At 49.1% G+C, this 71,114-nt stretch overlaps 3 protein-coding genes across 3 annotated transcripts; 1 reads left to right on the top strand and 2 right to left on the bottom strand.

Moving 5' to 3' along the window:
• Window positions 1-33,211: 33,211 nt before the first annotated feature.
• LOC129201305 (olfactory receptor 14A16-like) lies at window positions 33,212-34,168 on the bottom strand. Its single transcript, XM_054812426.1, has one exon. It carries the CDS (start codon window positions 34,166-34,168, stop codon window positions 33,212-33,214), a length of 957 nt encoding a protein of 318 aa, XP_054668401.1.
• A 13,809-nt stretch (window positions 34,169-47,977) lies between these two features.
• On the top strand, window positions 47,978-48,694 carry LOC129201292 (olfactory receptor 14J1-like; the record flags this gene model as incomplete). The annotated part of the gene is made up of 2 exons (XM_054812413.1): window positions 47,978-48,439; window positions 48,659-48,694. Coding segments are annotated over 2 exons (498 nt in total), but the record flags the coding sequence as incomplete, so codon positions are not given.
• Window positions 48,695-50,955: 2,261 nt separating this feature from the next.
• On the bottom strand, window positions 50,956-67,630 carry LOC129201291 (ubiquitin carboxyl-terminal hydrolase 38-like). Its single transcript, XM_054812412.1, is given in 13 exon segments — window positions 50,956-51,144; window positions 51,503-51,625; window positions 52,979-53,999; window positions 54,001-54,264; window positions 55,375-55,484; window positions 56,329-56,422; window positions 56,971-57,164; window positions 58,281-58,439; window positions 60,355-60,456; window positions 60,712-60,841; window positions 66,097-66,232; window positions 67,293-67,468; window positions 67,560-67,630. Coding segments are annotated over 13 exon segments (2,769 nt in total).
• Between the last annotated feature and the right edge of the window lie 3,484 nt (window positions 67,631-71,114).

The raw sequence follows: 71,114 nt of genomic DNA, 5'->3' as shown, positions 1-71,114 counted from the left end.
TCCCCATGGGGCAGAGAGGAGCGTGGTGGTGGGACTCTGGCTGCTGAGGGCCTGGCTGACCCACCGGGGCTGAGAAGCATGGTGGGATGGAGGGCCCTGCTCCTCAGGGATGTCCTGCAGTTTCCCGTTGGTCTGGCAGCCAGAGAGTCTCTGCCCCCCACCCTCTCCCCACAGGAAACAAGCCCTCTGGGCTGTCGGGGCTAATACCTGTCACATGTTGGAGAGATCTCCAACAGGCTCCTGACCGCTTCCCTGGGGCACCACTTGGTCAGTACGAGGAGGAGTGAGTCCAGGCTGCTCCGGGCTGGCTCCATGCAGATGCGCTCCACGTTGGTCTGGATGGACCTCATGATCTTTGGCACCTGGAGGGGACACAGGTGAGCATGGTGCTGCCACTGGAGTGCAACCATTTCCCCAGCTGCCGCTGAAACTGCTGCCCTTCCTGTCCCTCTCTGTTGCCTTGAGGTGCCCGAGAGAGCTGGGTTAGGGAAGGAGGGGAGAACAAGGCCAGGCACGGCTCACGGGCAGGGCAGTCCAGCCACAGGGCACCTACATCCGTCAGCCAGGACACAGGGTCTGTCACAGCCATGTCCAGGACGTCGCTGCCCATCTGCCTGTCACAGCTGTCGTCTGCTGTCAAGGCCTCGATGGCCACGAGGAGAACCTCTGTCATCTGATAAGGCTGGAGGTATTCTCCAAACACCTACGGGGGGAAAGAAGGGAGGGAAGACACGTCACACCGAGCACCCTGATGCTGCTGCTTGGCTGAGCAGCGTGAGCAGCTCTGGCAAGAGCCTGCAGGAAAGCTGGAAGCAGGGGCTGCAGCCTCTGCAGGGCAGAGGATGAGAGCAGAGGGTCCCCAGGGTGAGGGAGGAGGGTTGGCATCATGGGCACCATGTCTTGGTCCTAGAGGGAACCAGGGTTCTCTGGTGGCCAGGAGGGCTGGAGCTGCTGCTGGGACACTGGAGTGCCGGCCTCGCACGCTCCCTGCCTGGGGACAACGAGAACTCTCCCACCAGGGACAGTGAGGCCATGTCAACCCCACTGATTCTGGGTCCCTTGGCTCACAAAAGGCTCCCTCTGATGCCACGGACAAGAGTCCCAGCAAGGGGGGAGCTCATTACCGTGCCCATGCCGCTGCTGATGAGCGAAGCAACCGAGAAGGAGCTCTCAGAATCCCATTCCAGTTGGAGCTCTGGGTGCTCTGGATTCTCCTCTGGCAGTGTCTCACCTACATGGAGGGGAAACACAGAAGAGTCGGGAGGACACAGCATCTTTGCCAACAAACTTCCCAAACGGCAAAAAGAGCTTTCAGCTCGGCACGGCTGAGGAGGCAGGCTGCGCTGGGGCCGGCTCCCAGCCCCGAATAGCCCTGGCATTCACGCACCGCCGTGCCCCCAGCCCGTGGGAAACCTGCCGCCAGCGTGCCGAGGAAGCAGGATCCCGGCATCAAGCTGGTTGCACTCGCTGGCCCCGACCCTGCCCAGCCCCAGGGGACCCCTCACTCACAGGTCTGCAGCGGCCAGGCCATGGACACCTTGTAGGGCTCCGGCAGAAAGCTTCCTTCCTGGGGAGCCCCCACCTCCTCCCAGGCCACCATGGGGTGGCTGGGGGGTCTCCCTGCCATTCTGTAAAATGGAGGAAAGTTGGGGGGACAGGGGGGAGGCAGCTGAAGGGAAGCGCCTTGGCGCTGCGGGGCTGCCGGGGTCAGCAGGGAAAGATGTGGGCTGCTCTTGGGGTTTCCCTGCCAGCTCTGTGCTCCTTTCCTGTCCCGTCGTCGTCTTGTCAGACGCTGCAGGGCCGTGGCCACGCTGGTTATATATTGCACCGCGGGGTGTCACAGAGGGCAGGTCATAAAGGGCCCCACTGTGACCCGCTTCCCGGGCCAGGAGGGGCGGGGCATCCACTGCAGGGGGTAGGGACACAGCTCGCCAGTGGCCCATGGGTCCTCTCGGGGTGCTCCCAGGCCCCCATCTGTCCTTACATCTCCTCAGGACCTTCCTGTACCCGCCAGCTTGTCCCAGAGCCCTGCGTTCACACGCCCCGGCATGGCCCCACGGCCTCCCTGGGGGACCCCTGCTTCTCCCCCTCCAGGTAGGGCTCTCTTCACAGCTCTACAGTTTCTGGCATCTCACCGCTACCTCCTTTCCCCCCACGCTGAAAAGCTCTCTCAGCATCAGGAAGCAAAAGACATTTACGCCTGCTCCTCTCCTCCGACTGCTGTTTGGGGACACAAGTGTCCATGGGACGCTCACAGTGTGCATCGCTTGCCCCATGCTGCCAGAATATGGCATGTCTGTCCCACCTTGCTCCTCCCATGCAAATGCGATTGGCTGTCCTGGGTCTGCTGACTCCCCATAGACTTCTGGGCGGGCGTTGCCAGGCAACTCGCTCCGCCTTGAGGGTTTAGGCCCTAAGAATGAAACTGTGGGCCCTCACAAAAGGCTGTGGGTAATAAAAGACAGGTTTGGGCCCTAAAAATGAGCATTTCGGCCCTGGAAAGGAGGCATTGAGCACTGGAATAGATGCTACAACCAGCACTTTGGACCCTAGAAAGCAGGGAGGGGAGAGGGGCCTGGAGAGGAGCCCTTGGGGGGTCTGTGCTTGAAGGCAGGGAAGGAGGACGCAGCTCCAGGCTGTACTGGGAAGGATCAGGGGTTCCGGTTTGTACTGGGAGGGGCCCCAGTCGGTACTGGGAGTGGTTAAAGGGGTGCAGTTTGTACTGAGATGGTGCAGAGTCTGCACTGGGAGGGGTTAAAGGTGTAACCGATGTGTTTAACTTTTTTTTATCTCTGGTGATGGGATAGGTTGTGGATGGTCTCTGTAAACAAGGTGATGAGATTATTAGCAATAGTAAGGTGATGGTGGAATGATTGTGTTGTTAGGAACCAGTCTTGCTACTATGGTCCCTGTACAGCCCCAACCTAACAGGTAACTAATAAAAACATTTTAAGAACGAGAACCTGAGAGCTTGGTGGTACCGTGGAGCTGATAAATTGTGTAGTTGGTACATGAGCCAAGTAATATTTCATTTTCTGTCCAAACCATGTGCTATGAGTGAACTTTGTTCATTATAATCTCATTACAATACCAAAACACACCTCCATTGTCAAAGCTACCCGCCTCCAAGGTACGACCACCCCTCACTGGGCGTGCTCTCTGAATTTCTTGAAGTCTGTGGCTTTAAAAGCAAAGTGAGAAAGTTTTCCACCAATCATAATGAAGTAACTATGTAACTAGGTGATGGAATTGTAACTCTGTGTGTTTGGAGACTATAAATGTGTGTATGTTTGTGGGCTAGGTGGGCATGTTAGGAGGAGAGATCCCCCATGCACCCCAGCACTGAATAAACCAATGTTGGCTTTCTCAACTGCATTTCGGTTTGGAAAGGGTTTTTTATTGCCGTTTGAGCGGTAACAAAGGGATCCCCTTTGTACTGGGACAGGGCCCAGTCTGTACTGGGAGGGCTCAGGGGACATACCTTTTACTAGGACAGGTCCCACTTGGTGCTGGGAGGGGTTAAAGGGATCCAGCCTGTGCTGTGACAGAGTCCAGTCTGTAGTGGGAGGGGTTTAAGGGATCCAGTTTGTACTGGGAAAAGTGTCCAGTCTGTACTTGGAGGGGTTAAAGGGGATCCAGTTTGTACTGGGAAATGTCACAGTGTGTACTGGGAGTGGTTGAAACAATTCAGTTTTTACTGGGATGGTGCCCACTCATACTGGGAGGGGCTAAGGGAACCAGTTTTGTTTGAGATTACAGAGAGTCTGTACTGGGAGTGGTTAAAGGGAATCGGTTTGTACTGGAGGGGCCCCAGTCTGTACTGGGAGGGGTCTGGGGAACAGAGCTTTTCCTGGGCAAGGTCCCACTCTGGGGTGTACAGACCTGGAGAGATTAAAGGCAGCCTGTTTGTACTGGGACAAATGGCGTGCTCAGCGCTGGACGGCCATCCTTCCCAGCACCTCCCTCCCTCTCTGCCCAGTCCATCCCGATTCAGGGCAGCATCCCAAGCCAGCTCAAGGACAACCCTTCGCACCTCAAGTCTCACCAGCCTGTCCCCATTCTGGTGGATGAAAGCCTTGTTGACAGCCCCAGCTGGGAAACCAGGCTGATGCTGGGACAAAGGGGTCCCTTGCTGGAGTGCAGGAATCTCACAGATCCAGCGCTGCTCCCAGCTCTGTGCACTGTAGCCCGATGGAAACGGACAAAACAGCCCAGGACTCGCTGCTTTTGCCAAAATAGAGTTGCTCTTCTCTATTCTAAAAAGCATCGTCTTCAGATGTACAGTATCCCTGTTGGTACTGGTAGCAGGGACACCAGAAGGGCTTGGGCAGAGGCGAGTCCAGAGAAATGCAGGTGTCCAGTGAAGAGGCATCGTCGCTGAGAGAGCAGCTGGGACAAGTGGGCAGAGGGGAGGGCTCTGTGCTCATGTTCCTGTACAGATGGGTGAGCTCTGCCGCAAAGGGCCACGGTGATGGGCAGGAGCTGTTGCAGATCTCCTTTTCTTGGGCACTCTCACCCTTTTCTGTTCCTTCTCCTGACTCTGCTTTGCCTTTATCTCGAGTTTGACCTTCACTTTTCCAGGCAGAGTCAGTATCGGCTTGTCCCGGTGCTTCTTCGTCTCTCTGGGTCCTTCTGTACAAATGGGTTTCAGAGAAGACTGCTCACTGATGTGAATTCAGAGGCCAGCCAAAGACCTTACTGCAGAAATCTCAGCAGAGTACTGCCAGCAGGTGCCTTGGCACTCCCGCGTACTCTAACTGCAAACACCTCATTGCCAACTGCAGCAAGAACTAGCTCTGGGGAAAAGCCAACTCACGGGTCTCTCTTCCTCAGCCGGGAAATGGCTACACAAGATACCACTGCCCCAGCCAGCAGCAGACCCAAGGCTGCTGCAGTCACTGCGATATAGAACTTGTGCAGCTCCTCAGGACCGGCAGCCTCAGCCTTTTTCCCAGCGTCCGCCCCTGGAGGAGAAGAGACAATGCCAGACGTTACTGTGCTCTGCGCTACGGATCATCTCACAGTGTGTGTGCTTCGCATGGCCAAGAGATTTTCTGTTTCAGTGTGCGTGCCTCTGGCTCTGGTGTCTTCCGATCTATGTCGTCATAACTGCATAGCAGAACAGACAAGGGGGTCCCGTAATGACCCCGTGCACACACATGCAGGTCTGTCTTCTCACACCTGCAGAGGCGCCTGGCTGACTTGGTGCTTTGAGCTGGCAGCTCTCAAGGGAAGGAAAAAGCCATGACGTACCCACACGACCTGCCTGCGGGTCATCCCTGGAACCCAGCCAGGCAGCTGGATAACCATCGCCTGCCGCCACGTCTGTAAATGAACACAGGACAGAGAAGCTCCCATGAAATATTGCAATGTACTTCTTCAGATGTGAATGAGAGTGAATGCGGTTCAAACACGGGATTACTCCAGAGCACTCCTCTCTCCCTTCCACTCAGGAGCATCTTGCAAACACCGACCTGGTGCCCACAGCGGCCACTAACCAGGCACAGAGCTGTCGGCAGAAAGGACTCCTTGGAGCTCACGCCAGCTCTAAGCTCAACCCCAACGTGCCCGCTGGCTTTGCGGCCAGCACTGGAAGCAGCGCAGGGGAGGAGAAGCTTTATTTACCCCTAGCCATGGGAGAAACCACCTTATAGAACTATGGAATTTAGTAAACCTATCCGCTATAGCATTATGAGTTTTCTTTATCCTTTTGAGGGAAGTTGTTGTTCTTTCATCCGGTGGGTACAGTTTGTCAATGATAGTAATGTTAGGAACTAAAGCTCCAAGAGTACAAGCTCCTTTTTATCCTAGGGGCAATATCTTCAAAGCCAGTGTACCACGTAGCCAATGCTATCCCATTCCCAATGGGACCGGGAGCCCAGTAGAGTTCAGTCTTTGAAAAACAGGGTCAATTAATGTCATATTTAAAGGAATGGATTTGTTACATTTATATATTCTCCTACAAAGGTGCCCTTTCCTGTACTTACCAAACAGCTATTACTCGAGGTATAATTTGCTGTCACACCTATCTTCCATTCCTTGTTCCATTTGGATTGGGAATCTTTTCTAAGGGTGGTGTTGGCCTAATAAACCGGATTTGTCCAGGAGACATTAGATGGAAGCGGAACTCCTATTAAGGATATTCCGTGGCCGGAATATTGAGGCATCTGGATGCAGATCCAACAATCATTCTTAATATTTATCTGGCTCTAAATCAGAATTTGGAATTTGAAGTTTACTATCCGGAATTAAGGCTGCCATCACTTTCCCTTTTTCTGCTGCCTTTCTAGGTTCTGAGTCTGCCAATCTATTGCCAATCTCTTGGTCGGTGTTACCTTTTTGGTGCCCTTTACAGTGCATAATAGCTACTTTTTCTGGAAGATTTACGGCTTCTAGTAACTTTAGAATTTCTTTTGCATGTTTAATATATTTTCCTTGAGCAGTGAGAAGTCCTCTTTCCTTCCAGATAGCACCACAGGCATGTACAACCCCAAGGGCATACTTTGAATCTGTCCAGATATTAATCTTCTTCCCTCTTGCCAGCTCTAACGCTCGGGTTAGGGCAGTGATTTCAGCCTTTTGTGCTGACGTCCCCGCAGGTAATGATTTTGCTTCGATTACCCTTTGGGTAGTGGTCACAGCATACCCCGCTTGGCGTTCTCCGTGTTTCACAAAGCTGCTTCCGTCTGTATACCAGGAGTCCTCGGCATCATGGAGCGGCTCCTCTTTTAGATCAGGGCGGCTGGAATATATTGCTTCCATTGTTTTTAAACAGTCATGGACCACCGGCTCCGAGATTTCCCCGCTAAGGAAAGAAGCTGGGTTCACAATGTTAGTGGTGACTATAGTTATATCATCTTGTTCCACTAGTATCGCTTGGTATTTCAGAAATCTAGAGGGGGAAAGCCAATGTCCTCCTTTTTGTTCTAACACGGCTGAAACCGTATGAGACACCATGACTGTCATTTTCTGGCCCATTGTAAATTTGCATGCTTCCTGTACATTCAGGATAACTGCAGCTACTGCTCGTAGACATCCAGGCCACCCTGTGCTTACTCCATCCAATTGCTTGGAAAAGTAAGCTACTGCTCTTTTATAAGGGCCTAGTTGTTGGGCCAGCACCCCTAAGGCTATTCCTTGCCTCTCATAAGAAAATAGCAAGAAGGGTTTAGACACGTCAGGAAGACCTAGGGCCGGTGCTCTCATCAGTTCTGTTTTCAGTTGTTCAAAGGCTCTTTTTGCTTCTCCCGTCCAGGTCAACTTTAACTGATTATCTTTTAGTAATTGATACAGCGGTTTTATTTAGAGTCCATAATTATGTATCCATAATCTGCACCATCCTGTCATACCTAAAAAGGTCCTAAGTTCTTTCACAGTTCCCAGCATTTGCGTGCGGCAAATAGGTTCTTTTCGACCTTTACCAAGTTCTCTTTGTCCTCCTGAGATCTCAAATCCGAGGTAAGTGACTTGTTGCTGAATCACTTGGGCCTTTTGCTGGGAAACTTTGTACCCACTCGATCCTAGAAAATTTAACAAGCTCACTGTCCATTGGGCACAGTCCTCCTTAGTAGTTGTAGCCACTAGTAAATCATCCACATATTGTAATAAAGTCCCCGTCTGAGATGGCGGAGTCCATGTTTCGAGTTCTCGGGCCAACTGGTTCCCAAAGATAGTGGGGCTATTCTTAAATCCTTGAGGTAACACCGTCCAAGTTAATTGTGTTTTTCTGCCTGTTTCAGGATTTTCCCATTCAAAAGCAAACAGCTTCTGACTTTCTACTGCCAAGGGCAGACAGAAAAAAGCATCCTTTAGGTCCAGTACGGTAATCCAAATTAGATCTTTTTTCAGTTGAGTTAATAATGTATAGGGGTTTGCAACCACTGGGTGCAAATCATCTACAATCTTATTTATTGCTCTTAAATCCTGTACGAGCCAATAATTCTTCCCATCCAGTTTCTTCACTGGTAAAATTGGGGTATTAAATTCTGATTCGCATTATATGAGCAACCCATATTCTATAAAGTTGAGTATTAACCTTTTCAATCCCTTTTTGGCCTCTATTTTCAATGGGTATTATTTTTGTCTTACTGGATTTGTTCCAGGTTTAAGGATCATTCTTAGGGGTTCCACTCTTCTGGATCTACCCGGGACCTCATTAGCCTGTGTCAAAGGCGTCACTGCATTCTTCATCTCCTCGGGAATTCCTTTGTTAGTCTTAGGTTGTTCCTGCAACATAAAACCTCTTGCCTCGATGGCTTTAGATGCAGGGATAAATAATTGAACTTCCCCATCTTTAAAGGAGATCCGCATTTCCAATTTGCTCAATAGGTGCCGTCCCAAGAGTGGTATAGGACATCCAGGCATACATAAAAATTGGTGAGTTACCCATTGTTTTCCGAGCTTAAAATTTAAAGGATGGAAAAAGGCAGGTTGTTCCGCTTTCCCTGTGGCACTCACAATGTTTATTGTATCATCGCTCAATTTTCTTTGATAAGTATTTAACAGAATAAGTTGCCCCAGTATCTACAGTAAAATCTATTTTCCTTTTTCCCAGCTGTACTGTAGCCAGGGGTTCTGCTGGGGAGGTTTCCCCCCTGTCCCCTTCAGGACTTAGTTCAGGGGAACTGACGTGGAAAGGGAGCTGCTTCTTGATTGTATCGTGCCTCCTCCAGAACCTCTGCACTGATAGGCATAGGACCCCTAAAACGGTCCTTAAATTTCTGACAATCCCATTTTCAATGTCCCAGTTTTTTACAATATGCACACTGATGATCTCCTAAGGTATCCCTGTTTTTTTGTGCTGGAGGGGCCCCGCCTCTCCCCCATAGTATTGCCGTCCTCCCCTGAAGTTACTGTTTGCTGATGCTCCCTGCAGCGCAGCTCTCAGGTTACCCTCTCTTTCCCTGTCTCTCCGTGCCTGTCTCCACTCTCTTCCGTTTTCTCCTTGCTCTTCTTTGATTTCCTTCTCTTGCTCTCTGTTATCAAAAACCATCCATGCAACCTCCAGCATCTTTCATTAATTCCAAATCCTCCTCCTCATCACGCCCGCACTTCAAACCCCGTTGCCCCGTACTCCAAGCAGAGCAACACCTTCACAGCCTCCCGCTGCCTTTTCCTGCTTTTCTAATGCTGATGCCAGGGGTCTTGCAGGGTAAACCCACAGTCCTTCAGCCACTCAGGGTGAGTTCGCGAGGTGAAAAACAAATCAACATACGGTACCTCATCCCATTTCTTCTCCCTTCTACAAAACAACATCAATTGTAGCATTGTATTATTTTCCAAATTCTTATTCTTGGGCCGTTTTTCCTGATCATCCAATTTATACATTGGTCATCAGTGATTATAATATTTTATCAGAGTTCTCTTATCTGTTACACCTCCTGGTGAACCTTCTATTTCTTTCCAAAGTCTCAGTATGCATCCTAATGGACTCTTTTTCAAGATTTCTCCACTCCGATTACTTCCCATTTTACTCGTTTAAATTTCTATCTATCTCGCCAACCCCAATCTTTGCTATTTCAGTAGCATGCCCCTTCTTTTCCCAAGGGGTCCACACTTTACACTTAGCACACTCTATGCCTGTCCCAGATTGAATCCACAATCTCTGTTTATACCATAAACATTCAAAAAAGAATTATTGATTCACAATATTTTTAGGGTGTAAAAGGCAATATTCTGGTTCCCACATTTACCAACAATTCTACTTCAGGGGCGGCATCATTCCGATTTTTAGTTAGTCTTTTAACACAGCAATAAAGGACATCCAAACTTACACAGTAATGCTACTATTAATCTAAGATAATTACCCACAGTGGTATCATTAATCATTCACTTCGTCCTTCTCTGGCTGTTTCTTTCGCGGGATAACAGAACCGCAGATCCGGACTCCACACTCACTTCATACGTGATTGTACGTCTCACACACTCACACAAATTCAAACGCATCAAGTTATATTTGAGAAAAAAAAACCCAAAAAGTTCTTGAAACAGTAACTGTTAAGCTCCTAGACAACCAGTACCTCCAGACAGTTACTTTTTAAATGTATGCGAGTAAGACGCTAGCAGTCCTGCATAAGCTCACCCTACGTTATGGTGCTCCCCATAACACTTGTTGTCATCCCACGTAGCTTCTCAGGTTGAAGAGGACTTTCACTGTCAGTTTTCTGAGATCCTGAAGCTTCAGGGCGCAACGGAGGGACAAGGATCACGCAGAGCCTTGGAACGGCAGATCCCCGAAGCGAGCAAGAGAGCAAAGTTGCCGGTGTTGCAACCACTGCAAAACGCTGCTGCTGTCTCACGAGTGAGTTGCGAGATTGCCGAGGAGAGCATCCAAAAGGCCATCTCCAGAGTTCAGCAGCTGGATGCAGAATTGATCGAGTATGCCGAGACCCTTGTCCTTCATGTTGTGGAAACTGTGAAGAAGAAGTTAGAGGAGAAAAGGAAGTCCAAGGAAAAATCAGAGAAGCCTCCAGCAAGGAAGGGCTTGCCACCTCTCAGCCTGCCTGCAGTAGTCACGCCTGCAGAGGAAGCCGGACAGTTCAAAGAGAAGAGCTCACGTACTCTCCTCCCGTCTCTAGTCCGAGGCACTGAGCGAGGTGCTGGCCGGCCAACAGAAGGCCTTCAGAAGTGCCGGGATGACACCTCCGGAGCCACAGGAAGATCTTCCATGCCCATGTGGGAAACTCTGCGTATACGCAGGCTAGGGAGCACCGCAGGCAGCCTCCCCTCCGTGGGCCCGCAGGTTGCAAGACAGCCCATGCCTCCAGCGGCTCCAAAGCCCCCTACCCAGGCAGGAGCACGGCGCAGACCAGTGCGTTTAAAGCTCTTCCTGGAGGAGCCCGTGCAGCCCGAGGGGCGGTAGCTGGGAGCCTTGCGGAGGGTGTCCTGAGGAGGTGCATGGCTCCAGGGTGACAGAGGCAGTGGGCAGCTCGGCCAGGCAGAGAATAAAGAGTTTGCTCCCAAGGGCTTGCTGGCGTCTACATTTATTGACGCCGGCCTTTTCCCTGCAATGTTTTCCCTCGCCCGCCTTCCTCCCTCCTGCAGCCTCGGTCAGGCTAAGACCCAGTTTTACAGGGAAGAGAAAAGTAGCCATCGTTTTTGCCTTGTTTAGAAAGCTTTGCGGCAGGGCTATTGCAGGGGCTGCTCCAGCTCTGTAAAGCTATACTCGTGCCTTAAGTGAGTCCCGTACGTAGGTGCGCCTTGTTCTGTGCATTTGTTCTCCCATCGCCTCAAGACCTGCTGATGAGCCTTTGGGTTCCCACCCAGGGCCCTCGCCTGGGACTGGCCTTCAGCTGTTCATCTTCCCCAGAGGACTCTTCCTCTTGTCTCCTCAAGGCGTCTCTGTTTGCCTTTCCATGTCCCCTAGGGACCGGGGTGGGGGCAAACGGGGCAACCGAGGGGCTGGCAAACGGCCTTTCGGTGCCTCCCAAGGCCCTCCGTTTCTCTTGTTGTGCTTCCGAGGGCCCTCCGGTTGCCCGTTGGTGTGGCCCGGAGCTCAAGATGTGCCGTTTGGTGCAGCCCAGAGCCCTCCGTGTGCCTTTTGGTGCCCAGCCCGAGCCCCCTGCGTGCCTCTGGGTAGCCACCGCGACCCTCCGTGTGCCACCCAGAGCCCTCCCGCTGCCTTTTGCCTGTGCCCCCGGGAACTCCTTTTATCATCTTTCCCCCTCAAGACTGGCTGGAGTGTCCTCCCACCTGTCGTCTAGAGGAGAAAGCTGGGGGCTGTACGGCGCGCAACTGGCGGTTTGGTTCTGGGGGGCTGTGTGTGGGTGTCACATATATTTTGACAAAGCAATTAAAAGTTGATTATATAAAAGTTAGGATAATTTGATTATATTTGTAACTTGAAGTTATAAGGTAGCTATAGACTCAGATTGGGAAAATTAGTTTGTAACCTAGGTAATAGGTAATGAAGCTAACCGACCATGGCAAGATACAATGCTGCTATGTCCCTTGTACAGTCCCTACCCAACCGGACAATAGGCCCGGGAATATTAATCTTATGAAGAAAGTTGCTATGGGTAGATGCACCTACAACAAGGGTAGTGCGCATGTCTGCATGAAGGAGGTCAGGAGCAAGACCACTGACGACCACCAGAGACCCTTGAGGACCACCGACTCAAATCACTGAGCATGCGTGACGGGGAGGAGAATATGGAAATGATTTCCCAGAAATGATTATCATAGGACTGCCTTTTCTTGGAAATATGATGAATATGTATATTTTGATTCTATATAACCTGTGTGTTGGTGATCACCTGGCATGCACGTTGGGTGGAGCTATCCCCCGTGCATCCAGCGCTGCAATAAAGAATGCCTGCCTTTTAACACTACATTGGTGTTACGAGGTTTATTCCCGGATTTCGGTGACAGTTTTGGCGACCCAGATGGGACACTGCTTTTGAACCTCGACGGATCCGTGGGATCGCAGGACCTCCAGCCGGCACCGGGGAATTCTCGGGGAGAACCTCCGATCCCCGGACTGAAGAGCTTTGAGCAAGACCCCTGGGAGAGGTAAAGGCATTCTCATTTAATTGAAGTATGTGAAGGTACCTTAAGTAAGGACCCCGTGGCTCCGGGACAGGCCCGTATCGGGAGAGACCCGTATAGGGACAGGCCCACACCGGGACAGGCCCACGTTGGGACAGGCCCACGTTGGGACAGGCCCACGCGAAGAGCACGGGAGGCCTGCTCGTAAGGCGTGGTGAAAGCTGCGCAGAGTTGGGCTGGAGAGACGTCTCAGGTAAAAGTCTCTGCTAGGCGAAAGCCTGTGGAGCAGGGCCCAGAGGGGAGGGGAAGCCTCCAAGGTTGGGATTTCTGGTGGCAGGAGAAATCCCTGGGATTTCCGGTGGCAGGGGAAATCCCTGAGGGAGCTCTAACACGGGTTGGGGTCCCTCTGACTAAGTGCTTGTGATAGTGCACAATCACAACCACTAAGTCCCTGGGAGATGGGCACTTTTCCGAGTAAAAAACCAATCCCATGAAAAACACCACTGGGATGCATTTTGGAGCACTGGAAAGATCTGGGAAATGTTGATCCTTTGACTCGGAAACAGTTGATTGAATATTGTAATCATTGGTGGCCACTATACACTTTAGAAAATGGGGAAAAGTAGCCGGAAAATGGGACATTGCAATATAACACCATTTTGCAATTAATGTTATTTTGTAAAAGGGAAGGTAAATGGAACGAAATGGCATATGTAGATCTGTTTTTCACATTGCGAAATCATCCGGAATGGCAAAGGCAATGTGAATTGGTTTCAGCTAGTTCTGTGGTAATGGCATTAAAGGGGCAGGAACCTGATAAAAGTTTGGAAAAGGTTGCTCAGCTTATGATATTGGTAAATGATGTTTTAAATATGTGTTTAAAGAAGATGATGTTAAATTATTGGTTAAATATTGGATATTTTGTTGGAAGATACTGAAAGGAAAATGGTATTAAATACGGCCAGAAAACAAGTAGAAGGAGCTCATGCTCATACAAGGGACAGTGGACCAGAATTTTCCATCCACAAATCCTGAGTGGGACCCTAATCAGCCGGGACCCAGAGGGATGCTGACTAGATCTCAGAAGTGGATTTTGTTTGGTGATAGATATGCAATGGCAAAAGCAATTAATCGGTCTAAACTTTGTGAGACAAGAATTAAATGAGTCCCCTTCAGCCTTTATGGAAAGACTGAAGGTGACTGCTAGAAAATACACTAATTTGGACCCAGAGGAAAAAAAACCCAAAAACAACACCAAACAAAAAAAAAAAACCCCACAAACAAAACCACAAACAAAAAACACCACGGAAGAAGCTATACAATTGGCCTCTATATTTATGGGACAATCAACCCTAGAAAAAACTCCAGAAAATGGAAGGGGCTGAGTCCAGAGACTTAGGTAAAATGCTTGAAGTAGCCTGGACTGTGTATAACAACAGAGAAAAAGAAAAAGAAGTCAGACAAATGCAAAGGGATGGAAAAATTCTGGCAATCTTGACTGAGAATAATAAATGTGTAAAGCGAAACTCAGCCATAAATCAGCAGAGGGTGTTGGTGCGACGGGGCGGAAAGAGAACTGGCCTTTCTTGAAACTGTTAAAATTTAAGCTGGGAAAATAGTAGGTAAAACACATCAATTTTTGTACGTGCCCAAATGTCCGTTGCCCTTATTGGGACAAGATTTATTAAGCAAATTAGATGCACAAATAATTTTTAAAGATGGAGAAATCAGATTACTAATACCAGAATCAAAAGCCATAGAGGTGAGGGTGTTTATGTTACAGAATTCCTCCAAAGAAGAACAAATTCCAGAAGCGGTGGACAATGCAGTCACTCCCTTGGTATGGGCAAGTGAAGTTCCAGGATGATCCAAACTGGCAGAACCGGTAAAGGTGACTTTAAAACCTGGAGCCAAGCCGGTAAGACAAAAACAGTATCCTATTAAGTGGGAAGCCCGGAAGGGATTAGAAGAATTAATTACAAAATTTCTAGAGTATGGGTTGTTGGTAGAATGTGAGTCAAAATACAATACCCCTATATTACCAGTAAGGAAATCGGGAGGTAAGGAATACCGATTGGTTCAAGACCCGAGGGCCATAAATCAAATAGTTCAAGATATACACCCAGTAGTGGCCAATCCATACACTTTACTGACATCTTTAAAGGAGGAACATAAATGGTTTACTGTACTGGATTTAAAGGATGCCTTCTTTTGCATACCTCTGGATGCAAAAAGTCAAAGCATATTTGCTTTTGAATGGGAAAATCCAGCTACAGGACGAAAGATGCAACTAACATGGACTGTACTTCCGCAAGGATTTAAGAATAGCCCCACAATATTTGGAAATCAATTGGCAAAAGAGTTAGAAATGTGGAAGAAACAGAATCAAGGAGAAGGTATATTATTACAGTATGTGGATGACATTTTGATAGCAGCAGAAAGCAAAGAAACATGTTTTGAAATGACCATCAGTTTACTGAATTTCCTGGGCCAAGGAGGATACAGAGTTTCCAGAAACAAAGCCCAGATAGGGAAAGAAGCAGTGATTTATTTGGGATTTGAGATATCTCAAGGACAGAGACAATTGGGAAATGAAAGAAAAGAAGCCATTTGTCAGATCCCTGAACCTAACAGCCCAAAGGAATTGAGAGCCTTTCTGGGAATGATTGGGTGGTGTCGACTCTGGATTTTAAATTATAGACTGTATGTGAAACCCCTATATGAAGCCTTAAAGGAATCCAAAGACCGATATTTGATTTGGACACCTGAGTGCCACAAATCAGTGGCAGCGACAGTGCTGCTGATTCAGGAAGCCCGAAAATTAACCATGGGCCAAAAGATAGTGGTATATGTACCACACATGGTTATAACTGTCTTGGAACAAAAGGGGGGTCACTGGCTATCCCCTAGCAGAATGTTGAAATACCAGGTTGTCCTATTGGAACAAGATGATGTGGAATTAAAAGCCACAGCAATTGTAAATCCGGCAATGTTCCTAACAACAGAAAATCCAACTGAGAAATTGGAACACGATTGCTTGGTAACTATTGAACAAGTTTATTCCAGCAGACCGGACCTGAAGGACGAACCTTTGAAGGATCCTGATCTGGAATTGTTTACGGATGGAAGCAGCTTTGTGCAAGAGGGAAGGCGAATAGCCGGATATGCTGTTGTTACCACCGACAAGGTATTGGAGTCAGGGACACTACCTGCAAATACATCAGCGCAGAAAGCAGAATTGGTGGCGCTGAAGCAGGCTTTACGGATGACAGAAGGGAAAAGGGTAAACATTTGGACGGATTCTAAATATGCATTTGGTGTGATCCACGCTCATGGAACCATCTGGAAAGAAAGAGGACTGTTGTCAGCCCAGGGCTCACCTATAAAGTATAAAGAGGAAGTTCTTCAACTTTTGCAAGAGGTGCAGAAACCAAAGGAAGTGGCTGTAATGCATTGCAAGGCTCATCAGTTTGGTCAAACTGCTATAAATATAGGTAATCGATTGGTGGATAAAGCTGCAAAAGAGGCTGCAGAACGAGGTATCCTTGCATGAGTACCAGTAAAACAGATAAAAATTCCAAATTTAAAAGCAAGATACAGTAAGCTAGACGAACAACTAGCAGAGAACTTAAAGGCATCCCAAAATGCGGAAGGATGGTGGGTAACACCAGAGAATCAGGTAATAGTGACCCCACAAATTATGACAGAGCTTGCAAAGGAAGAACATGAGCAGACACATTGGGGTGTGGATGCTATGGTCACAAATTTGAGAACATCTGTAGTGTGTGTAGGAATGACAGGAATAATTAAATCAATAATAGCTAAGTGTCCAATTTGTCTTAAAAATAATCCCTTAAACCAGAGGAAAGCACCTTTAGGAGTAACAAAGCAGGGTAATTCCCCAGGAGATTATTGGCAAGTCGATTTCTCTGAGTTACCTAGACAGAATGGGTATAGATATTTGTTGGTATTGATTGATACGTTTTCTGGATGGCCGGAGGCTTTTCCTTGTCGCACCAACAAAGCAAGAGAAGTGGTCAAAATATTACTAAAAGAAATAATACCGAGATTTGGGGTACCATTGGGCGTATCTTCTGACAGAGGACCACATTTTGTAGCGGAAATAGTCCAACAAGTAAGTAAAATCCTAGGGATAAATTGGGATTTACATACTCCCTGGAGACCGCAATCAAGCGGGAAAATTGAAAGGATGAACCAGACCTTGAAAAGACAAATGAGTAAAATTTGCCAAGAAACATCTCTGAAATGGCCACAGGCTTTGCCATTAGCTCTGTTAAGAATAAGAATCCAACCAAGGTCTAAAGACGGTGTAAGTCCATATGAAATATTATATGGCAAACCCTACCAAACTCCCTTAATCCCAGGGGACATGAGGATAACAGGGAAAATAGATTTAAAAACATATCTGATTTCTTTAGGAAAGACCCTCGAAGCGCTTAGAAGATATATTGTGCTGACCAGGCCGCTTGCTCTTGATACGCCTGTACATCCATAGCAGCCGGCTGACTTTGTGTATATAAGGACATGGGGTTCTGAACCACTCCAGGAGAAGTGAAAGGAACCTTTCCAGGTACTGTTAACAACTTATACCGCGATCAAGGTAGAAGGAGTGGAGCCTTGGATTCACTACACTCGAGTAAAGAAGGCACCGCCAGATCAGTGGACATGTACACAAGAGGGACCTTTGAAACTTAGACTGTGTAAAAATTCTAAGGACCAGTTTCTTTAGCCTGTTATCTATTGAATTATGAATATTATGAATTGTTTGATTAGACTGATAACACTTTTTTGTATTTCATCACTAATTTGTAGCCAAAGAAATACAGAATGGCCATGGTCCCAAGCTGTTGTCCAATATACCGGGAGTGTGGGACCATATCCCAAAGACCGTTCCCCAAATTTAGCCACTGTAATAATGCATGAATCTGAAGTTTACCACCCACCTGAGTGGGCATGGGACAGAAAGGACTGGGTCCGTGTCTTGACTGGAGCAATTGGGGAAAGAATTCAAGTAGGATGTAGAAAGATGGAAGGATCTCTTCATGAGAAAGCTTCCTCAATTACCATCTCCGGAAATCTATTAGACCCTAGTTCTAATATTACGAGACTCTGTCCCACCACTGAATGGAAATGTAACAAGCAAAATTCTCTCATTACGTGTTGCCGCCAACAGAATGTCGGTAACTACTCTTTAGACCCTAGTACCAATAATGTTGAAATCACCAAATCCTGTATTAAGGAACAAGGAGATTGTTGATATAATTTTACTTTAACTAAACCAGTTTATGTGGTGTGCAATTGATGACCTAATCCATTGACAGGAGAACTGTCAGGTTGTACATTTAAATTCAAAATAAATGCTGTAACTAAACCCCTAGTGATGCTTGTTGCAGTAGTCACGCATGCTGATACAGATACTCTCTTTACGTTAACTAGTAAAGGTGAAGTCACCCCCTCTTTTATGGTACCACAAGGAAATGACATCACAATAAGATGCAGATTAATCACTAAATCTCGCATTGAACCTATAAACAGTTATGAAATTGGACCACATGGCCCGATTTTGTGTAAAAATCAAAATTTAGACTGTTGGTTAAATTTGACTGCTGTACAATACTCCCATAAAATAATATGTGGTAAAAATAACACCAAATACTGGGGAGAACTTAAAATAGACGTCATAATACCTACTACCCAACCAATTGTTGAGCTTAATTCGAAAATCTTTGAAATTGGACCGTATGTGATTAGAAATACAGGCTTGCAACAAATGTTGTTTAACCCGGCATGGTCTCTCAAACGAGTTGAATTGTCAATGTGAAACAATGTTTCAAATATTCAACCAGCTTGTTCACCTTTCTTAAAAATTTCATATGAGAGATGGACAACCTGGCTACAGAAACGAACTCTTACTATGAAAAGGACACGGAGAGACTTGACCGGTGTTTCGGGAACAGGATTGGGAATTTTAAATAGCATTGATTCAGAAGTAATAATGAACAAATTGACAGCTTCAGTAAGTGATTTGGCTAAATTACAACAACCCTTACGATCTTCTTTATTGGCTCTAAGAACTAACCAGTGGCTGTTGTCAAATATATTGCCAACATGGGAAAGAATAAATATAAGGGACCACAAATTAGTTACAGACGCACTTGGGGTGGTCCAGAATAACCTCTCTTTGGCTCTTAGTTGTATCCAGGCTCAATTATGGATGCAGTCGGTAGCCGCCTCAATTATAAGAGAAGATGAAGACGACACTCTCCCCACTGAAATTAGGAAAATAGTTTGGGACAGTGCTACTGATTTTGAGAAAGAACTCCAGTCCTGGTGGAGCCTGGTAAACTTTACTTATGATCCCGTTACAAACACAGCTACAACTTTTGTGCTCACTACATCTAATGCTACTATATACTCAATTTATCCCATTGGGGCATTAGGGTTGAACCACAACGGAACTATACTCTATCCTTCCGAGCATAGAGTATGGGCCCGAAAAATGAATGAAAAATGGCAAATTGTTAATTTCGAATCTTGCATCGTGTGAGAACAACAAGGATTTGTCTGCAAAGGTAATGCAGTTGAGGCACAAGATATTTGCCTGGATACTGAACAAAATATTTGCCATTTTGAGGTTCATCCTAATGAGAACCCTAAAACAGTTATTATATATATTGGTAAGGGCTGTGTATGTTTAAGGACTGTTTGTGATTCTTTATATGTAGATAAGGTAGTCGTAGAGATTAAAAATCATTCAAATTTTTGTGTTTGTAATTTTACTAAGATTGATGGATGTGACTTTTCTTATTCGACCCCAGTCACATCTCACCAACTTTTGCAGTCTAATTACATGTTGATTCATGAATTATTACCCATACCTATTGAAATGAATCTCACTTTAGTGAAACAGTTATTACAACACAAGGATTTGATTGCAATTCTGGAAAAAATCAAGGAAAACGGACAAAACACCCTAATAACTGTTCATCACAATGTGAAAGAAATACACCGAGTTTTTGAAAGAGCACAGAGAAATGCAGAACTTAGATGGTGGGACACACTTTTCGGATGGTCACCTAATGCTACAGGCATCCTAAACAAGTTGTGTCACCCCATCGTGATTCTCTTAATATTGGTTTTGATCAGTTTGATTTTGTCAGCAATATTGTATGTCATAGCCTGGAAAATGATGAATCGGTTAACATATCTGAGAAAGCAAATTACTCGTGAAGCTTCTTTCACTCATATGATCGTTCAAGCTGTTGCAGAACAGCAAAAGAAACAAACAATTCTAGAATTTCCTCCAACATAGAAAATGATTAGTATAGTGAAAGTATTGAAATAATTTTCAAAACTTTCAAAGGGGGGAAATGTCACATATATTTTGACAAAGCAATCAAAAGTTGATTATATAAAAGTTAGGATAATTTGATTATATTTGTAACTTGAAGTTATAAGGTAGCTATAGACTCAGATTGGGAAAATTAGTTTGTAACCTAGGTAATAGGTAATGAAGCTAACCGACCATGGCAAGATACAATGCTGCTATGTCCCTTGTACAGTCCCTACCCAACCGGACAATAGGCCCGGGAATATTAATCTTATGAAGAAAGTTGCTATGGGTAGATGCACCTACAACAAGGGTAGTGCGCATGTCTGCATGAAGGAGGTCATCCAGCGGACACAGGAGCAAGACCACTGACGACCACCAGAGACCCTTGAGGACCACCGACTCAAATCACTGAGCATGCGTGACGGGGAGGAGAATATGGAAATGATTTCCCAGAAATGATTATCATAGGACTGCCTTTTCTTGGAAATATGATGAATATGTATGTTTTGATTCTATATAACCTGTGTGTTGGTGATCACCTGGCATGCACGTTGGGTGGAGCTATCCCCCGTGCATCCAGCGCTGCAATAAAGAATGCCTGCCTTTTAGCACTACATTGGTGTTACGAGGTTTATTCCCGGATTTCGGTGACAGTACCGGTGTTGCTTGTTGGTGGCCAACACCCATGCAGATGGGGAATGGTTCCCAACTCACCTGCCTGGGGCTCTACAGCAGTTCACAGGGCTGCTGGCAAGTGAATGTTTTTCTGGAGGGACTCAGGAGCTGCCAGAAGAGCACAGGGGATCTGCAGGGACAGCGTGTGCCGGGGAGTCAGCGGTGGATGGAGCCCCACTGAGCGTGAGCCTGTCCAAGGTGGAGACCAGAGGTAAAGTGCCAAATCTGGGTGTGAACAGGAAAGTCCGAGCTCTGCAACGCGGGGGACACAACAGGCACAAGGAAAGCAGTCTGGTGAGTGATGCGTTATCACCCTCAGTGAAATGACATAGGCTGGATGCATTGCAGCACCAAAATGCATCTCATTGCCTTGGAAGTGAGGCAGGGTACCTCTGCGCACCCTCCATGGCCTCAGAAGAACTTGTGTGGGAGGCAGTCAATGGCAGTGACAGCCCTGAGCTAGGTCTGCCACGCAGCCCGACCGGCACCGGCCCTGCAGAGTCAGCCCGTGGCGCCGGGCACCGCAGCCCACGCGCTCTGCAGAGCAGCACCACCAGCTCAGGGGCTGCGGGGAGCATGAGGAGAGGGTGCGGGAATGGCCGGCCAGGCCAACACAGACATGCTCACCTGGGGAAAGGCTCTGTGGGGAAATGGAATGTCCTGGGAGAAGAGCAGGGCACCACGTGTGTGCAAGGCAAGAGAAATCCTTTGACCGGGCAGGCTGCCCTATCCTTAGGGCCGCAGGAGCTGCCTGAGGAGCCGCAGGGCCAGGACTCTGTGCTGTCCTGGGGAGTGGGACTGGCATGGGGGGCTGCAGGCTGTCTGGGGTGGGGATCTTGTCAGCATGCCAGCCAGAGACACAGTCACCGACCTCCATTTCCTGCTGTGGGACCAGTCCCAACCTGGGCTGCTGTGCTGGGCTGTGCTGGGGCAAGGGCAGACAGATGGGGAGAGCTGGGGAGGGGCTGGGATGGGAAGTGCCAGGGAGAGGAAAACACCAGTGATCAGCTACAGTGCGTGAGTGCGGAGGTTGGGGGCACAGGGCAGTGTCCTTGCACAGCCAGGCCTCCTGAGAGAGAGAAGGAGGACCGGCAGAGCAGAGTCTGCTCTGGGCCCTTATTCGCTGGACATGCCGGGGAAGTTGCCCCAGGGCAGCCATCACAGAGCAGCCAATAACAAGCACCATTTCCAGCACTGGCCTCTCAGCCCAGCTCAGAGAGGCTGTTCTTCCCTCCCCAGAGGGACATTGAATGACAAGGTCAGAAGTCCAAGTTTGCATGCTTCAGACGAGACATAAGCATGCACAGTGTGTGCGTGTGGGGAGATGAACCCAAGTGAGCACAAATGCCATCAGCTATTCCAATGGCCTCACCATCACCACCATAGCCTGCAACCAGTGCCTTCAGACCCCCATGTACTTCTTCCTCCTCGACCTGGGCTCTGTCTCCACTGCTCTTCCATCATGGCATCATCGATCCATGGCCAATTACCTCTGAGACAAGAGTGCAATTTCTTTCTTGGGATGCGCTGCTCAAATATTTTGGTTTCTCTTTTTAGTTGTAGCAGTGTTTTCTTCTCACTGTCATGGCCTATGACCGCTACGTTGCCATCTGCAAACCCCTGCACTACGGGACCCTCCTGGGCAGCAGAGCTTGTGCCCACATGGCAGCAGCTGCCTGGGGCAGTGGGTTTCTCTATGCCAGTGTGCACACGGCCAATACATTTTTAATACCTCTCTGCCAAGGATATACCCTGGACCAGTTCTTCTGTGAAATCCCCCAGATCCTCAAGCTCTCCTGCTCAGATGCCTACCTCAGGGAAGTCGGGCTAATTGTGGTTAGGGCCTGTTTAGCATTTGGGTGTTTTGTTTTCATTGTGGTGTCCTATGTGCAGATCTTCAGGGCCGTGCTGAGGATCCCCTCTGAGCAGGGACGGCACAAAGCCTTTTCCACGTGCCTCCCTCACCTGGCCGTGGTCTCCCTGTTTATCAACACTATGATGATGGCCTACCTGAAGTCCCATTCCATCTCCTCCCCATTCCTGTATCTGGCGATGGCAGTTCTGTTCATGGTTCTACATCCAACAGTGAACCCCCTCATCTACAGCATGAGGAACCTGGAGCTCAAGGATGCCCTGAGGAAACTGATTAGATGGTATTTAACAGCCAGAGACTGTGTACCTTCCTCTGCAAATCACTCCCAATATATATCTTGACAGTCTAAGCCTGTCTTTCCTTCTCTTCGTTTATTCTTTTTTATTTTCTCTCTTTTTTTCCTTTTCCACTTTTGATGATGCTGTCTGCAAAGAAATGTCTTTATTCATCCCCTCCGTCCTAGGTATCCACCTGTCTTGTGTGACCCACAGTGTCTGCATAAATGAGGAGCCAGACTCTCTCCGCATTTAAGCAAAATAAATTAACCAGCAGCATCTTTTTGTCTGAAGTCAACCCTTAGGGGGGCAGGAATGAATGAGAAATAAAAGCACTTTTGTCCCGTGGTTTAATCCCAAGCAGCAACCAAGCCCTACACAGCCGTTCGCTCACTCCAACCACGGCAGCATGGGGGAGAAAATCATAAGGGTAAAAGTGCAAAGACTTGTGGGTTGAGATAAAGACAGTTTAATAGGTAAAAGTCGTGCATGCAAGCAAAGTAAAATAAGGAACTCCTTCACCATTTCCCATCAGCAGGCAGGTGTTCAGCCATCTCCAGGAAAGCAGAGCTCCATCTCGTGTAACGGTTACTTGGGAAGACAAATGCCATCACTCTGAACGTCCCCTTCTACCTTTTAAAGTAAAGTGTTAATTCCAGGCATTCACAGGAAAACGAGGACTCTGCGATCACAGGAGAGGCAGCGGGAGCCCCGCTGGCACAGGGAAGGGAGACTGGAGAGCTGTTAGCTGAGGAGCTCCAGCGCCAGGATTGCCATGCTGTCCTGGAGAGTGGGGCTGGTGGGGGCAGAGAAGGGGGCAAATGCAGTCAGCATGGAGGGTCACCTACAGTAGGAACAGAGGAGAGCCAGAGGGTGAGTGGCCTCTGTTTCCTCATGCCCTTGCGGCCAGGTCAAGCCCTGGGACCGATGGGGAGCCGGAACCCCCTGCTCTGACCCCCAGGACCTGCTGTGCCCTTCAGAGGGGCTGGGGCTGTGGGCTGAGTGCCCAGAGCTCTGCAGCACCCTGCCGTGGGCACTGCCGTGGGCCAGCCCAGACTTGGCCACTGTACTGGGAAGAGGCAAGGAGAATTAGGGATTGCTGGGGAGGGGTTGGGCTGGGTTGAAATGTGCCCAGGAGAGAACAAACACAGTGTAGAGCTAAGCTGTGTGAGTGTGCAGGGTGGGGGCACGCGGCAGGGTGCAGATCACGGTGCAGAGCCAAGGGTCACGGTGAAGGAAGCAAGGAGCAAAGGTGCAGAAGAGAGGGGCCCAGTCTGTGCCTTTTTCCCTGGACGCCCTAGGGACGCTGCCCCGGCTGGGCAATTTTCCCTGGCTGCCCCACACACTGGCCATTTCCATCTCTGGCCATACACCTCAGTCCTGAGGAGGGACCTTTGCTGCATGGCCACCTCTGTCCTCCTCCGGGCCTTCATGATACCCAACTCCACTGCCATTATTAATAAAAAGAAAACGAGTTTCCTACTGACGCTCATTACAATCCAAGTCCCATAGCTCTTGCCACAGCTGGTCTCTCAGCCAAGCCCATTCTCAGGCAGGTCCAGCTAGATCAGGGGTTCATGGTCTTGTCTCAAGAGATATTGAAAAAAATCCATTGTTTGAGATCCCACCAACTGGCCTGGGTCTTTCTTCTAGTGTTTGACTCCGAGGGAGTTCTCAAAAAAAACCCCAACTCTCTCCACCTTTCCTTGTCCATAATGGTCTCCAGGCCCCAACCATCCTTCTTGCCTTTGCAGGACTTGCTCCAATCTGTCAGGGTCTTTCTTGTGCTGGGGAGCTGCAAACTGGACACAGCACTCCTGATGTGGTGGTTCTGTAGTGGCTTAGCCTTGGCCGGCAGCCAGACACCCACTCAGATGCTCATTCACAGCCCCAACTCAAAAAGACAAAGGGAGACAATAAGATAGATTAGCTCACAGGTCAAGATAAAGACCGGAAGATCACTTACTAATTACTGTCATTGGCAAAGAAGAGCTGACTTGGGGAAAATCAATTTAATTTATTGTCAATTAAAACAGACTTTTGATATGACAAAAATATGAAAGACCATTCCCCCACCACACTCCTTTTCCCCAGGCTCAGATTACTCCTTCATTCCCAATTCTTCTACCTCCCCCAACCCTGAGAGGCGCAGGGGGGATGGTGAATGAGGGGTTACAGTCAGCACAGAACCTCTCTGCCACTCCTTCTTCTTCACACTTTTTCACAGAGATGTGATGTCAATGGAAGAAGAGCCGAGGTGGGGATGGACACCTCCCAGGGCTTTTGTGGTAGGTGGAGATAGAACATATTTAGGAGAGACCAGCAGGGAAGATGAGAAGTGGGGGATGCCCTGTGGGATGTCAGGGCAGCTCAGATAAATGGACATTCTCTATGGAACACGCAACAGGTTAAATGGAGGCATGGGGGTGTGTGTGTGTGTCAGCTTCTAAATGGGCCATCCAGTCTTCTGCTCACCTGGATGGGGTACTCCCAAAAGAGGAAGAACTGGTCAGGCATGTGAAGACCAGTGTCAGCCTGGTCTGCAGTGACCATGTGGTCTCCCACATCCCCAGGGACGAGGGGAAGGAGATTAGCAGAGCACAGACCCTGCACATGAGGGAATGAGACTTTGGCCTCCTGCGGGCACTGGCAGGTGGGATGCCACGGGGGCAGTGTCAGGGCCCTGAGAGCATCCATCGGCCTTCATGGCCCTGACCAGCATAACCTGCAGCCTCCACCTGCATCCCTGTCCATGGGCCCAGGAGCCCATTGAAGCCCACTTTCAGCCCCAGCTTGATCTGCACTGCAGGTGTATGGGTCTCCAGTCACAGCCATAGACACAGCCTGGGCTGTCCATGGACCTTGTCGATTCAGACTTGCAGAGTCACTTCCTAGCTGGATTCTTTGTGGGGTGTACAATGAAATGACACCAGCGCCCTCCAGCTGCCACACCACAGCTGATTCATGGAGGCCTAGGGCCTTTCTGCTGCCTTTCTTCTCATCACTTGGTCAGGTTTTGGCAGGAGAGCAAGGAAAAGCAGGTGAGGAAAAGCAGGGTGCCAACGATTGAAAGCAGAGAGCAGAGCCTTCACAGGTGAAATGATCTAAAGGCTATACCAGTTCAAAAGTGTTTTCTTCAGCTCCTTCCTATGAGGCATTGAATCTGTAGCAGGAACGTGGAAGCTCTGAGATGCCTCCATATCCCTCTCTTTGAGCAATGAGGTTGATAGTACCCAAGTCAGAGGCTTTCTTTCAATTCTGTTTACAGTCTAAAGCACTCCATGGTCTGGAGATATGCCAGGGAACTTGCATAAGGAACCCACTCCTTGGAAAAGAAGGTGCATGTTCCCAGGAATCTCAGGAGGCATGGCCTACCGATAGCGGTGTTCAGGGAGCTGGTCAAATGCCTCGTCTCCAGTTCTGTGATGGTGACCTGGTTTGTGTGTAAATTCTCTCTGTGGATGCTGACATTTCCTGAACAACCCGGTCTGATCTCAGAGCTGGCCCTGCTTTGAGCTGGGCATTGCACTTGAGACCTCCAGAGCTCCCTTCCACCCTGAATTATCCTATGATGTAGAGAGCCTCACCTCCAGCTTAATCTCTTCCTGTACAGCACGTGCCAAGGAACAAGCTCTTGGAAGGCTTGGCAGGAGGAGACTGCTGGGGGACTCTAGTCCATCCTCCACGCAGCTGTGACTTTGCGGAGCTGAAACCTGAAGAGCTCCAAAGGTGGAGGTCACAGCAGTGCTCCTTCTAGTCCATGTTATTTTTTCTAAGGCTCAGCCCAAAACTCCCAAGAGGCACCTTGTGGCTGTTTCCTCTGTCAGTTCTTTGGCCACTGCAGAAGAGAGCTCGGCTCCCTCATCTCTCAAGGTAGGTAGGTGCAGGCTCTTACGAGGTTGCCCAATGCCTTCCCTTCAGCCAGCTAGAGAGGCCCAGTTCCCTCAGACTCTCCTACAGCTCAGGCTTTAGGCTCCTCACTCCATTTTGGCAGACCTCCCCCAGACACTCTCCATTTTCTCCATTTTCATTTCGGAATGCAAAGCCCACTGGCTCCTACGGCAGCCATCATGAGTCACAGGCCCTTCTCCTCCAAGCACCCCTTAGCCTGCGTGGTCACCGCCCATGCTGCTGCACGGAGTTGTTCTGCAGCTTTTCCTTCTAAATCTTCAAGTTTCGGCTGGCCAAATCCCCAGGTGTGTCAAGGTCCCTCTGGAATGAACCTCCAACATTGAAAGTACCTGTGCTGATGTTCATCCTGAGCCATGGTGCCTCTAACAAGGTGATAACTTAGGTAGCTACAGGACACTACAGATGAGAAGAAGAGTACTAGTGTAGTGTAGTTGCTAATCAAGGCAGAAAGCACCATTATAACCACCTCAGAAACACCAAATAAGGGTTCAAAGGGAGAATGTGCAGGGCCTGTGAGGAAATGGATAAAAGGGGTTGTCTTTTTGCATGGGAGGAGATAAGGAGTAGGACTGGAGAGGTGGGAAGGGAGTGACAAGGGAATGAATGGTGAAGCAAAGGAAATGGTCAGGACAGTTTGGGGATACCTGTCAAGCAGGCCTGCACCTGAGCAGCAGTGCCTGGAGCAAGGCATGACAGCTGCAGCTGCTCTGACTAAACTAAGAACCTGAGTTACTTCCATGGTCACAGGGAACCTGAGAACATTCCCTGCTGTCATCAAATGCAGACCTTGAGGACAAGAAACTGCTGCATCTTTTTGGTTTCGACTTTCTTAAATGGGATTTCAGGAGGTGTCTGTTCTGGCCTTCTGCTCGCAGCAGAATCAGATGTGGAGTCAGGCCACATTGCTCGAGGCTTTATCCATTGGGGGATGGAAAACACCCAAGGGCAGAGATGGCACAACGTCTCTGTGAAACCTGTTCCAATGCTTGGATGCCCTCATGCAGAAAAAGATTTTCCTTATCCCTGTGCTGAACCTTCCTTATTTCATCATCTAACTATTGTCTATTATACAATGACCCTTTGTAAAGTCATCTTTTCAGCAGACTGTCTAGACAAAGGCCCTTTCCATTGTGCTCCAGTTTTCTCCTCTCCCTGCTCTTTGTTCACTCACATTCCTGTCACCCACCCAAAGCTGCTGCTTTGACATCAGGGAGTTAAAAGCTTGCCCTGTCATTAAGTAGTCTAATTGTCTCTTTAGCCAACTCTTTAGTTATGTTTATATCTATATCTATATCTATCTATATATCTACTTCCCTACCTACCTACCTAAAACATTTCTCATAAGATTATCCCTTGTAGAAATGCAACGTCATTAGAGGCAGCTTGTAGTAAGCATATGGCGCAGAGTGTGTTTTATTGTCGATGAAACTTTATCGTGCTTGACTTTTCTTTGCTTGCAAATAGGAAAAAAAATCTGTGCCTGTGTGCAGCCATTTCTCTAAGGAAAGCAAGTGCGGGTTGGTACAAAGGAGCTGTAACATCCAGCTGCAGAATTCAGTGGAGAAGTCTGATGTAAGGGAAAGTCCCCGGTGGCCAATGAGAGAAATGGTGGGGCTGGGGAGCTGAGGTGAAGGTTGTCCATGCTGTGTCAGACCTCAAGGGACTGCTTTTCCTCCTGTCCAGGCGTCCTTAGGAGAGACCCTGGAGCAAGATCTACTGGGGAATGCTGCCATCACCTCTTCTCTAAACTGAAAAGTAGTAAAATACACCCTTGGAAATAAAACCTCCTCTTTGTTAGAAGTTCTTTGAAATCTTTCTCCATCACTACACTGGGAAACAGCTCCAATTATCTGTACAACTCTTGAAGACTTGAAGAAAATGACAGGGAGAGAGATGGCTCATTAGGGCTTACTTGATTTTAATGAGTCCCATGGTGTATTTGGTGCTGAGTAACGAACCTCAGGTACTGAGAGGAGATTGCACAAACCTCTCAAAGACTCGGTGTAAAAGGAAAAAACCCAAAGTACCTTGAAGCATTGAGTCCCACTGAGCACCATGACCAGCAAAGGCTCCCTGAGGACTCGTTAGAAGGGATAATTGGAGGCCATGATTGCAGGCAGGCAAAGGTAATGTGCAGGCAGCTGAGATGCAGAGAAAGCCCTGCTTTTGTTTGATGAAGCAGAAGGGCCAAGGCCTGACCCCCAGCCCCTGGGAAGGCAGATCCTGTCCTTCACGCCTTGCTCAGGGCTCTTCCTGGGGCAGTGGGATGTGGGGGGTGTCATGCTGAGTGAAGGACAACGGGATGGCAGTTCCCAGCCTTACTGGGGGTGTGCAAGGAGGCAACGAGGCCCCCCCAGTGCCTTAGGACAACATGTCTCCTCACAGGCCTTGGTGGCAGAGACGATTGCCAAGGGGACACAGACTTGGGTTCTCTTGGCGACTTCCAGCCTTGCCAGCACCCTTTGCCATCTCCACCACACGTTGTCCTACGCTGTCCCACAGCTGCTTCTTTTCCCTGCACACCGTAGACACCCATCTCACTTCCTCACCTTGCTCTCACCCTGGCATTTCCATACATTCACGGACGTCTGTCCACCGTCACGCTCTGTTCCTTGAAACACAAAGAGATGGACTGATCTCATACTCCTTCGGGATGACCTCTTGTACCACAGCATTACCCTTGGAGTGACAGTTCTTCCTCCTCATGTCTAGTCTCCACCTTCCACGCTGCACTGTGTGGCAGCGTTTCTCTCTCCTGTTGTTTCCTACCTCCAAGAAAAGCTCCACCATCTGAGAAACAACCCTTCAGGCAGGCATCCCAACCCACCAGTCTTCTTGAGGCCTTTCACCTGACCAGGCAGAAGTAACCTCACCATGATCTCCCAAGGCTGCTAGCCTTTCAGCTTCTCAGATAGACACGACCAAGCCGTGTGCCTGCTGCTGTCCCATCATGTTCTCAGGCAGAACAGACATGACCACCAAGATATAAGCCCCCTTCCTGGACTAAGCCTAGGTCCTTTGGCAGATGGGATCTCACAGACAATGTGCCAACCAGGTGCCTTCTGCTGGCCTGTCAGAGACACTGGCAGATGTGAGCTTTAAAGCACATATCCCAGCCATGGGCCAAGGTCTGGCCTGTCAGCTATTTCAGAATGAAGTGACCTCAGAGTCCCTTTCTCAGCCACGTTCCTGCTGCTGGCCTATCACCTCCAGAGGCAGAACTGACCTCACCTCCCCATTTGCTTCCTACTGGATTATGAGGTACTTATACACAATTGACCACATCATACCGTACCCAACCATCACCCTCTTTGTGGCCCAGTACCTGAGCAGGTAAAAGTAAGCTTCTTTCATCAAATTTATCCAGTAGATTTCCTACCAACAATTTGAGTGGAGAAATGTTCCTCAGAGGAACTGCTGTATTTCTACTGCTGCATTTTCTATCTCTACTTCGGCCTCTTTGTTTTGTCTTCTTCCTCTGTCGATTCTGTCTCCAAAAGCTCTCCAAGGGAGAGACTCATGGAATCATCAAATAACTCAGGTTGGAAGAGAGCCCTGAAGTTCATCTTGTCCGGCTATCCTGCTCAAGGCAGGGTTAACCTGATGAGGTCGCTCAGAGGCTCTGCCCAGTTTGGCATCATCCACAAAGGAGCTGAAAATGCCCTCTGTCACATTGTACAGGGAGTTAATAAAGACATTCAACAGGGTTGGCCCAATCCGACTACATGGAGACTATGGAGACCATGTCAAAGCCCTTGCTAAGGTCCAGGTACGAAACATGCCCTTCTTGCCCCTACCCATATGGGTTCGGCAGTCCCTTCCTTCTCCTTCAGTGCCTGTGAATCCCTGCAGGTGTATTTGGCCCATCACCTTCTGAGGGACTAAGGTGAGGTTGACCAGCCTGTAATTCTCCCAATCCTCCTTCTTGCCCTTCTTGAAGAAATGTTTGATGTCTGCCTTTTCTGAGGATCCCAAAACCTCTCTGATTGCTCTGACACGTTTGAGGGCACAATCCAGAAAGTGTGACGTGAGCAGAGAGGAGTATTGGTACATGGTACAGACCACGGTACATCCAGGAGTTAGTGATCAGTGTCACAGAAAACCTGAGCAGACCCAGGCCTCTACTATGCTCTACGTACAGCTTGGCCTTCAGGCCGTGTTCTGCCAAGCTTATCCCTGGGATGCAGAATAAATTTGATTGTAATGAGAAGCATGCAGGAAGCTCCCACCTGGTAGTGGTGATTAGACCTTCTGCATGTCCTTACCTTTATCTAAAACTGCAACAATGACTTCACATGTGAAGAACCTCTTTTGGGGGTGGTAGAAATGATGACTTGAATTTTGTTGCTTATGAGAAAACACTGACAGTGATCACAGGAGTGTTGTGGTTTAACCCCAGCTGCCAACTAAGCACCACCTGCCGCTTGCTCACTCCCTGCTCCAGTGGGATGGGGGAGACACTCGGAAGGGTAAAAGTGAGAAAAGTGGTGGGTTGAGGTAAAGGCATTTCAATAGCTAACACAAAAGCTGCGCAAACAAAGTAAAACAAGGAATTGATTTACCACTTCCCATCAGCAGGCAGGTGTTCGACTGTCTCCAGGAAAGCAGGGCTCCATCACATGTAATGGTTACTTGGGAAGACAAATGCCGTAACTCCAAATATCCCCCTCTTCCTTCTTCTTCCCCAGCTTTATATCGTTAAGAACAATGTCATATGGTATGGAATATCCCTTTGGTCAGGTGGGGTCAGCTGTCCCAGCCATGTCCCCTCTCAACTTGTTGTTCACACGCAACCTACTCGCTGGTGGGGTGGTGTCAGGATCAGAAAAGGCCTTGACTCCGTGTAAGCCCTGCTCAGCAATAACAAACCCATCTCTGTATCATCAACACTCTCTTCAGCACAAATCCAAAACACAGCCCCATCCTAGCTACTCTGAAGAAAATGAACTCTATCCCAGCCAAAACCAGCACAGGCATGTTCTTGAGAGTGACTTTGGAAGAAGGCTTAAGGCTTCATGCACTGCCCTGAGGAGATGCCCTTTCATGATGGAACCACTCCTACGGAGGCCAGCTCTGTCACAGAAGTGCCCGTTGCCTGTCCCTGCCTGCGGTCCCAGGACGACCACGCATCAGGACTGTGACCAAGCTGCAGGGCAATCAGGCCTTACACCAAAGCCAAGTGTGGTGGGTTGACCCTGGCTGGAGGCCAGGTGCCCACCAGAGCCACTCTCTCACTCCCCCCATTCACTAAACAGGGGAGAAAAGGCATAACGAAATGCTTGTAGGTCGAGATAAGGACAGGGAGAGATCACTCACTAATTGTTGTCACAAGCAAAACAGACTGAACTTAGAGAGGGAATTCATCTAATTTATTACTAGGCAAAACAGAGTAGAGGAATGAGAAATAAAATCAACTCTTAAAACACCTCCCCCCACCCCTCCCATCTTCCCAGGCTCGACTTCACTCCCGCCTTCAACCTTCCCCCCCTCAGCGGCACAGGGGGACAGGGATTGGGGGTTACGGTCAGTTCATCACATGGCGTTTCTGCCGCTTCTTCATCCTCAGGGGGAGGACTCCTCTCATCGTTCCCCTGCTCCAGCATGGAGTCCCTCTCACGGGGTGCAGACCTTCAGGAGAAAACTGCTCCAGCGTGGGATCCCCCACGGGGTCACAAGTCCTGCCAGCAAACCTGCCCTGGCATGGGCTCCCCTCTTCACAGGTCCACCGGTCTGGCCAGGAACTTGCTCCAGCATGGGCTTCCCATGGGCCACAGCCTCCTTCAGGTGCCTCCACCTGCTCCGGCGTGGGGTCCTCCACAGGCTGCAGGTGGAATCTCTACACCCCCTCATCCTTCCTCCATGGGCTGCAGGGGGAATCTCTACACCCCCTCATCCTTCCTCCATGGGCTGCAGGGGGACAACCTGCTTCACCATGGTCTTCACCACGGGCTGCAGGGGGATCTCTGCTCCGGTGCCTGGAGCACCTCCTGCCCCTCCTTCTGCACTGACCTGGGTGTCTGCAGAGTTTCTTACATCTTCTCACTCCTCTCTCCAGCTGCAAAAGCTCTCTCTCTCTAAGTGTTTTTCTTCTTCTTAAATATGTTATCACAGAGGCGCTGATTGGCTCGGCCTTGGCCAGCGGTGGGCCCGTCTTGGAGCCGGCTGGCATTGGCTCTGTCAGACACAGGGGAAGCTTCTGGCAGCTTCTCACAGAAGCCACCCCTGTAGCCCCCCCGCTACCAAAACCTTACCACGCAAACCCAAAACACCAAGGGATCAGAAAGAGATTGTGGAAGTGAAAAGAGAACAGCTCTGGGAGATCAAGTGCCTCCTGGCAGTGCTGCCATGCCAGGACTCTCTTCCCTGCCACCTCTGCACACAGGAACTGTCCCTGTACATCAATAAAGCTCTTGGAGGAAGGATCTCAAAAAAAACCCCCACCTTGCTGCAAGGCCCTTTATTTTACTTAAACACACAGAGAGCATGGCTCCTCGTTTACACAGCCACTCGGTCAGAAAAGCAAAGCAGAGACTGAATTAGAGAGGGGATGACAACATCATTGCAAGTAAAACACCATCATCAACAATATAAATTACAGAGGACAGGCTGGGCCTGTAATGAGTTAAATAATAGTTGTTATGCAGCAGAAGATGGGCAGTTTATTGCTGCCGAATACCATCCAGTCCTCAGTTTCCACACTGCATCCTTGAGCTCCTGGTTCCTCATGCTGTAGATGAGGGGGTTCATAGCTGGAGGCACCACCGAGTACAGAAATGATATGACGAGATCCAGGGTTGCGAAGGAGACAGACAGGGGCTTCAGGTAGGCAACCATGTCAGTGCTGATAAACAGGGAGACCACGGCCAGGTGAGGGAGGCACATGGAGAAGGCTTTGTGCCGTCCCTGCTCAGAGGGGATCCTCAGCACGGCCCTGAAGATCTGCACATAGGACACCACAATGAAAACAAAACACCCAAAGGCTAAACAGGCACTAACCACAATTAGCCCAACTTCCCTGAGGTAGGCGTCTGAGCAGGAGAGCTTGAGGATCTGGGGGATTTCACAGAAGAACTGGTCCACAGCATTGCCGTGGCAGAGGGGTAGGGAAAATGTATTGGCCGTGTGCAGCAGAGCAGTGAGAAACCCACTGCCCCAGGCAGCTGCTGCCATGTGGGCACAAGCTCTGCTGCCCAGGAGGGTCCCGTAGTGCAGGGGTTTGCAGATGGCAACGTAGCGGTCGTAGGCCATGACAGTGAGAAGAGAATACTCTGCTCCAAGCAAGAAGGCAAACAGGAAGACCTGTGCAGCACATCCTCGGTAGGAAATGACCCTGGAGTCCCAGAGGGAATTGGCCATGGCTTTGGGGAGAGTGGTGGAGATGGAGCCCAAGTCAAGGAGGGAGAGGTTGAGGAGGAAGAAGTACATGGGGCTGTGGAGGTGGTGGTCACAGGCTATGGCAGTGATGATGAGGCCGTTTCCCAGGAGGGCAGCCAGGTAGATGCCCAGGAAGAGCCAGAAGTGCAAGAGCTGCAGCTCCCGTGTGTCTGCGAATGCCAGGAGGAGGAACTCAGTGATGGAGCTGCCGTTGGACATTTGTTCAGTCTGGGCTTGGGGAACTGTTGAAAGAGGACAAGACATTGACAAGTCAGGGCAGACTTCTTTGAGCCTGTCCTATGCTGTTTCTCAAAAAATCCCCTCAAAATTACTTTTCATTTTTGGGAGGAAACTTTGTTCAATTCCTCTTTATGAGCTCAGGTTTGTGCTGCTGAGTGAGGCCACTTTCTCTGAAGGGGCAGAAATCCTCATCTTTCACCTTGCTCTCAGCCTGGACACTGGTGAGCCCTGAGGGACAAAAGGGCTCCTTATGCCCTAATGCAGAGTCAGGAGAGCTGGTCTGTCTATGAGTGATCTGCTGCTCACCACGCAGGTGCCCTGTGGTTATTGCACCTTTCTTCATCAGAGGTGATCTCACACACAATATACTTGAAGAAGAAACTGGATGTTTTTCAGCTCAGAAGAATTCAGTTTCAAAGTCCATTTCTCACAACTCTTCTCTCTTTCTCTAAGCAGCTGAGCAGAGAGTGATGCCGAGGGGTGGCCTGGCTCTCTGCTCCCTGGAGTTGTCCCTGCCGGGAGCCGTTTCTCTGTCTCCAAGTCTCCTCCCTGTCAGTGCTCACAGACCCCATCCCACCTGCTCTGTGCTCAGCTCTGCCCTGAAGACACCTCCTGGCAGCAGGGCTCTGCCCAGGGCACCTCCCTGTTAGCAGCTCCGCAGGAGTAGGTCAGAGAAGCACTGATGCTGCAAGCAAAGGTGATGGTGGTGCTGTCTGCTGGTAGAGGAGTGGGTGAAGGCACTTAGGAGGCTTCTGGCAGCTGTGTTGATCCCTCAGTGTAAGGGTTCAGGAGTCTCAGTGACTTCTTCAAACTTGACAGCTCCTCTCCCCTTTCCCTTAGAAGAAAGCTGAGAAGGTAGTCCCTGCCTTGACCTTCCTCTTGAAATGCTGCCTCCGCCATTTTCCTCGTGGTGATCTGGAGCACTAACCAGCCCTGCCTACACAGCACCCTCTCAATCAATATCAGAAGGATCCTACCCTGTTGGGGGTCACTTCTTCCACCCACTCCTTCTCCATGGTGTGTAATGCCGTGGGGAGCTCCCTGGTCAGGCTGAGTGCTGACCCTGGCAGGCGGCAGAGTCCCTGTCATGGCACATGAGACCCCTGGGGCACAGAGACCCTGCTCTGAAGAACAGTCCTGGGCACCCCTGGGCTGTACACCCACCTTCACACCCTGCAGCCGTCCCTGTCCCTCTCATGCCCTGTCCCTCTGATGGTGCAGCAGGAAAACCCTGCTCTGGAGCTCGTCCTCCTCCTCTATAGAAGAGAGAGATCCCATAGGCTGTGGGTTATGCGAGCTTTAGGAGATCCCTCCATGAACTGCAGCTGCATTGGCCTGCACCCAGAGACTTACTGTGTCAAGGGCTGTGATGATTTCTCCTCTTGGTGAGCTCTCACTTGTCCTCCCAGCCCAGACTGCCTTTAACTTCTCTCGTTCCTCTTGTCTGCCCTCGCTGCCTGCAGGCAGTGCCCTCAGCCCTGCTGCGCTTTGCAGAGGAGCTGCTCCTGGGCAGAGCTGTCTCTCTGCAGCGCTGCCCGCTTGCCATGAGCTCCCTCCATCCCAGGAGCCCAGCTCAGATCAGCAGCAGAGGACCAGCCCAAGGCATTTTAATGACCCCTCTGAGGGTGGGTTTGGTCCCTGAACCTCAGACACTGAGAGGAAATTGAAGAAACCTCTCCAGAAGTCCAAGTCAGATGCAAACTCCAAAGTTTCTTGGAGTGTTAACAGGTCCCACCGAGGACCATTACCGACGAAGCCTCCCCAGGGGCTGGTTAGAGCAGAAAGCTGGAGGCAGAGATGACAGGTAGACAAAGGCAATGTAAAGGTGGAACAGATTCTGAGTAATCCTGGATGTCTTGTATCAAGTCAAAGGGACAAGCTGTGACCCCCAGCCCCTGGGAAGGGAGATCCTGTCCCTCACACATTGCTCAGGGCTCTTCCTGGGGCAGTGTGATGTGAGGATGGGCAATGTCAAGGGCAGGACCAGGGTCCAACACCTCCCAGTCTCCCGGGTGGGGAAGGGGAGGCCATGAGACTCTAGTGCTGTAAGGATGAGGTGCTCCCTCATAGGCATCAGTGGCAGAGACAACAGCCATAGCCAAGGGGAGAAAGAGTTCATCTCTGTTGGGCGTTTTTCAGACTTTCGTCATCCCTCTATCCTCTCCACTGCAGGCCATCGTCCTGTGGTGTCTCACACCTGTACCTCCTCATCATCATCGAATCATCATAGAATGGTTTGGGTTGGAAGGGATCTCAAAGATCATCTAGTTCCAACCCCCCTGCTGCGGGCAGGGACACCCTCCACTAGACCAGCTTGCCCAAAGCCTCATGCAACCTGGCCTTAAACACTTCCAGGGATGGGGCCTCCACAACCTCTCTGGGCAACCTCTTCCAGTACCTCACCACTCTAACAGTAAAGAATTTCTTACTAACATCTAATCTAAATCGACCTTCCTTCAGCTTAAACCCATTACCCCTTGTCCTGTCACTACACTCCCTCATAAACAGTCCCTCATCATCTTTCCTGTAGCCCCTTTAGGGACTGGAATGCTGCTATTAGGTCTCCCCAGAGCCTTCTCTTCTCCAGGCTGAACAGCCCCAAGTCTCTCAGTCTGTCTGCATAGCAGAGGTGCTCCAGCCCTTTGATCATCTTCGTGGCCTCCTCTCGACTTGCTTCAACAGCTCCATGTCCTTGTCCTGGGGACCCCAGAGCTGGACGTGGTACTGCAGGGGGGGGTCTCATGAGAGCAGAGTGTGTGTGGGGGGTGTCTCCTCCCTCGACCTGCTGGTCATGCTGCTGTTGATGCAGCCCAGGACACGGTTGGCTTTCTGGGCTGTGAGTGCACACAGCTGGCTCATGTTGAGCTTCTCATCCACCAACACGCCCAAGTCCTTCTCCTCAGGGCTGCTCTCAATCCATCCTTCGCCCAGCCTTGGCGTCCTTTGCCAGATTCAATCCTATCAGGGCTTTAGCTTTCCTAACCTGATGCCTGGCTGCTCAGACAATTTCACAACAAATCTGATGCTGCAGGGTAGAATTTCATTCTTGCTTCAAAGGAAGATCATTTGGAAATACCGTGCCATCTCAAAGATAAACAAGGTGTACAACCTGCAGCTGGATGTGGCCCACTTGGCCCCGCACCCCTCTGCCAGCCCGTTCGCACCGTCACCTTCCTCACCAGTATGACCCCCCCCAGAACCTCCCAAATCCCCTAAATTCACCCCAAAACATGCCCTTTCACATGACCCGTGAACTCTCACAGCGATGCGGGATGTGCCCTGGCCACCCTGTGCCCATCCCTCTGCTGCTGCTCAGCAAGGTAAGAGAGGTGTCCCTAGGCAGGTCCCTGCCACCCTGGGGGGTTTCCCCAGTGATGTCACCTCACTGTCACCCTGTCCTCAAGGTGGTGGCCTGGTCCATGGGGTACAACCACCTGGGGCTGGACCACGTGGTGGTCACACAGGTCACAGGCCACCCCCTGTCCCTGTCCCCGTCCCCGTCCCCGTCACTGTCCTGTCCCTGTCCCCACAGGTGTCCTGGCCCCATCCCTGACCCTCTCCCTCAGCCCAGTGTCATCCCTGTAGGTTCCTGCATGTCCCCATCCCTCTCCTGTCCCCCCACTGTCCCTGTCCCTGTTCCCATCACTGTCGCCATCCCTGTCCCTGCCCCTGCAGGTGTCTTGTCCCCACCCTTGTCCCTGTGACTCTCCCTAAAGGTGTCCTGTCCCCATCCCTGTCCCCATCCCCATCCCCATCCCTGTCCCTGTCCCCACAGGTGTCCTGTGCCTGTCCCTGTCCCCACTGTCACCCCCACAGGTGCCCCATCCCCATCCCTTTCCCCACAGGTGCCCTGTCCCCACTGGGGCCCTGTCCTCACCCCTGGCCCAACCCCTGGCCCTCGTCCCCGTCTCTGTCCCCGGTGTCCCCACGTGGCAGGTCCCCTGCCCGCCCTGCCCTCGCTTCATCTGCTGCGGCCTCAACACCTCGCTGGTGCTGACTGGGCTGCGGCTGCCGGGCCATCGGCATCCTGCCAGGGTGGCCCTGCGTCACAGTGAGACTCCCCGGGGACCCCACTGGGGACTCCACTGGCACCCGAGGGGACCCCCCGGTCAGCCCCTCACCCTTCCCCAGGTCCCTCGCTGGGTCAGTGTTAAAGGCATAGCTGCTGCCCGAGCATTCACACACCATTCATGGTGTTGCACACACACACACACACGCGCGCGCACACAGAGTTATTCTTGGGCGCGCTTCCTCCTTCTTCAGGCTCGACCCTAGGTTTCCTGCAGCAGGGTCTCAGGCATCAGATTTTATGAAAGAATTGATTTAATTGAAAGGTGCAGCAGCAGGGTCAGCCCGGGCTGGGCTGAGAGACCCAGAACCAAGAAATCCTGGGGTAATTACACCTTGGGACCCATACCCCCGCCCCTCACGCGCCCTTCACCCGCTGTCCACACATCCTTTAGTCCAATGGTGATTTGACATGACAGCCAACATGGCTTCACTAAGGGCAAATTGTGCCTGACCAATTTGGTGATCCTTTATAATGGTATGATGGGGTTACAGCATTGGTGGATAAGGGAAGAGAGAGTGCCGTCATCTACCTGGATATGTGCAAAGCATTTGACACTGTCTCACACGACATCCTTGTCTCTAAATTGGAGAGACATGGATTTGACAGACGGACCACTTGGTGGATAAGGAATTGGCCCTTGCTGGTGGACCATGGAGAACGGAAGAGTCCCAGGCTTGGGAAAAACACTACCAAGACATTAGTGTGATATCAAAATACTTTCCCATACTCAAAGACTCAACACAGCACTGCACTACCTGTTAGGAAAACTACTAGGAAAATTACTGAGAAAAAAAGACCTCTATCACGGCCTACACGCTTCAGCAAATCTAGGTACTCGTGCTAAGTAAAGCTAAGCACACAGCACAATTCCCACCCTATTAGAATCCTAAGCAGTTTATTCTAATTAAAACTTCCTTATTTAGGTTGAACAACTAATATCCCTCCACAGTCAGCGGCCTCAGCACCTCCTGCCATTGCCTCTTCCTCCGCTGCAGCCACGACATCGAGGGGCCGCGGTTCTACCGGTGGGCACGGCGGGGGCGGGAGCAGCAGCGATGGTGCCGGTGCTGGTGGATGCGCCAGATGTGCCTCCGGCATCCACAGTCATCCCGCCCTCTGTCCGCAGGTCTCCCTGGGCCACTGCCATGAGGATTCCAAGGGCATCTTTTCTCTTTCAGAATGGGACAGCTACCTCTGGTTAGGGGACAGGGAGAAAGAGGATCCGCCTTGGGGACAGAGCCCAGAGATGCAGTTTCCGCAGAACTCCAGCTTTATCTTTTTTCCTCAGCTCCAGTGTTGTAATGCCTGACCAGTGCTTTGTGCTTCCTGCATTGCTCAGTGCGCATGTTTACTGCATCGCATCACGGGAGAGACCCTCTCTTCTCCACCCATCCCAGCAAGATCTCTCGCATTTGCAGGAGGAAAACATACTCTGTAAATGCAACCTTATTTGGTGAGCTCATTAGGGAAGGAAAAAAAAACAAAAAACAAACACAGCAAATAAGGGCTCAGTCCCCTTTGTACAGGCTCGTCTCCCACAGGAATTCACTTGTTCACCACTTAATTCATGAGGTTTCTAACTCACAATTCTCTAATTCATAACTCCCAACTTGTCGCTCCTGAACCTGTGTCCTGTTTTTGGCTGGGATAAATTTCCTCCGAGTGCTGGGATGGGGCTGTGGTTTGGATTTGTGCTGAAAACGCTGTTGGTGACACAGGGATGCGTTAGTTACTGCTGAGCAGTGCTCGCACAGCGTCAAGGGCTTCTCTGCTCCTCGCACTGCCCCGCCAGCGAGTAGGTTCTGGTCCACAGCATTGCCGTGGCAGAGGGTTATCACAGACTCAGAGAATGGTCGGGGTTGGAAGGGACCTCTGGAGATCAGCTAGTCCAACCCAACTGCTAAAGCAGGATCACCTAGAGCAGGTGTCACAGAATCGTGTCCAAGTGGGTTCTGAATCTCTCCAGAGAAGGAGACTCCACAACCTCTCTGGGCAGCCTGTTCCAGTGCTCGGTCACCCTCAGCGTGAAGATGTTTTTCCTCATATTGAGATGGAAAATGACAAGGGTAATTGTGCCAGTTGGCCGCCATTCCAGGGAACGGTCCTGGGCACATGCACTTTCTTGCTGTAGAGAGAGTTTTTGGATAGTTCGGTGAAAGGCAATGGGAAAATGTGAGTGCATGCTTAGTGAGACCTGGGGAAAGTTCCTTATCTTTGGTGTCTCATCATTACTCGAGTTGGTGACTCAACAATACAGCAAGCGTAATGCTTCCCTTTCTCTCACATGGTGGCTGTTGTGTGAGACATTTGGGCCACAGACTGGCTCCCTCTCTCTAGGTGAGACTCCGTTAAACTGGGCCCCTGCATTGCTTCCAAGGCACTCCCCCAAAACCAGACAATTAGTCTCCATGATGATGCAGAGCAACCACTGTTCTGAGTGGAAAAGCCGCGTCATGAGCAATGCAGTGCCAGGGTTCATTGCTTTCACTTCTTGTCGTTCTCCGAGATCCTGAGGTGGGTGCAGGAAAGCTGGAGGCAGGAAACTGTCAACATCAAGCAGCCCCACTCGCTCCAGTAGCTGCACTGAGACCCCCCACTCGCTCCAGCAGCTGCGCTGGGAGCCACTCCAGTAGCTGGCACCACAAGCCAGGGGTGCCCACACCCCCGGTTGACTCCAGGAGCTGGCACCCAGTCCACCCACGCCAGCCCCCCAGTAGCTGGCACATCGTCCTTTCAGTTCACAGACACACAGGGCAGAGAGTGAGAGACAGAGGAGAAAAGATTTAATAAGAAGGTATTGGAAGACAGGACAGACATCATCTCTGTCCTGATACCAATCACTTCTCTCTGGAGACTGGTGTCAGCAGGTTGTCCATCATCTGAAGCTTCTTCAGCAAGATGTGAGGGGACCAAGTTGGGCAGTGGGTGCTCACGTAACAGGAGCCCTCTTCATCTGCAGCCACTTGAGCCTGAAGCTCCTCAGCAGCCTTCTGTCAGAAGTCATCCTGCTCGGCCCGTGCCAGCAAAGCTCCAGCAGGCTCTCCCATTTCTCCAGCTCTCTGCTGAGGGAACGATGTCCTACACAGTTCCTCAGGGGAGCTTTAGATGTGCAGTGGCACTCGAGCATTGATCAGCTGATGGATGCTCTGCAGTTTCCTGGCTCGCTCTTGCAGCTGCTTGCTAAGGAGACGCAGCTTAGCACTCTTCTGCTGGAGCTTCTCCACCTCCTCCCGCACTTCAGGAGAGCTTCCCTTCCTCAGAAGACAGTTCTCCTCTTGAAGGGCACGGCACCGCCTCTCCAGGTCTTTCAGGGTGCTCTGGAGGCAGGCGTTCTGCTCCAGCAGCCTGCTGTGACTGCTCCCAAGCAGCCAGTCCTCCTGATTCTCTGATTCGGTCTGAACGCCCACCTCTGCCACAGACCGCCCGCTGCCGGCACTTCCTTGTGGCGGGGAGTGCAAGCTGTGCGGCGCCAAGTCTTGCCCCACAGCCTTGAGCAAAACCTCCACGCCGCTTCCTTCCTCCTGGAGGTCAGCATGGCAGGAGGGAGATGCCGTGAGGCTCTCCAAAGAGCGGGGCCCGATGGTCCCAGTGTCCAGGAGGGTCTGCAGGCGCTGCCAGGTCGTAGCCTTGGCCCTGGCCTCCTTGCAGGAAGCAGGCTGCTGGCCCTCGAACCGCTCCAAGATGTAATTTTGGAAGAGTCTCCTCTGTTGTAGCAGTTCGTCTTGCAGGCGGAGGATGCGGGCAGCCTGCTCGCCATTGGTGTCCCAGCGCAGCTTGCCGAGGACGTCCTGGAGCTTCCCGCGGGCCTGGCTGCTGCTCCAGGCTCCTCTCACCAGCTCCTTGGCCAGCTGCTGCTGCAGGTCCCGTGCCTGACGGATGGCGTCACCACGCTGCTGCTGCAGCATCCCCTGCACCTCGCGCAGCTCAGCCTCCTTTGAGCGCAGCAGCTGGCGGATCTGCGCCGCCCGCTGCCGCTGGTTCAGCTCCCGCAGCCGCTGGAGCTCCCGTGCCTGCTGCTGCTCCCATTTGGAGTGCAGCCGTTCGGCCAGGAGCCGCTGCTCCCGCTCTGCCGCCTCCTTCAGCTGGCGAGTTTCAGCGGCGAAGCGCTGGCGCAGCTCTTGGGAGCGGAGTCGCTCGGCCTCCAGCTCAGCCCGCAGCCTCTCCCGCTGCTGCTTCTGCTCGTCCTTCTGCACCGGGCCCCGGCAGGGTGAGGGGCGGCTGCGTGCCACAGGCCCCCGTCCCGCACCGTCCCGGCTCATGGCTGCAGGGATGGCAACCAAACACGGCCACCAACAGCCACCAACGTCGTGCGTCACTCCCTCTCAGCAGCTGCTGCCTCCCTTGACCATGCAGGTGCGCAGTCAGCGTCTGCAATGAGCCAAGGGTGGGCGCATATGGCCTTATATGCATGTCCTGGCGCTGACCTCACAAAGGAGGGGTGGGGCTGTGGGGCCTTATAAGGTGTGTCCTGGTGTTGACCTCACCAAGGAGGGGTGGGTCCACATGGCCTTATAAGGTGGGTCCTGGTGCTGACCTCACCAAGGAGGGGTGGGTCCACATGGCCTTATAAGGTGGGTCCTGGTGCTGACCTCATCAAAGAGCGATTAAGCCACTCGGTTTTGTTGCTTCTTATCTTACTCCCGATAAGACAGGTAGACTCCTTTCCATAAGAAGGGAGTTGTCATGTTCTGTCCCTGACGGTGAAGCAGGGAGTCCCTGCTCTGGATCATCTCCTCCTCCTCCTCTACTCTGGAGAAAGATCCCGTAGGTTGTTGCCTGCATGGATGAGCAAGCAGCTGCAGGAAAAACTCAAAGGGAAGAAAGAAATTTAGAGTATGCTCAGCAGTGACTCAATCATCCCTGGGTGATCAGCGCTGTTTCCAGCACAAATCCAACACACAGCCCCATACTCGCTACTATGACAAAAGTCAACTCTGCCCCAGCCAAAGCCAGCACAGCTCCCCAGCACAAGAGAGGATTTTGATGCCAGGACCAATGAGGGCTTGCCAGCTTGGCAGAGCACGGCTGCCTTTTCGCGTCCTCAGGTGTCCCGGCAGGGGCAGGCTGGGCTAAAGCTTCTCCCCTCCTCCCCTCCGCGTGTTGTGGTCTGGCAGGGCAGCTGGGGCTTTGTTGCAAGCACACCCTGGGTCGAGGCGTGCTGTCCTGCAGGCAGCAGCAGAGACCAGGCATGACGCTGTCTGCTTGGCACACTCGGGGGGGTCCCCATGGGAAGGACAGCATGGGACTGGGCTTTTTGTTCCAGCTTTACTAATAAAAAAGAGAAAAATCTATTCAAATGTGGCCGTGTTCAAGAGAACAACTTCATCTCTGCAGGGCTTGGCAGGGCCAGCAGCGCAGCGACCGCAGGCTCCATCGTGCTGTTGGCACCTCACTTGACAGGATGAAGACGGTCTGAGTTGCCAGACAGCTGACCGAGGGATCGGTGTCTTTCGCCAAGGGCAGGAGGGCTGCAACAAAAGGAAACAGAGCAGGCATGAACCCCCACTGCCTGCCTCTGGAGACCCCCAGGAGTCCCCTCTAGAGCATGCCAGCCCCAGCCATCTCTTGCCCTGGCCAGGAGGAGCAGGGGAGGCAACCGGAGCAGCTGGAAGCTGCTGCTCAGGAATGCTTAAGTACTTAAGGACTTGTCTGAGAAGTGAGAATGCCTGGGAAGTTTCTGACTGTCCCGGGTTCGGCTAGGATAGAGTTAATTGTCACCAGAAGCTGGGATGGGACACAGCCAGGACAGGTGACCCAAGCTAGCCAAAGGAGTATTCCCTACCATGTGATATCATGCTCAGTATAAAAGGGGAGCTAGTCGGGGAGGGGCAGTGCGGCTCCAGGGCGCGTGGCTCAGGGACGGTCCGGTTTTGGGACCAGTCGGAGCGTGCGGTCTGAGTTGTACGGTCGTTGGGTGAGAAACTGCATTGTGTATCACCAGTTTTGTGTATTCTGTTAAGTACTGTTGTTGTTATTTCCCTCTCCCTTTGCTGTCCCAATTAACTCTCCTTATCTCAACCCATGAGGTTTTGCCTTTGCCCATTCTCCTCCCCATCCCACCCACTTCTCACTATTTGTGAAGCCTTCTGTAAGACTCTAGTATGAAGAGCTGTCACAGCGTCTGTAGGGGCTATGGGAAAGTGTTTTCAAGACCCTTCTCCTCAGGGTCACTGCTAAGCCGGTCAGGACCCATCCTGCTCTGATATATGGGGTTATTCCCCCCCCTGATGCACGACTGACCACTTCTCCTTGAAAAACTTTACTAGCTCCTGTTGGCCAAATCCCAGAGTTTCTCAAAGTCCCCCTGGACTGCAACTCCTTTTTGCCAGCTGTTCCTGTTTGTGTGCCAATGGCTGGCCCTGATTGTGGTGAGCCATCAACACAAGACCTCAGCATCAGAAACTGCAGGACACTACAGCTAATGAAAGGAGTTCCTAGTTTGTACAGACCAATGTGGGAATCAGCACGACAACCATCTTAGAAACATCCAAGGAGGGTACAAAGCCAGAAACGCCAGGGCCGGTGGGGAAAGGGCAGAGTTGGGCTGTTTGTAGAGGAAGGTATGAAGATGATCAAAGAGGAGAACTTGGGAGGGAGAAGAAGGGAAAAGAAAACCAAAGGTTAAGCTCAGGTATGATGAGGCCTGCTTGGGGTTACCTGCCTAGCAGCCCTGCGTCAATGACTTCAGTGGGACAAAAAAGCCACAGCTGATCACTGTGGACTTATGTCTGCTCACTTCCACGATCATGGGGAACCTGAGTGCTCTGCCTGCTGCCATCAAGGGAAGACCTGTGGTGGAAGGAAATGCACAATCACTCACCCTGGAAGGGATCGCGGGAGGTCTCTAGGCCAAGCCAGACCACTGCCAGTGGAGAAAGGAGAAGCGAGGGTTGGGCTGTTTGTGTGCTAGGCTGTTAATGGAAAACATCGGCCTGTATAGACATGCATACTGTAGTGATGTCTCCAGGAGCTGCTCTTAGACTCGCCATCTATGCAGGAGCTGGCCCTGGGATCCCCTCACCCCTCCAGTTCCAAAACACACACACACACACGCACAGAGCTGTCTCCATCACAGAATCACAGAACCACTGAGGCTGGAAGGCAGCCAGCTTCCACCTTCTCTGTGCTTCCTCTTCATGCTGGATTTTTGTCAGGGGCTCCTTTCTCATCCAGTCCAGCCTCCTGCAATGTTGCTTGACTTCCTGCATGTCTGGGTGTACTGTTCCGAAGCTTGAAGAGGAGATCCTTGTCTAGCAAACAGCTCTTCCCTCTTCTCTGCAGGACCCTAAACCATGGGATTCTTCCAAGCAGGTTCCTCAGCACGCCAAAGCTGTCTCTCCTCAAGTCCTGCTCTTTGCCTTGTTCCCTTCTCTCAGGAACCTCAACTCTACTTTCCCACCCCTGGCTGTTCCATCCCTGACCAGCTCTTCCTTGTTTCGACGTATGACGTCCTGCAGGACAGCGCCCTCTCACTGGCTCCTCGGACACCCTTGTCAGGAAGGTGTTGTCAATGAACTCCAGAAACCTCCTGGATGGCTTTCACCTTGCTGTGCCCCTTCAGCCAATATTGGGAAAGTTTAGGTCAGCCATGAGGACCAGGGCCTGCTGAATTCAGCCTTCCCTTTGGGTGAATATAACACATCCAGGATTACTCAGAATCTGTTCCACCTTTACATTGCCTTTGTCTACCTGTCATCTCTGCCTCCAGCTTTCTGCTCTAACCAGCCCCTGGGGAGGCTTCGTCGGTAATGGTCCTCGGTGGGACCTGTTAACACTCCAAGAAACTTTGGAGTTTGCATCTGACTTGGACTTCTTCAAAGGTTTCTTCAATTTCCTCTCAGTGTCTGAGGTTGAGGGACCAAACCTTCCCTCAGAGGGGTCATTAAAATGCCTTGGGCTGGTCCTCTGCTGTTGATCTGAGCTGGGCTCCTGGGATGGAGGGAGCTCATGGCAAGCGGGCAGCGCTGCAGAGAGACAGCTCTGCCCAGGAGCAGCTCCTCTGCAAAGCGCAGCAGGGCTGAGGGCACTGCCTGCAGGCAGTGAGGGGAAGAGAACGGCTAAAGGCAGATGGGACTGGGAGGATGCTGAGAGCTCAGAAGAGGAGAAATCTTCACGGCCCTTGACACAGTAAGTCTCTGGGTGCAGGCCAATGCAGCTGCAGTTCATGGAGGGATCTCCTAAAGCTGGCATAACCCACAGCCTATGGGATCTCTCTCTTCTATAGAGGAGGAGGACGTGCTCCAGAGCAGGGTTTTCCTGCTGCACCATCAGAGGGACAGGGCATGACAGGGTGACAGGGACAACTGCAGAGGTGTGAAGGTGAGTGTGCAGCCAGGGCTTCCAGGATTGTCCTGGACCAGACTATGGCTGTGTGCCGGGGCAGGGACTCTGCCACCTGCCAGGGTCAGCACTCAACCTGCCTGGGGAGCTCCCCATGACGGTGCAGGGAGAAGCTGGGAGTTAAGAAGTGAACCTTGGCAGGCCAGGGTCCTGGTGTTGAGAGGGTGCTGCATGAGTCATGGTTCTTCACAGCTCAGGATGACATGCAGGACATTAGTAGAGGCAGCATTTCAAGAGGAAGGTCAAGGTAGGGACTAACTTAAAGATGAAGACCGTTGCAGGGTCTGTGATCTCAGCTTTCCTCTAAAGAACGAATGCTCTAACAGAAAGCTGCCCCTGGGCAGAGCCCTGCTGCCAGGAGGTGTCTTCAGGGCAGAGCTGAGCACAGAGCAGGTGGGATGTGGTCTGTGAGCACTGACAGGGAGGAGACTTGGAGACAGAGAAATGGCTCCCGGCAGGGACAACCCCAGGGAGCAGAGAGCCAGGTCATCCGTCAGCATCACTGTCTGCTCAGGTGCACAGAGAAAAAAAAAAAAAGAGGTTTGAGAAATGGACTTTGAAACTGGACTCTTCTGAGCTCACAACAGTCCAGTGTCTTCTTCAAGTACATTGTGTGTAGAGATCATCCTGCAATGAAAGAGGTGTAAAAATTACAGGGCACCTGCCTGGTGACCAGCAGGTCACTCGTGGGCAGACCAGCTCTCCTGACTCTGCATTAGGGATCAGGGAGCCCTTTTGTCCCTCAGGGCTCACCAGTGTCCAGGCTGAGAGCAAGGTGAAAGATGAGGATTTCTGCCCCTTCAGAGAAAGTGCCCTCACTCAGCAGCACAAAGGTGAGCTCAGAAAAAGGAATTGAACAAAGTTTCCTCCCAAAAATGAAAAGTAATTTTGAGGGGATTTTTTGAGAAACAGCATAGGACAGGCTCAAAGAAGTCTGCCCTGACTTGTCAATGTCTTGTCCTCTTTCAACAGTTCCCCAAGCCCAGAGTGAACAAATGTCCAACGGCAGCTCCATCACCCAGTTCCTCCTCCTGGCATTCGCAGACACACGGGAGCTGCAGCTCTTGCACTTCTGGCTCTTCCTGGGCATCTACCTGGCTGCCCTCCTGGGAAACGGCCTCATCATCACTGCCATAGCCTGTGACCACCACCTCCACACCCCCATGTACTTCTTCCTCCTCAACCTCTCCCTCCTCGACCTTGGCTCCATCTCCACCACTCTCCCCAAAGCCATGGCCAATTCCCTCTGGGACACGAGGGCCATCTCCCAGACAGGATGTGAAGCACAGGTCTTTTTCTTTCTCTTTTTCATTTCAGCAGAGTGTTGTCTTCTCACCATCATGGCCTACGACCGCTACGTTGCCATCTGCAAGCCCCTGCACTACGGGACCCTCCTGGGCAGCAGAGCTTGTGCCCACATGGCAGCAGCTGCCTGGGGCAGTGGGTTTCTCCATGCCCTGCTGCACACGGCCAATACATTTTCCCTACCCCTCTGCCACGGCAATGCTGTGGACCAGTTCTTCTGTGAAATCCCCCAGATCCTCAAGCTCTCCTGCTCAGACGCCTACCTCAGGGAAGTTGGGCTAACTGTGACTGGTGCCTGTTTAGTCTTTGGGTGTTTTGTTTTCATTGTGGTGTCCTATGTGCAGATCTTCAGGGCCGTGCTGAGGATCCCCTCTGAGCAGGGACGGCACAAAGCCTTTTCCACGTGCCTCCCTCACCTGGCCGTGGTCTCCCTCTTTATCAGCACCGGCATGGTGGCCTACCTGAAGCCCCCCTCCATCTCCTCCCCATCTCTGGACCTGGTGGTGTCACTTCTGTACTCGGTGGTGCCTCCAGCCATGAACCCCCTCATCTACAGCATGAGGAACAAGGAGCTCAAGGATGCAGTGTGGAAACTGATCACTGCATGATATTCAGAAGCAAAAAACTGCCCATCTTCTGCTGCATAACAACTATTATTTAACTCATTACAGGCCCAGCCTGTCGTCTCTAATTTATATTGTTGATGATGGTGTTTTACTTGCAATGATGTTGTCATCCCCTCTCTAATTCAGTCTCTGCTGCGCTTTTCTGACCGAGTGGCTGTGTAAACGAGGAGCCATGCTCTCTGTGTGTTTAAGTAAAATAAAGGAACCTGCAGCAAGGTCGGGTTTTTTCTGAGATCCTTCCTCCAAGAGCTTTATTGAGGTGCAGGGACAGTTCCTGTGTGCAGAGGTGGCAGGGAAGAGAGTCCTGGCATGGCAGCACTGCCAGGAAGAACTTGATCTCCCAGAGCTGTTCTCTTTTCACTTCCACACTCTCTTTCTGATCCCTTGGCTTTGGTGGAAGGCCTGATTGCTCTGCAGCTTGGTCACAGTCCTGCTGCGTGGTCGTCCTGGGACCGCAGGCAGGGACAGGCAACGGGCACTTCTGTGACAGAGCTGGCCTCCGTAGGAGTGGTTCCATCATGAAAGGGCATCTCCTCAGGGCAGTGCATGAAGGCTTAAGCCTTCCTCCAAAGTCGCTCTCAAGAACATGCCCAAGAATGGGGCCCACAGATGAAAACGCCAGTGAACAGCTAAAGTGTGTGAGTGTGCAGGGTGGGGGCACACAGCAGTGTCCTCGCACAGCCAGTCCTCCTGGGACAGACGTGAAGGCCCAGCAGAGCAGGGTCTGGCCTGTGCCCGTGGTCACTGGACAGCCTGGGGAAGCTGCCTGTGCTGGTCTTGGCTGGGATAGAGTTCATTTTCTTCAGAGTAGCTAGGATGGGGCTGTGTTTTGGATTTGTGCTGAAGACAGTGTTGATGATACAGGGATGGATATGTTATTGCTGAGCAGGGCTTACATGGAGTCGAGGCCTTTTCTGATCCTGACACCACCCCAACAGCAAGGAGGCTGGGGGTGCACAAGAAGTTTGGAGGGGAAACAGCCAAGACAGCTGACCCCACCTGACCAAAGGGATATTCCATGTCATATGACATCATATGCAGCATATAAAGCTGGGGGAAGAAGAAGGAGGATGGGGACATTTGGAGTGATGGCATTTGTCTTTCCAAGTAACCATTTGTGTTGGGTTTGCGTGGCAAGGTTTTGGTAGCAGGGGGGGCTACAGGGGTGGCTTCTGTGAGAAGCTGCCAGAAGCTTCCCCTGTGTCTGATAGAGCCAATGCCAGCCGGCTCCGAGATGGACCCGCCCCTGGCCAAGGCCGAGCCAATCAGCGCCTCTGTGAGAACATATTTAAGAAGGAAAAAAAACCAGTTAGAGAGAGCTTTTGCAGCCGGAGAGAGGAGTGAGAAGCTGTAAGAAACTCTGCAGACACCCAGGTCAGTGCAGAAGGAGGGGCAGGAGGAGCTCCAGGCGCCGGAGCAGAGATCCCCCTGCAGCCCGTGGTGAAGACCATGGTGAAGCAGGCTGTCCCCCTGCAGCCCATGGAGGAAGGATGAGGGGGTGTAGCGATTCCACCTGCAGCCTGTGGAGGACCCCACGCCGGAGCAGGTGGAGGCACCTGAAGGAGGCTGTGGCCCTGTGGGAAGCCCACGCTGGAGCAAGTTCCTGGCCGGACCGGTGGACCCGTGAAGAGGGGAGCCCATGCCAGGGCAGGTTTGCTGGCAGGACTTGTGACCCCGTGGGGGACCCCACGCTGGAGCAGTTTTCTCCTGAAGGTCTGCACCCCATGAGAGGGACTCCATGCTGGAGCAGGGGAACGATGAGAGGAGTCCTCCCCCTGAGGATGAAGAAGCGGCAGAAACACCGTGTGATGAACTGACCGTAACCCCCACTCCCCGTCCCCCTGTGCTGCTGAGGGGGGGAAGGTTGAAGGCGGGAGTGAAGTTGAGCCCGGGAAGATGGGAGCGCTGGGGGGAGGTGTTTTAAGAGTGAATTTTATTTTCTCATTCCTCTACTCTGTTTTGCCTAGTAATAAATTAGATGAATTCCCTCTCTAAGTTCGGTCTGTTTTGCTCGTGACAATAATTAGTGAGTGATCTCTCCCTGTCCTTATCTCGACCTACAAGCATTTCGTTATGCCTTTTCTCCCCTGTTTAGTGAATGGGGGGAGTGAGAGAGCGGCTCTGGTGGGCACCTGGCCTCCAGCCAGGGTCAACCCACCACACCATTACATATGATGGATCCTTGCTTTCTTGGAGATGGCTGTACACCCACCTGCCCATGGGAAATGGTGAATGAATTCCTTGTTTTGCTTTGCTTGCGCACACAGCTTTTGCTTGACTCACTTTTACCCTTGCTATTCTCTCCCCCATCCTGCCGGGGGTGGGACTGAGCGAGAGGCTGCGTGGTGCTCAGCTGCCGTCTGCGGTTAAACCATGACACTTGCTTCAACTCTGGCATACCATAAGCCTGCCACCCCATAACCCTAGCCAACTGTAGCCTTAGCATCCCAGAACCCCAGCACTTTGTAGCCCCAAGATATCAAAACATGGAACACAAACTCCCCGGAGATCTCTGCCAGAGCCTTCAGGTGGCCCCGGATCTCAGACATCACAACTTTGAAGTGGGAGTGGGACAGAGCCAACAGGACAAGACCGGCACCCACCTTCACACCCTGAAAAAGTGCCCGGGTTAACAGTCCCAGGGAGAAGGCTGAGGCACTCAGACACTTTGAACCAGCCAGCCATGGCCACAGGGCTTCAGCTCATCATTGCCGTGCCAGAGCCACCAGGCAGATGAACCCGTCCTGCCTGCGAGACCCCTCAGGCAGCACTGCCCAGCTCCAGATACAGGCTGGAGACAACCTCAGCTCTATGGGGAGGTGCTTCCTGGGAGCAGGATCTCTCACGGGGGCACTGGGAAACCATCCTCATGCCTGGATGCCTGAGAAACTTCGATGTGATGCTCCATATCGCACCCAAACCAGGGGTACAGGAAGGCTGCTGTGGTGGCCGCCAAGAGAACCAACTCACCTGGGCTGCTCTGTGGCCACTGGGCACCTTTGCTGTCAGGCAGGTCACAGCGTTGCCCTGTAATCGTCTGTCACCTTCCTGCAGGACACTCTTCAGCGCAGGGTACATCTCTGCTAGGTCACCCTTGGGACAAAGATCAAAAGGGAGGGACTGCGTTTGCTTTTCCCCCATTCCCTGGGTGCCCCAAGAGAGACCTGCCACCCCCACATCAGCTGTGTGACATGGACACCACGTACGAGCTGCAGATGGGGGTCAGGACGGCTGTGGGGAGCGGGCAGGCCATTCTGCAGTGCCCCCGGTGCTGGCAGAAAGCAGAGCTGGAGACAAGCGGGGGAAGCCCAGTGCTGCAGCCTGCACAAATGCCCGGCTCCTTGAGCCCGGGGCTGCAGCACGGCACTGGCACTGCTGGGGCTTCGCTGGGACAAAACAAGCAGGGATGACCCTGACACCCCGCGTACGTACCTGCTCTGGCATCTGACAGCCTGTCCCTCTGCCCATTACTGCCACGGGATCCAGAAAGCAGCACTGCTGCCCCGGCGTGGTCCTGAGCCATCTCTCAACGGATGAGTCTTTCACCAGCAGCCCTAAAGACAGGAAAAATTGCCCAGAATTAAGCTGTTCTCAAGTTTTTGCAGGCAGTCAGTTTTTCTGAGCTGCCTGGTGGTGCCGCTTCTGGGGAATGCTCAAGAAACAGGGCAGCTGCCTGTACCTGCAGGCAGGCAGCAGAGTGTGCACAGTGGGAGGGAGCAATGGTTTGTGCGGCTGTTGAGTGGCTTTGGGCTTTAAATGTATCCAGCCTGGGACGCCAGGTTCCTTTTCCTTCCAGGCTGCATTCAGAGCTTAAATAGCCTTTTGTAAAAAGCAAAACAATCAAACAAACAGATGGGCAATTTTTTTTTCCTCCCAGTTGGGCTTTTTTTCCCCCCACTCCCGGCCACTCTGCAAGGTGATGTTTGTCACCAATGTTAGGGTGCAGGATTGGGCCCAGGACAGGGCTTTGGCAGGCCGCACGTTTCTTGAGCCTCCCGGTAATGCAGTTCCTGAGCAGTGCTCGAGAAATGGAGTCAGTTGCCCAAAATTGCTATTTTTGGCCTCTCCCCAGAGCTCTCTGTCCCGCTCCCTGACCCCATGTTTTAATTCTTCCCTCTCTCTCTGTAGCCCATCACGATATTTTTCTTTCCCTTTTTGTCTCTCTTTGGCTCCCTGATCTTTTTTAATCCCTCCTTCCCTGCCCTATAGCCTCTTGCTTTTTTTGTCTTTCTCCACATCTCTCTCTCCCGCTCCCTGTCCTTCTCTTTTTTCTGTCACCATCTCCTGCTTCCTGCCCTGAGTTTCCCTCTCTCTCCTGCAGCCTGTCCCCTCTTTCCTGCCTGCATCCCCCGCTCAGCTGGCTGTGCTTCTCTCTTCTCTCCGGGCCTCCGTCCTGCTCCCCATCCCCTTTTGGGGACCCCTCTTTGGAGAGGATTTACATCTTACCCGCAAGTATCGTTTGTTATCTTTCATAATTGCATCCACGAGGTCTTTCTGGAGGGGAGGGTCTCCGTTTGCCGAACTGAAGCCACGGGTGCTATTTCGTTTTTTGTAGAACAGAACATAAGCAGTGTCCTTTGGAAATCTACTGGTCATTTTCTGGACTGACTGAAATGAGGGAAATGTCACTCTGCTGTCATTGAACAGAAACCATTCTCTTGACTTACCAGTGTCACTTTCTACAACAGTAGAAGGACTCTCCCCTGTCAACAACTTAGCCCGAGGAGAAACTAAAGAATCACCTGTAGACTGCTGGCAGGGTCCTGAAGGCCCTGACCCAGGAACATTTCTAGCATATGAAGAGTAATGTCCACTTCCAGAGGATACACCAGAATGCATCACCACGGAGCTTAACAAACAGGGCTCCAATCGTGGGCGAGTCACTTCATCAGCACCTGAGGGCTTTAGTTTTTTAGCAATATTTTCTCCAATATCAGACACCTCGACACCAACAGACCAACCTCTTGAAACTACACCTGGAGAGGATGCTACTCTTTGGACTGGTAGTTTCAAACCAAGTGGCAGAGACACATTAGCTAAGACTTTGCGCCTTACGTGACACTTTGGATCATAGGAAAATCTCAAAAGAGTGAGAATGAGGTATTCAGGTTCCTCAATGATTTGCATAGTTTTCTCAGCATTCTGTAGAGAGGCACACTTTTCACAGTAATACTTGTTGTCACCACTGAGGATCTCAGGCGCCAGAAAATAATGCAGTAAATCTGTAACTGACAGAGGGTTTTCACCTACTACCCTCTGAGGCATTTTCTTCTTAGCTTGACCTTTGTTGCGTTCAGAATTTGTAGTCTTCTCAGACTTTGGCTCAGCAGAAAAATCCTTTGTGGTTCCTTTCTTTGTTCTTGGGTCACATCCACCATTTGCTTCCAACTTGAGAGGTTTTTTCCCAGCAGGACTCATCGGTGAGGTCTGAGTTTGCACCACGTTGTCGCCTTTCCCTTCAGTACATTCCAGGACAGAAAGCCAGAGAGAGATCTGTGAAAGCTTCTTCCTTTTGAGACACGCTTTTGCACTTCAGACAGCGTACAGTAGTCTTCACTTTTCCTCCAAACATCTTCTCGACCAGAGCTCTTTCTTCACTTCCCTTACCAGATGCTGCAGCAAATACTTTTGCCTTATTGACAGCTTCTTGTTTCTGGGACTTTGCATTGGGTTTACTTTCAGAAGTCTTTGCTGAAGACAAAGTTTTCAAGGTTTTCTCTTCTTCACGCAGCCTGAAGACAAAGAAAAATAGATCCAAACAGCTGTGCTATTTTCCAAACAGATCCCGCTGCACCATTTCAGACTTTTTTTCCCAGTTATGCTCAAAAATATAGATGGTTCAGTGGCTAGAAGTGTCTTACATTCAAAAAAGCTATTTGTTATTTTGTATATAAGCAAGTTGAAACATACAGGTCAGTACCATCCAAGACCGAGTATGAGAGAAGCACAAGTGCATTTAAGGTGGGTTTCATTGTATATAGCAGAACAGAATGGAGATACTGAGAGAACTGGCAAGTATTAAAAAACCTAACAGACAACGTTTTTATTATTTACCATTACATTATCTTGATAAATCAGTTCTCCAGTTGACTGGTTCTGTATGTCAGATTTTCTAAGAGAACAAGTAGCTGTTTAGCTAGTGCCAGACTATTTCCAAAGAAAAGGTCAGGATTTTGTAGCTAAGAAAGTTAAGAAACTACAAGAAAAAAACAAAAAACAAAAAAGAAACACAAGTTGGGAAGAAAACCAAAACAAACAAAACACCACTGTTTCACTATGGGGATAAACTTGTCCAGGAGTGGAATGTGCCATAAAGCAATATTGCTTAAGCCACACCTCAGCAATCCAAAATTCAAGAGAAATACTAATAGATCTAGGTACTTTTGTATTATCCATGCCACCGTTAATTTGCTTGTTTATCAACTGGTTATAAATGCATGTACATCTCTTTGTGACTTATCTAACCTGTAAGAACTATAGCTGTCTCCACCAACACGAAATACCCAGATGCACAACTAAACGGCTTTCAGCAACCACATTCTTTTACAACAGGATCATGACTCGAACATAACACTCAAATGGAGATTTGTAAAAACATTACTACCACTGTAACCTGCTTTAAGTGATGCGGGTACAAGATGGTATCCAGACTTTACCACAGATTAAACCCATGAAGCAAAGTGTTCCATACACCATACAGAAAACCAGAGACAGCCAGGAATGAGGCCCAAGATTCCCGGTGCCCACTCGTGCAGTGGAACCCTTACACGACCGCTCCGAAGAGTTCAACATTATGTGATAAGACTATAGATCTATTCCCATTAGTGGCACAATAACTGTACCTGTCTAGCAGGAATTTGAGATATTCTGAGCAATCCTGCTGGGATCGAGGGCTGAACCATGGTGGTCGGGAAGCCTCAAAGAAAATTCTAGGAGCATATGCCGCCTCTCTCTGTTCACATAAGAGAGGGACAGACAAGGTTACGTAAGAACTACTTAAAAAATTGGTCCTATTCGTTTGATCTTGACCACTGAACTTTGGACTACATCATTCTAGAGAAACTGTACTAAACACGTGGTACACAGAGACATTTAAGCCACTTAATCATAGCAAGAGAGCACCATTAATCTTGTAGTTATCACCTCTAGTACAAAGATAAAAACAGTGGCTCCTGAAGGCAACTATTAAGTGTGCAGTGCGTGTAAATCAGATATTATTTGTAATAGCAGCTACTGTTCTTGCTGGCAAGCTTGAAAAAAATGTTTTCTTTTTTCAGAAGAACACAGTATTTCATAAATACCAGTTTACTTTTAAGGTGATCCAGCCTCATCCCCTTCACAAGAAGTTTATGGTTATTCCTCAAAGAGAACAAAAGTGTCTTATGCCCTTCCAGCACTAGCAAAATATTTAGTTCACTTTAGAATTTGAACTACAATAAAATTTAGCGTAAAAATCACTGCAGAAAGTCACAGTTTATCCTAGACAGTTACATAAAGTCAGCTTATATCTCAAGTCAGGCCTTATTTGGATTTTGCCATTTAGCCTTCTCCAAGAAAACCTGTTACTGCTTTTTACAAAAACAACACAATGCCAAGATGTTCCACTTAGGAAATACAGATTTCTCTAAGTCCATCCACACCACCTGAACATCTGGCGACAGACTCATTCCCCGACAAATCAATCATGTTTATATTTTTCATAGACTCAGGAGGACTCCCATGGCATGATGTTTGTTCCTCAGTTTTGGTATATAGACCTAGCCTTAAAACCCAGCAGATTAAATGAACTGACATACCTGGGTATGGGCCAAAAATGCAAAAAGATGCTGTAGTTTTGCCACTAGCAAGTTACATCCATGTAGTTGCAGAGATCAAACATGTCTTCTGAAACTGAAGGAAGAGATAGACATTAGTTTCCTTGCTAGATTTCTAACAACAATGCACTTATTCCAGCTCAGATAATTACTTCAATTTGAAAGAAAGCAAAACATGTCACGCTTCCCTTCAAGACCTGAATTCTGCTCCAGCGCAGCTGCAAAACTACTGAACAGTAGGAACTCACCCTGCAAAACTCCTATTTCTTTAACTATTTCAATGTGTAAGAATGGAGTATAGACAGACAATTCTTTTCTCAATAGCTTCCAAATTGTAACAAAAGCATCACCACAAACTTTTACAATACCAAAGGGAGCAAGGACAGTGAGGAAAAAAGGACTTGTCTTTTGACACGGGACAGAAGGATCAGGATTTTTAATGGCTAAAATTACAGTTTCACAGAGCTGGACTTCCACAAAGCAATCAGTAACTGAGCGCAAAGAAATCCACTCAGCTCTAGCAAGCTGAGAGCGCCCAGGACACTTGAATACTCTGTGAAAAGCAAGAAAGCAACAACTGCAATAGTTAATTTGCAATGAAAAGAGCTGTTCAAAAGGACTTACTCTGTAGCCATAAAGAGTGCCTGAAGAACACTGTTCATGTAGCAAGTATTTCCTAGGTCAATTAGACCTGTCTTCCCAGTTTCCGATTTCCCAGAAGGTCTAGATGAACAAGATGGCGAAGAGCTGGACTGTGACGTCCATGCGCTCTGATTGAGAGCCACCTTAATCTGTTCTTCAGTGGGCCTGGGCATGTCCTGCAAGAGAAACATTGAAACACACTTCATAGGGGTTTGTATTTGGTTTTATACCAGGTCCTGCCATTCAGGACCTTCTCTCTTCACTTGCTCCCGTATTCTCCTTCAAGGTCTTGCTACCCCTGATAGCCTAGAAGATACAACCCCCCCAAGCCCTCTTCTTCGAAGCTTTCTTTACTCAACTCTCAGATTGCAGGAATAAGGGGCTGCTGGCCACCCTTGATCTGAAGCATATTCACAGCATCCTTTCTGCCACCAAAAATTACCTCTCAAATTGCAAGCTTTAATAGACCCCTAAAGCATCCTATATTCTGCTAGAAATACATTCCTGCTCTGTCAAATCAAAATGTAGGAATGAAAGAATAAAGTCCACAATACTTGGAATTAAACTGATAGGCTTTTTAAGTGTCAAAGCATTTAACTGCAATACTAATGCCATCAAATCAGGCAGTAATACCCAAGAGATTTTTTGGTCGGGGTTTTGGGTTTGTATTTTTTTTTTTCAATTTTATCTGTTTTGGGGTGTTGTGGGGTTTTTTTAATGTACTTTTTATTTTAAGTGCATCATGCACTCAAATATTCATCTAAAAAAGCTGAATTTTGCTTTGAAACAGCATAGGCCAGCATCCTTTACCCACAGAGGCATGCAATACTGACTGCAGTATTAAGATGTAGTGCTTCATGATGGTGTTTTGGAGCTATCCAAAGATTAATACCATGCCAAGTACTCCTCAGAACCTACTTCTTTTCAATACTATCAGTGCTCTGAACTTATACTTGAAGAGGTACAGTTTCTGCCTTGGGTTGAAATGAAATGCCTAGAATAAACCTCACAAAAGTATATTACTAGTTACATGAGGCTTAAGAAATTAGATTGTACTTTTCATAAAGGATCTCATTTCAGGCTTGTTTTAAAGCCTGCTATAATCATATCATGGACACTCAGGACAATTTTTCTAGCCTATTCCAAATACAGTTAGAATTAACATTAGATTATGTGGAGAGCTCTTTTCTCCTAGCAGAAGTTCTAAAGAATTTAGATCTATGGGATTAGAACTGTCATATTTGAAAAAAACAAAACAAAAACAGGCCACCCTCTCAGTATTCCTACTATACCTTAACAGCTTCCAAAATGGATTCACAGAGCTCTGGAAATCCTGAATAATGATAAATCATACAATGGATCAACTCAGTCAATTGTATCAAAAAGGCTGTACTGGAAGGTGAGCCATCTCTCTTGAATGAGTGAACCAAACGGACCACATGTGGGACAATCTGAATAGGAAAACAAACAAAAAAGGGTGTTAATTGCATTTTTCCAGTGTTTTTGTTCTACAAACAACTTGACTGTTTTACACATGCCAAGTGACAGGGGATCTTGTGTTCTTAAAGAAGTGGTTGAGAAACAATGACTTGAGAAACACATGTTCTTCTTTTCTTATGACAATTTTCAAACAGCACAATTACTTATTCAATGCTCTCTTTAGCTCACATATCCAGTTTTGGAACTTTATGAACTTAGAAAATGCACGTTAAGATTTTAAACGGTCTAGCATCCCAAGTACTCATCTTATTACCGCTATTAACAGCAAATATTTTGCATTCGTGCCACCACTAACAGTGCAGTATCTTGATCTAATTTCACAGATACTGTTTTTAAAATAAACCTCAATTTTCCTTAAACATAGTCTAATGCTTGGGATCTGAAGCCAATGAAGACATTCACGCTATTTCACTTTACAAGACAGAACCTGGCTGACAGCTCCACCTAGCGAGGGAGCCAGGCTCAATAAACCAACACAGTAATTTACTATCAGCTAAAAAACCCTTACCACAGATACAGTAATCTATTTAAGAATTAGTTCAGATTCATTACTCTTTTAAATTAGCTAGAAATCAGAAATGTTTACCTCCTTCCCTTCTTCATCACAGCTCTATCAGCATGTTTAAATGCATGCGACTTTTATATTAGTATCAAAACATCAAGTAGAAAGTTATTTCAGTTATTAGAAAAAAATAAACAAGTAGCTTAAGCGCCGGAAAATATTACAGGATACTAAATGACAGCAGTAGCTCAAAAAACGATAGTAAAGAAGGTTGTTTATTTGGAAGGACAATTAAGTCACAATTAAGTCCTGAAGACAGGTGTTTATGCAGGGCTGCACGCAACCTATGGCAGAAATCTGCCTTGTTAAAGCAAACGCCTATTTCTAGAACAAGTCTTCTCATGTTTTACATTTTTCTCATGAATGTTTTGTCTCTCTCGGGAACAAAGAAAAGCAAGACAGCAAATAGATGAAATATTTACATTGTGAGCATATGCAAGCTACTTGGCTCCTTCATTTGTGACTCAAATGTCTATCCTAGGCCAAGATTAGGGCAGTGGAGGGAGGAGAGAGAAACTTCAGACTTCTGTCATTAAAAACCAGTGTAACAGGCATAAGGCAGTTACTCTAACGCTAATCAAAGGGTTTGTGATCCCTTCGGGCACAAGAACTTTGGAGATAGGTTAGAGAAACAGTGTGCCAGGCTGTTACTACAGCTAAGTCTGAAAGACTCATATTTCACTGAAACGTTAAGCTAAACACTGACTATCAGAACCGGGAAGGCACTATACGCCTTGCTGTATGTACTAATACAGTCATCGTCATACCCTAGTATCTACCGCTTTCACTGGCCAACCCCATTTTGAAGAGCGGCCATTAAAAATAGCATCCTTCAGTTTGCCCGTATGTACATTGAAACACAGCGTGGCTTGCTTAAAGTGAAGTACTTCGTGGTCTCGTGCGTCTATCCAGGGTGACTGGGTTATATATAGCAGATAACTGGTTATCTGTTTCCCCCAGATAGTTGTGCTTGAAAGCCTACTTGTAGCCCAACTCGATCAGTAGACTTCACACCACATAAAACGGATTTCCAGAAGTCTACGCTCAAAGATAGGTGCCCAGATACTACTGCCAGAAAGATGTACATACCAGGAAGAGCAGTGGTCGCTTCCGGTTACAGGTGAAGTGGCTCAGCCTGGAAGTTAGCAAGCCTAGTGGTCAGTGCTCCAGAGAAACCGGGTTCTAGAACCTTGAAACAATGAGGACGTTCCAAGCGCCCGAACTCTGTTACTCTTTACAGCCACTTAGGAACCACATGCGAGTGACACTTCAAAGAACTGAAAACCATTTCTTTAGTAACTTACCAAATGAAAAGCTTCTGCAGAATGCTGAAAACTAAGCAACATGTGGGAAAGGACAGCAAGGGCACCAGGCCTCGCTAGAGGAAACCAAAGTCGATTAAAGACCTAAAAAAACCCACATTCCTTTCAGTAAATCTAGAAAGTAGAATTTCAGTAAAAATATAAACATATCTCCAAATCCACAACCATTGGAAACAGACAGAATTGTTACATGCAGCTGAAAGCTATAGATACATTTACATCGTCTTTGCAGAATCATAATGTAATATCTGTTGCGATCTACAAGACGCTACACAATTGCATAGCTGTTACAAATTCCTTTCCCTCTCCTTCAATTTTGAATGTTCTTTTCCAACGTACCAATTCAATCGTAAGCAGAGTAACATCAATGAGGATGGTAAACGTCTGGACTGCAGCCAGGCCTTTCAGCAGTGCAATCACCCGTGTTTCCACATGCTGAGCCAGAGGCCAAGACAACCAGGCAATCATTCTGAAATATTAATGAAAAATTAAAAAAAATAAATCAAAAACCCAGTATGCCACTAATTTTAATCTCAACAAAAAGATTCTATATATCACGCGGATAGTTAGACACTTATGCAGAGACTCACAAGAAGTAAGGCAAGAATGTGAAGTAGTAAAATAATTTTGATTCTACTTCAAGTCACTTAAATCTGTAATTAATAGTGATTTACTACATTAAAAGTAAATACAACCATCTCAAAATACATAAGCATATAAAGTTATATATTATATATATAAATGTTACTTGTTATTTAAGAATATGAACCCTGGTTTCATAGACATTAAGCTAATGTTTTTATGTTGTGGCAAAAACTTACTTCTGAAAGTGAAAAAGTGTCTGTACCCGGGAACCTCCCCTCCTCCACCTTTTAACCCAAACCAGACCAAAGCCAACTATTAAGTTTGAACTTGAAAAGCAAGACTCTTCAACTTTGAACCACACGCCTGGAACCCAACTCAAATACTCTCAGTTAAAAAGGTAAAATCTAGTCATTTTAAATCCATTGCAGCAGGTGTTATAAGGATCTTATAATAGCTACCAGCAGCCTGGGGTCCACATCTGCCCCAAAAGGAAGAATTTCACTACAGCTAAGGAAAAGTGAAGGGACTTTATCTGTGCCTAGAAAATACAGTGAAATACCAGCAATGGAAAATAGGGGTATGCCATACTTTTAAATTCATGGACAATTTACACTGATGCTTAAAGCAGACAGGTGGGTTAGCTGAAGCAATTCTAAGTCACAGACAATATCATGAGGCAGTACCAGCTCAAACATGACATTTAGGCTTTGTTCTTCGGAGATTTTACTTAGCAATAGTTTGGATTTTCTTCAATTGTCCACAAGACCTCCTTCTTCAAAGCAGATGGGGGACCACTAATTAAGTGGAAGGAAAAATTTTTCACCATAAGGGGGGTCAGGCATTGAAACAAGTTATGCAGTAAGGCTGAGGCACCTCCATCCCTACAGAAAGCTGTTAACTCAAATGGACAAAGCCCTGAGCAACAATGTCTGACTTTGAAGCTGACCCTCCTTCGAGAAGGACTGGACCAGATCATTTCCAAAGGCTCCACTCAATCTATGTAACATCATGATTCCATTCTACAGTTCAATGAAAATAGGAAGTTAGAAGTATATTTCTTTACTTCTTTTCTGAAAAAGCTCCTCCTAAAGACTAATTCTTTTCAGAGGCTAAATTCTAGCACAGAACTGAATAGGTTACAAGGAACAATTCTAATAAACAGTCACTATCACTACAAACTGAGAATCACCAATGATGCCTATCTGAAGCAAAACTATCAGCCCCTACATTCTTCCGAGAGATTAAAAGAGCTCCAAACAGACTGAAATCAGGGTTTCCATCCTCAGATTCCAAACTAAAAAGAAAACCACGGTCTTTAGCAACACCAGACAAGCATTGTGGACATGTTGTATTGCCATAAACAACCTAAAACTTACACAGAGTTTATAATTTGGATATGAAAAATGTATAGTACACGCATTGTAAAATTTAAATATCTTAGAATTACATACTATCTGCACATATAACATTCAAAGGTTTATCTCAAACAGGGAATCGTTAGGACTGCCTTTTTAACAATCCAGCACTGATCTTAGTGGGTTTCTTTCATGTTACTACAAAAAACACATGGCAACATCATAACCATTGCTCACAATTTACACAAAGCTCTCATTTCCCCAAGGTGTTAAATTCAAACATGTTTATTCTGAACACCCTTTCCATTTACTTTCTAAAACAGGGAATCAAGAAAGTAGGCCAAAACTGCTTTGCCCTGCAAAGAATTAAGCTTAACCTAAAAACAGGCCCTGAACCTCACAGTACTATATCATCTTCAAACCTCCTCCTCGCCCCTCTCCAATTTGTAGGCTTCATATTTTTCAGTAGTGGCACAAACACCTGCACAGTTAATTCAAGCCTAATGACAATATATTTGGTTTTCTTCTTTAACTTTTGAGACAGGTCAAGAGTATTCTGTAGAGCCCTCCATTAGAACAACTCTTCTGAAATACCTGATTACCATCTTTACACTACATGCACTTTCAGCCACACTGACTCACAAACTCCAAATGACACCCAGTGCTTTTGGGTAGGAGCTGGAGCTCCCAGTGTTCCATCCCATTGCTCTGGTTATGTGATGGGCCACCCTGTGTCATCTCCAGTCAGTATAATTAACCACTAAACTATTCAACACTCTTACTAAGAGGACAATGGCTATCATTTCAGTATGACTAACCTTGTAAAGAGAAGCCCCATTCTCTGTATATCTGACAAAGAGAGAATTCCCATCCTTCAAATCTGTTTCTGCTCTTTACAAGCAGAGTCAATGCTCTGAAGAGCAGAAACAAAAGCCAGAAGAGGAAACAGAAGTAAACTTGCAGACATGCTTGAGACTGGCCTAAAAACATCTACTCTGGTATCCAGTAGCTGAAGATTAGACCTTTTGGTTACTAAATCCTCTCTCTGTGTTGCATTTACTTCTCTCCTGCTCTGTTGCAATCAATGACTGCATTTTTAATACAAAAGCAGATAACAATACGGGACGTGATGAGCATGAATGAAAACATAGAGGATGTTTTTCGTGTTTGACCAGATTAAAAAAACCTTCAAGACCTCAAGAGGACCTTCTGCCTCATAGCACCCTAAAACGAGCAGGTCTGCTATCCATATATGTGCCTAACAAGGACAATATTTCTGATATCTCTGGAGAGAAAGAAATTAGCTGTGCAACCTCAGACAGTAACTTCTTTCACAAAAATAGCTGCTTAGCCACATCAGACAAAGAATCTGCCACCTCAAATGCAAATCCCTCAGATTAGGAAAAAAAAACCACAAAACCAAACCAACGACAACAGAAGATCCTCAGACTACAAAGCATCCCCATCCAAACATTTAACATCTTTTACAATATTTTACATTTTTAGCAACAGGGCAAAGGGCCTGGTCACGTCTGGAATTTTTCTTAGCAAAGTACAAGTAAGCAGTGTACTTGTCAGGATAGTGAGTACAGGCAGTCAACCTCCTCTGAGGCCTCTGTAGTAGACCCTTAACGTAGTCATATATCCTAGAAGAGATTCCACAATTTTCTGCTTTTCCTCACTGATGCTTCAGGGAAGGTTTCATGAAACACGTGAGCTAATTAAGAACAGCTCAATGATTCCAAAAAGCAAGCGCCATTTCTTATACGAACCTGTACCTAATATAACCCCTGACCGAAAAGATTCCATTTATTAGTCTAATTACAGATTATTTACTAATCTGTGGTCAACTTTAGACAGACTCTGCAGGGTCATGAAAGTTGTCCTCAGGAAGTGTGCAACAAGGTCTCTAATTTGCAGTCACCAAAGATCAGCTTCCTCCCATCAGGAGACCTTGCTGTGCCTGGAGTTCTGCATCACCTGGGAATGATGCAAGCCTGATGACAACTTGTCATTTGGTGCTCCAGACATTCCAGCTGCATTATTCTCTTTACAATGACTCCTCTAAGCCAGAAGAGAGTAATCACTGCAAGGGGTTGCCAGAGATGGAAAAAGAAACTGGGTACAGTGTTGACATGAGAGTATCTACAAACAGAAATAACCAGGGGTACCTAAGAAGTGAGCTCCTTGGAACAGAACTAGAGACTCTTAAAATCAAGTATTACTTCAAAGAATGAACGAGGCAAGTAAGATTGCACTGCTCTTTCAAAAAGAAGAGGAAAAAACCCCACCAGACGGCTAGTATGAAGAAAGAGCACTTGTGGGCTAATAACAGCTCCTATTACACCCAAAGCTCAGCACTGCATTACTTCCCTAAGCAGAGGCGCACAGAGAAGCCATTCTAAAGCTACAATTAGACAATCACATTGGGTTGAAGCGGGTACCGCAATGTAAATGTTACAATTACACTAACATGAAAATTAATCACCAGCACATTACTGGCAAATTATTAGCATGCACAAATCCTTCTGAATTTCCCAGCTTTGATTTTTAGACTGGGCACACAGCTTAGTTAAAAGAATCTGCTTGACTGAACAGATTTTAAAGTCTCCGAAGGATATGTCTTACACCAAATTACAATATCAATGCTGCTGCTTCTCATTATGTTTTCAAATGAAATATGGCTTCTCAATTTAATGTAAACACCAGAAATGTTTTCACTGTGAAAAAACCCCTCAGTATTTCACCAAGATACGCAAGTGCTACGCTACATGAATGTGTAAGCATTAAAAAATAATACAGCAGACGTTATTTTAGTTGAAAGACTTTTTTAAAGTTACTTTTTTTAAACAACACAAATTTCTAACAGTCTCCTGTTTAACTGCTCTACTCATTTTTCTACCCTTCACTGCTCAGTAACAGCTTCTTCCATAGGCTTTAAAAACAATAATTCAACGAGCTTCAAGGTCTTCATCTTTCCCCCATTGTCAACTTGCTGCACAGCTATTATTCACATAGCTGAAGATACTAACCAAGATTGCAATCTGAATCACAGTCTGTTAACAGCGCAACTTATCTCAACGTTGACTCACGTTTACATTAGTGACAAGAAGCATAATATGCAATTGTTTTTACATCATTGCTATTCTTCTACTATTCAAAGAACATCCAACAAACCTCCGGAGCCTTGAGAGAAGATGGAAACAGAGGCTGTTCCCTGTGAATCCTACTAAAAATCCACAAGGATATCTAAGCAGATTAAAACCCTCAAAACTAAGCAGTAAAACTCATTTCTAACCAGATGATGGGTAAGACAATCATGCGAGAGCACCACTCTGCCTCTTGGAAAAGCAGAAAGGTGGATCTTCTGAAAACAAGGCCTGGTTTCTCAGCTTGATTGTAAACACCATGAAGTTTCCTGTTTATACCACCTCCCATAAGGTGGGAGATCTAAACATAGCATCTAAAAGGAACACCGCTGGCTTCCTCTTAGTTTCTCTTTCACCCTCTTCTTCACCCACCCTACCCCTAACAAAGCATGAGGAAGAAGCCACATCAGCGATCAAGGCAGCAACCTTCAACTGAAACCATGCCAGTAACAGCCATAGCATCATAAATACATAGTACCTTCACATGCCAAACAGCACAACTTAGAATACCATTTGAAGAGGGTTTTTTTCTCCTATGGCTTTTGTTTGTATGGGGGTTTTTTTTTAATGGCACCTAAGCGACAAATAGCTTCAAAAAAAGGCAAGAAAAAGAGACTTTTCCTGCCTTTACAGACCTGCACAGAGCTTGAGTCATACTTGCATCTTTCACATTTGGATCTGTAGTAAGGCTCCTGATGAGAACTGTAATCATCTGTAATGGTCTGTGCTGCACAAGACTTGCCAGTGCAACAGAAGGTTCGAATGAAGGATCTGTAATGGTTAAACATGACAAAGCGTAAGAAACTAAAAAGAAAACCCCATAGAAAAAATAGGCTTTATCTTCTCTCCTACGACTTCACTATAATTGTAAAGTTTTGAGACAAGTCTGTCCTCCATCTAACGTTCTATCATTACAAAGCAAAACGAAATTGAAAAGCGTCAACGGATGAAGGCGCTGAATTACAAACTCCTTTCATTCACCTAATATCCGTGCAAGAAAGTGACAATCTGCCAACTTCCTCCTCCATCATCAACAGAACTGAGAAGTGGGGGTTTTTTATCTAAAAAGCACCACCATACAATTGTTTATCATACTTGATGTTAAGGATCCAACGCAGCTGATAATTCCCACATCCTATCTCAACAACTGCCTGCTAACCATGCCAGTTATAGCAATATATAATGTTATAACGTTAAGTTGCCCAGCTGCCTCAACAGCAAAGGCGCTTTCCAATCTGAGCTAATACAGTCCTTCACAGATTTTTTTGAGGTCAGAAAGGACTTGTTTACAATCGCATCGACATTACTCAGACAGCAAATCCTTCTTATGATACCCACGTTTTGTATCTTCTTTACATATATATCCCAGTTTCGTAGGCTAAACAGTTCCAAGACCTAAGCTACCCCTCTGGAGGGAGCAAGAGGAAGAGCAGCTTTTGGTATTGAATTGTGCTTTTTCCTAACAGGACACTCCAGCTCTGCTCAAGTATATCATTTAAAGCGTTGCAACAGGAGTTTTTCCAAAAACCATGCTGCTCTGCAGGTAAATAAATCACCATTTCCCCTGTAGCTCTTCTCGGGGGGGGGTTGGGGAGAAGAGAAGAAAAGGCTTTGCTTTCTCCATGGCCAAAAAGTTGCTTTTCAGTATCTGGGCAGGAAGCAACAGTTCCAAGGCAATGTCTGCAAAGCGACCAATGCTAGCAGTATAACTTTTCCTTTCTGTTGGCAAACCTGCCGCTCTCCTCAAGTCCCCACATTACTCTACACCCCTCCCACCACCACCACCACCACCACCACCCCTCGGCCGCGTTTCCTGGCGGGCAGTACTCACCGGCGGTGGAGATGACAGCGAAGAGTTCCTGCAGGGAGGGCAGCAGCATGTCGGGCTCGGCCTTCCAGACGCTCCGCAGCAGCCCGCTGACCTGTGTCACCTGCGAGACGGAGAGGTGCAGCTCGGCCTCCCGGCTGCCCTGGCTCGGGAATGGTTTTACTCCTCCTTGGCAACAACTACAGTATGGCCTGAATTAGTGGCCTCAGCCTCCTCCACGAGCTTCTTCAGCAAGATGTGAGGGGACCAAGTTGGGCAGTGGGTGCTCACATAACAGGAGCCCTCTTCATCTGCAGCCACTTGAGCCTGAAGCTCCTCAGCAGCCTTCTGTCAGAAGTCATCCTGCTCGGCCCGTGCCAGCAAAGCTCCAGCAGGCTCTCCCATTTCTCCAGCTCTCTGCTGAGGGAACGACGTCCTACACAGTTCCTCAGGGGAGCTTTAGATGTGCAGTGGCACTCGAGCATTGATCAGCTGATGGATGCTCTGCAGTTTCCTGGCTCGCTCCTGCAGCTGCTTGCTAAGGAGACGCAGCTTAGCACTCTTCTGCTTGAGCTTCTCCACCTCCTCCCGCACTTCAGGAGAGCTTCCCTTCCTCAGAAGACAGTTCTCCTCTTGAAGGGCACGGCACCGCCTCTCCAGGTCTTTCAGGGCGCTCTGGAGGCGGGCGTTCTGCTCCAGCAGCCTGCTGTGACTGCTCCCAAGCAGCCAGTCCTCCTGATTCTCTGATTCGGTCTGAACGCCCACCTCTGCCACAGACCGCCCGCTGCCGGCACTTCCTTGTGGCAGGGAGTGCAAGCTGTGCGGCGCCAAGTCTTGCCCCACAGCCTCGAGCAAAACCTCCACGCCGCTTCCTTCCTCCTGGAGGCCAGCGTGGCAGGAGGGAGATGCTGTGAGGCTCTCCAAAGAGCAGGGCCCGATGGTCCCAGTGCCCAGGAGGGTCTGCAGGCGCTGCCAGGCCGCAGCCTTGGCCCTGGCCTCCGTGCAGGAAGCAGGCTGCTGGCCCTTGAACTGCTCCAAGATGTAAGTTTGGAAGAGTCTCCTCTGTTGCAGCAGTTCGTCTTGCAGGTGGAGGATGCGGGCAGCCTGCTCGCCATTGGTGTCCCAGCGCAGCTTGCCGAGGACGTCCTGGAGCTTCCCGCGGGCCCGGCTGCTGCTCCAGGCTCCTCTCACCACCTCCTTGGCCAGCTGCTGCTGCAGGTCCCGTGCCTGACGGATGGCATCGCCACGCTGCTGCTGCAGCATCCCCTGCACCTCGCGCAGCTCAGCCTCCTTTGAGCGCAGCAGCTGGCAGATCTGCGCCGCCCGCTGCCGCTGGTTCAGCTCCCGCAGCCGCTGGAGCTCCCGTGCCTGCTGCTGCTCCCATTTGGAGTGCAGCCGTTCGGCCAGGAGCCGCTGCTCCCGCTCCCTCTCAGCAGCTGCTGCCTCCCTTGACCACGCAGGTGCGCAGACAGCGTCTGCAATGAGCCAAGGGTGGGCGAGTATGGCCTTAGATACGTGTCCTGGCGCTGAGCTCACCAAGGAGGGCTGGGGACACGGTGGCCTTGTAAGGTGTGTCCTGGTGCTGAGCTCACCAAGGAGTGCTGTGCTGATCACCAAGCATCAGCGTGTTCCTTGAGACAGTGTTTGATATGCACGCAGTACTAAAAGGTTGTGAAGGTGAATGGGCATGAAAGAAACAGGAAAACTGCCCGTCCAGTGGAGCTCTGCAGGAGGATGGAGCTGTACATGGCAGGAGGTGATACAAGTGGGATTAGCACGGAGAAAAGGTTTTGTAAGGAAGGCTGTTGTGCCAGGGAGTTCCCTGACTTCACCCAGCTACAGAAACCAAGACGAGGCAGTGTGCTGAAGTGATGGGGGGAAGGGTCCTGGGGTAAAAGAGTGTAGATGACAGAAGGTTGGAGAGATTTGGGTGGCAGAGATTTGAGGTAGTCCTTTCAAGGGCTGAGCAGGCTGAGATTTGGTGCCGAGGAAGAATAAAGCTGCTCTCAAGGATGTTTTGGAATTAGTGTTACTATCACTGGTAACAGCAACAGGACAGTGCTGTAAGGGTGAGGCGTGGTGGACGCCTTGCTTATGAGGATGCTATGAGAGATGTGTCAGAAGCCTTGCTGAAGTCAAGGTAGACAACATCCATTGCTCTCCCTTCATCCACCTACCCAATCGTGCCATCATAAAAGGCTGTCAGATTGGTCAGGCAGGATTTCCCCTTGGTGAATCCATGTTGACCACTCCAGGTAAGACAGGTAGACTCCCTTCCAAAAGTATACAGCAGTACAGCTGCATTTTTCAGCCATTTTGTGACATTAGGATTGCATTTGCACAGTCCCCATGCAAAATGCTTGGGGTAGAATTTGCTGAAGCGTTACGGCTTCTTCAATTCTGCTCCCACTGAAGAAAGACCCCCACTAATTTCAGTGGCAGCAGAATTTGGACAATTTGGAAAGCTTTGCGAAAAACATTGCCTCTCATTTGAGAACGTTCAAATTCTCCCTTATTATACCGGAGGATTTGAAACAGCTTTCATTTTACAGGGTCCTTCAGGTGTTTTTATAGGAGAAGAACTGGCTGAAGTGAGGACTTGACAAGAGAAGGACAATGGAAGGAGTCAGTGGGCACTGACCCACTGATTTTCCACTGAGGAGAAGGAAAACATTGGATTTTGGTTGTTCGGATGAGCTGCATCCAACCTTTCTCTTTTTCCTTGGAAGAGCTGAATGTTTCCTGTCAAAGGTAATAGGACTGCCTCCTACTGTGTCCTTCCAGAACATGTGGGTGGGCAGGGGGGGAGACGGAGACGGGGGCAGAGGGGTGGAAGGGGGAAGAGGGGCCCCAGGCCTGGGCCAGGGGCTGCTCGGCCTCAGGACAGGCCCCACGGGCACCATGGTGAAGCTGGGCCTGGCTGCCAGGGGAGCCCGCCTTCCTCTCACACTGGGCTTGGCCGGCATAGGTCGGGAGGGCTGTCAGTCTCCTCCGCTAAGGTGACGCTGCCCTGGATTGATCCCCTGGGCTGTCACTCTGCCCTGGTTCAGGGCCTGCCCCTCCCTGTGGTGCTGCTCTCACTGATTGGCTGTCTGAGGGGTCACTCCCCCACAGTGCCCGCCCTTCCCTCTGGTGATCTTTCCTCTGATTGGTTGCCTGGCACTTCCCCCTTGCTCCTCCCATCAAACAATGGGTCAGACAGCTCATCAATCAAGGGACTTGGGTGGGCATTGCCAGGCGACTCGCTCTGCCTTGAGGGTTTAGGCCCTAAGAATGAAACTGTGGGCGCTCCCAAAAGGCTGTGGGTAATAAAAGACAGGTTTGGGCCCTAAAAATGAGCATTTTGGCCCTGGAAAGGAGGCTTTGGGCACTGAGAAGGGTGGGCTACATGCTACAAATAACGCTTTGGACCCTGGAAACCAGGGGAACCTCTTGGTTCCGATGTGAGCTGGCTTTGGTGCCCAGTAACTGCCCCATTCTCTGTATATTTGACAAAGAGAGAATTCCCATCCTTCAAATCTGTTTCTGCTCTTTACAAGCAGAGTCAATGCTCTGAAGAGCAGAAACAAAAGCCAGAAGAGAAAACAGAAGTAAACTTGCAGACATGCTTGAGAGTGGCCTAAAAACATCTACTCTGGTATCCAGTAGCTGAAGATTAGACCTTTTGGTTACTAAATCCTCTCTCTGTGTTGCATTTACTTCTCTCCTGCTCTGTTGCAATCAATGACTGCATTTTTAATACAAAAGCAGATAACAATACGGGACGTGATGAGCATGAATGAAAACATAGAGGATGTTTTTCATGTTTGACCAGATTAAAAAAACCTTCAAGACCTCAAGAGGACC

This window comes from Grus americana, unplaced genomic scaffold (assembly GCF_028858705.1).
Source record: "Grus americana isolate bGruAme1 unplaced genomic scaffold, bGruAme1.mat scaffold_91, whole genome shotgun sequence".
NCBI classification, from domain to species: Eukaryota; Metazoa; Chordata; class Aves; order Gruiformes; family Gruidae; genus Grus; species Grus americana.
The sequence above is the reverse complement of the archived record's forward strand: the minus strand, read 5'-3'. Positions and strand labels throughout refer to the sequence as shown.

Bases quoted from the DNA above. Each gene is read 5' to 3' on its own strand.
- LOC129201305 (XM_054812426.1), bottom strand. From the start codon at position 34,168: ATGTCCAACGGCAGCTCCATCACTGAGTTCCTCCTCCTGGCATTCGCA.